This window comes from Hemitrygon akajei, chromosome 10 (genome assembly GCF_048418815.1).
Source record: "Hemitrygon akajei chromosome 10, sHemAka1.3, whole genome shotgun sequence".
In the NCBI taxonomy this organism is placed as follows: Eukaryota; Metazoa; Chordata; class Chondrichthyes; order Myliobatiformes; family Dasyatidae; genus Hemitrygon; species Hemitrygon akajei.
In genome coordinates this window covers 32,158,117-32,230,205 of record NC_133133.1, presented here as the reverse complement: position 1 = coordinate 32,230,205, position 72,089 = coordinate 32,158,117, and the positions used below count along the sequence as shown (strand labels likewise).

Below are 72,089 nucleotides of genomic sequence, written 5' to 3'. Positions count from 1 at the left end.
TGCCTTCACATAAAAAAAAATATCTAGGCTTGTCTGATATAAAATCTGATCTCTTTTATATTCCTCAAATATGCAGAAGCATTATTGACAATCAACAGAACACACAAAGACAAATATACTCTACATTAAACTGCAATCTGTCAAACCTTCTTAAAAGGCAGAAATCTCATTTGCCTGCTATAGTAGTTGTCCAGAATCCTGTTTTTAACATTTTATAAAAGTGTCAGTGGACATGTTTTTGTTTATTATCAGAAAGACCACATTAGAAACAGAAGCGAGGTGGGCTGGGCACTATATGTGGAGAAGCTAGGGCATATGCACCTAAAATGGTCCTGGAAATGCACCTGCAACTCAAAATCAGAAGTCTGGTTTGATGGTGATGATACAGTTTTTGAGTTCCACACAAAGCTAACAAACTCTTTTGACATTGCACAATGGTACATGTGTCTTAATTAATTAGTTGACATTGCACAGTTAAACTTATACTTTAATTAATTAGCTCCCCACTATTTAAAAGAATTACCACCAGTTTATGGGTTAATTGATGGATTATTTGTTTGGACTGTCACTCTTCCACTTCTGCATATTTTGACTGCAAAAGTATTATGATACTCACCCAACTATGCCAGCTAACGAAATTCCAACACTCTAAATCTCTGGAGTATGGATTGGCCCCGTTAAGGATTCAGGACCATCCTGCTAAATGGCTGCCTTGCTTTGGTGCCTGGCGCCGGCCGGTATTTCAGTATTTATGGAGCACCTGAATGGAGGTTCAATGCTGAATTGTAAGGTGAACTTGGGTTACCGTCTAGCCTCTTGCTTAGTGCTCAGTTTTTGTTTCCATCTCATACCATGTCTCAATCTAGCCTCAGATATTCCAGCACTTGGGTCATAGCCATCCTCATCAAGGTCCCTTGTCACACAAAAGCTTCAGTAATCTTCATTGATTATTCTGGATGGTGCTAATATGTCAATACTTGATCAAAATAAACATGGTCCCAGACATAAACAAGAGAAAATCTGCAGATGTTGGAAATCCAAGTAACAGACACAAAATGCTGGAGGAACTCAGCAGGCCAGGCAGCATCTATGGAAAAGCGTACAGTCGATGTTTCAAGTCGAGATCCTTCAGCAGAACTTGAGAAACAAAGATGAAGACTAGATTTAAAAGGTAGGGGTAGGGGAGAGAGAAACACAAGGTGATAGGTGAAACTGGGAGGGGGAGTGATGAAGTAAAGAGTTGGGAAGTTGATTGGTGAAAGAGATACAGGGCTGGAGAAGGGGGAATCTAATAGGAGAGGACAGAAGGGCATGGAAGAAAGAAAAGGAGGAGGAGAACCAGAGGGAGGTGATGGGCAGGCAAAGAGATTAAGTGAGAGAGGGAAAAAGATTGGGGAATGGTGAAGGAGAGGAGCAGGAGGGGGCATTACCAGAAGTTCGAATCAATGTTCATGCCATCAGATTGGAGGCTACCCAAATAAGGTGTTGTTCCCCCAACATGAGTGTGACCTCTTTATGACAGTAGAGGAAGCTGTGGGTTGATATATCGGAATGGAAATGGAAAGTGGAATTAAAATGGGTGGCCACTGGGAGATTCCACTTTTCCTAGTGGACGAAGCATAGATGCTCCCAATCTACGCAGTGTCTCACCGATATACAGGCAGCCACGCTGGGAGCACCAGATACAGTATATGACCCCGACAGACTCACAAGTGAAGGAATGTTTAGGGCCTTGAGTGGTAGTGAAGGAGGAGGTGTAGGGCAGGTATAGCACTTGTTCTGCTTGCAAGGATAATTCCCAGAGGGAACAGTGGAAAGTGACAAGTGGACAAGGGAGTCTCGTAGGGAGTGATCCCTGTGGAAAGCAGGACGTGGGAGTGAGGGAAAGATGTGCTTGGTGGTGAAATCCCTTTGGAAATGGTGGAAGTTCTGGAGAATTACGTGCTGGACACAGAGGCTGGTGGAGTGGTACGTGAGGATAAGAGGAACCCTATTCCTGGTGGGGTGGCAAGAGGTTGGGATAAGAGCTGATGTGCATGAAATGGAATAGATGCAGTTGAGGGCAATGCTTTTGGTGGAGGAAGGGTAAAACCTTTCTTTGGAGGATGATGGCACTTTCCTCATTCTGGAATGAAGAGCATCATCCTGAGTGCAGATGTGGTGGAGAAGGAGGAATTGAGAGAGGGAGATGAAGTATTTACAAGTAACAGGGTGGGAAGAGGTATAATCCAGGAAACTGTGAGAAAAAGTGGGTTTATAATAGACATCAGTAGATAAGCTGTCTCCAGAGATAGAGACAGAGAGATGGAGAAAGGGGAGGGATGTGTTGGAAATGGATCAGTTAAATTTTGAGGATAAGATGGAAGTTGGAGGCAGAGTCGATGAAGTTGACGAGCTAGGTATGCGTGAAAAAAGCAGCAGCAATGCAGTTGTCAATGTAGCAGAGGAAAAAGGGAGCAGTGACGCTAGTGTAGGCTTGGAACACAGACTGTTCCACATAGCTAACAGAGAGGTAGACATAGCTGGGACCTATGTGAGTGCCCTTGGTTACCCTTCTTGTTTCAAGGAAGTGGGAGAAGTCAAATGAGAAATCATTAAGAGTGAGAACAAGTTCTGCTAGATGGAGTAGAGTGCTGGTGGAGGGGAATTGGTTAGGTCTGGTGTCCAAAAAGAAATGGGGAGATTTGAGGTTTACCTGGTGGGGATGGAGGTGTATAGGGACCGGACACCCATAGTGAAAATAAGATGATGGGGGCCAGGGAACTTTAAATCATTGAAAAGATCCAGAATGTGTGAAGTGTCATGGATGTAGATAGGAAGGGACTGAACTAGGGAGCTAAGACAAGTGTTGAGGTGTGCAGAAATGAGTCCAGTGGGACAGGAACAAGCTGAAACAATGGGCCTACCTAGACAGTCAGGTTTGAAGATCTTGGTTAGGAGGTAGAAACAGGAGATGTGTAGCATGGGAACTATGAAGTTTGTGGCAGTGGGTGGGAGATCCCCTGGGCTTTGATGGTCAGTGATGGAGTGGGAGAGAATGGTCTGATGCTCCGTAGTGAGATCTTGTTTGAGGGGTATGTAAGAGGAGGTGTCTGAGATTAGTTGCTTGGCCTCAGCAAAATAGAGGTCAGTTCACAAAATAAGAGTAAACCCCTTTATCTATGGGTTTGATGGTGAGGTAAAGATTAATGTGGAGGGAGTAGAGAACAGAGCATTTGGAAAGAGTGAGGTTGGAATTGGAGAGACGAATGTTGAAGTCGAGACGGTTAATGTCCTGTTGGCAGCTGGCAACGAGAAGGTCCAGAGCAGGCAGAAGACCAGGGCAGAGTGTCCAGGAAGGTGAGGAGGATTGAAGACAGGAGAAGGGGCTATCGGTGCAGGGTGGTCCTAGACATGATTGGTCTAATGCTGTTTACTCTTGGCATGATGGACAGAATAAGGGAATACAATGGTGAAAGTTATTGGAAGAGGAAAGAAAATTGGAGATCGGTGGCATTGCTGTAAGTTTGCCTGTTCTTCCTGGCAGATGAATCATGACTGGCTTCACAGAAAAGTTGAAGGAATTGGTTACCTAAACTATGATGAGTTTCAAGCTTTGAGCAAAGTCCCTGTACTAAAATGGAGAAAGCACATTCTTGATATAAACACAGGCATTTGGACATGTATGTCCATTAACTCTTCATGGCCTGGTTAATCAAAGTCATTATCTAGGTTCCATCAAGCAGAATTGGCATGTGGCCTCTCCTTCTAATAATCTGGACTTGCATTATCCTTTCTCCTATTTTATCCTCATGGTGACTTATAGAAATGTAGAAACATAGAAAACCTACAGCACAATACAGATGTTTTGGCCCACAAAGCTGTGCCGAACATGTCCTTACCTTAGAAATTACCGAGGGTTACCAATAGCCCTCTATTTTTTCTAAGCTCCATGTACCTATCCAGGAGTCTCTTAAAAGACCCTATCATATCCACCTCCTCCACCATTACTGGCAGCCCATTCCATGCACTCACCACTCTCTGCATAATAAACTTACCCCTGACATCTCCTCTGTACCTACTTCCAAGCACCTTAAAACTCTGCTCTCTCATGCTAACCATTTCAACCCTGGGAAAAACCTTTGACTGTCCACATGATCAATGCCTCTCATCATCTTAACACCTCTATCAGGTCACCTCTCGTCCTCCATCACTCCAAGGAGAAAAGGCCGATTTCACTCAACCTATTCTCATAAGGCATGCTCCTTAATCCAGGCAACATTCTTGTAATTTTAGTCAGAGGGGGGTGAATCTGTGGAATTTGTTGCCACGGGCGGCAGTGGAGGCCAAGTCATTGGGTGTATTTAAGGCAGAGGTTGATAGGTATCTGAGTAGTCAAGGCATCAAAGGTTATGGGGAGAAGGCGGGGGAATGGGACTAAAGGGAAGATTGGATCAGCTCATGATGAAATGGTGGCGCAGACTCGATAGGCCGAATGGCCGACTTCTGCTCCTTTGTCTTATGGTCTTATGCTAAATCTCCTCTGCACCCTTTCTATGGTTTCCACATCCATGATTATTTGTCTTTAATCCAGTCTCTATATTACATTGTCTGAGCTGGAGCCGGTAACTATGAGAACGAGTGTCATAATGTTTCCTTCAGCCTCTTGTGCTTCATTCATTTCCTGGGTGGACTGCTGTTCATTAATGTCTGAAAGGAAGGTAAAAATAAGGGCCCAGAATTAAGTTGTGGTGAGGAGAGATCAGTAAGAAACAAATGCTTGCTTAGACTATCAGCAACTTCTTGATCTAGACCATTATAGGATTTGGTATACAGATATTCCAATGTCATTCTTTCAAGCAGGCATGGCCCAAGCAATGGCCTATCTTTTTATGATCAGCATAATATCCTTCACGGAGGTTAGAATGGGCAGGTATGCAAACCCCTTTCAGTTATCATCTGTCACTTTCTTTTCCAATTGAACTGAATTGTCCCATCATGTGCTTGGGTAACCTGCCTGGCATGTGGATGAGAGCTGTAAATTATGGGCTTGAGGCTTGTAAGTAGTGTTAATGTTGTGAGAATGCATATGAATATTAAGTATGACCCTGAACTGGAAAAGATTATTGATGGTAACTGGTAAGTGTGAGATGTATTAAGCAGCATTTAAAGATCCATTTTCTGACCTTTACTGGTCATGTGAACTCACTGATCATCTTCCAGCACTGCATACAAGTTTTTGAGACTTCACTATTGACATTAACTTTGTTACCATTTGTTCTGCTTCCTCATCAAATGTCTCTTGGCATCCTCCTCCCCTTTGAGGTACAGGGCATTGCTACTTCATTCCTCTTCCTTCACCAAAATGTTTCTGCTCAGAATTTAAAAAAAAAACTCTCCCATTGTGAGCCATCAATCACCCTTTCACAATCTGTAGTCAGCTACAGAAAGATGTGGAGCTTCCTGAGATCTACTGATCTAAAAAAGATCTTAGATCCTATTCCAGTCATAATGTTTCTCCCTTTTCATGAAGTGCCAGAAGCTCCAAGCAGCCCAATCCTGCTTTTAGATGCAAATGTTACTAAATGTGCTATATGCAGCCGCAGTTAGTTTTGGCTTCACATATAAAAAAAACATTTTAATGAACAGACAGGACAACATTGGCATGATGCCTGTGTCATGTCCAAAGGGAGTGGGCTAATTGCCCATCATTATATCCATCCTCATTTGAGGAGCCCATTTACCTCCTTGGTGGAGAAACTAATGTAATTCATTAAAATGTGCTATTTTCCAAATTATCGTACGATTTGCTTCTGATTAACATCAATGCTTTGAGGTATGAACATTGGTTGTTTTGATTACTTCAAGTTTTCATTTACTTCTTCAACCAAGGATTGAAATAATTAGTTATCCCTGAGTGTTCCAGCAATTATTGCAAGCCAGTCTCATTATAGTGCAAGGCTAGCTTAACTTGTTATAGATTCAGTCAGAAACAGTATTTAATCCTTCCCATTGCATGGCTGATTGTATACTCCTACAATTGCACTATTAACTTAATGAAAAAATAATTTATCTATTGGCTATTTAATATGGTAAATTCATGTCAAAATTGCTTTAGTATTTATAACGTTTTCCAGAGAACAATAATCTTGCTTTGTAACAGAAAGTGAAGCTTTGCAGTTAACTCTCCTTACACAGCAGAAACAATGCCTAAAATGGCAGCTAGATGCCAAAGCCCCTGCAATGATTTCAATCCACACTCCTTTAACAAATAAGAAAACCCACTACAGGGTCAAATCAAGTGATATGATTCAAATGAGAATTTACCTCTCAATGCTATCAGGAAATTCTGGATTCATTCAGAATCCATGTAAAGAAGTATATTGCTTACAGTTATTATTTCACTATCCCTCTATTTTTGCTATTTTTGTACTATTAGTTAATTTATTGTTTATACTGTATATCTCTGATTGTAATTTATAGTATATTTGTATGTATTGTGCTGTACTGCTGCCACAAAACAACAAATTTCATGGTGTATGTCAGTGATATGAAATCTGATTTTGATTTTAATTCTAGTTCTAAGTACAATCCCCTTTTGGCCAAGGCCAACAAGATTTCACCAGAATTCATATGATATGGTTGTCCTTCTCTGCCACAAACTCTACAGTTTCCTGCCACTCCCTTCACTTAACCTCCAGGGACAGTTCCGATGACATTGCATGCTCCGCATCACAGTCTCCAGCTTTTATATTAGTCTAAATGTTTTCCGGTGAAAGTTGGGTGGTATAAAGTAAACAAGGCTTGTGGGTGCAAAGGTCCAAACATCATTATGGTGATGATCTGGCACCAGTCTCACTGAAAACCATAGGCCACATCATTTACAATCCATATTAATGACTTGGATAAAAAGAACAAATGTTCTGTGGTCAAATGTACTCATGGTACATAAATAGGTATGCTTGAAAATTGTGAGGAGAGCACAAAATGCTTGCAAAAGGGTATCGTGGTTAAGTGAGTGGACAAGAAATTGACAGCTGGAATATAGTATGAGAAAAGTGAGGTTATACAATTTGGAAGGAAGAATGAAAAGCAAACAATAATTTAAATGGACCGAGACTAGAAAATGTTACGGTTCAATAGGATCTGGGATTTAATACATGAAACACAATAAGTCAGGCAGCAAGTAATATGGACAACTAAATGAATGTTGGCTTTTACTGCAAAGGGTATGGTAAATAAAAGCATGGATGCGATATTTGCTAATTCGAAGTTTGCCTGTCTCTCTTTGATCCCAAACCATCCCAATGCATTCACTATGTCTTGTCTTGGTCACTTACATTGGCTCCAAATCTTTTGGCAGCCTATATTTAAAATTCTTATCCTAATGTTTAAATCTTGCTAAGGCTTGTCCTTTGCCATATTTTTTATTCTTCTCTGACTCTACAAAATCCCTCCAGTGTTCTGGCTGCTTGAATACTGCACATCTGTCAATGCACTGGCTGACATGCTTTCAATAACCTGAATACATATTCAAGAATTTTCTTCATAAGCCACTGAGATATATTCTTCATAACCATCTTTTTTAGCCAAGTTTTATGTCAGCCACCATAATCTCTGTTATTTTAGCTCAGTGTTTGTTCTGTCCTTGTGCGCTTGTGAAACACTTCTGTAATCTTCCATTCCTGAAGTCATGACTGGTGCAATCAAATTAGAAGATTTTTTTTTTGTTTTTTTGTATATTAACAGTTATACCTTAACCACAAGCAGAATTCCATAAACAATAGAAAATAATAGCCAATAAAAAAAATCAAACTGGGCAACTGTCTGGAGTTTTTATTTGTTTCTCATTTAGTGCTTTCATTGAAATAGTTATAAAGCAACATATAACCAGTACTCTACTAAAGAGAGTGCAGGGAAATTCAGTGTTGAGATGAAGAACTGGCAATTAATAACACACAATGGAACACTGAAGAAGGAGAAGGCTACACAAGCTCTCATATCTATTCTGAACCAGCATTGCTTCAGTATCAAACATGTCAGCAGCAATCAGTTGCTCAACAAGACTGGTTTGAGTTTCCAATATATTACACTTCCTCCTGGGATAGAGAACTGTTGGCAGACATATGCAGCTACTATCTGAATCAAACTGAGGTTCCATGCTCATAAATGGTTTTCTCTGAACTGTTTATGAATCTGGCTGTTTTGGAACACTGAAAAGCACAGTCATTTAAAATAAGAGCAGTATTTTGAAATTGTTGTTAACTATGAGCCAGCCTAAGGCCTGAAAAGAGCAACAATAAGAAAGCCAACTATGAAATGTACATATTGGGAGAAGACACCAAAAACAAAGCAACTGTTGTAGCAATTCCAAGGCCAAAATTAAGTCAAATCCTGTAGCTTTGCTTTCTGCCTGGATCAGGTTTAAAGCTATTCTTCTTTGGCTTTGAAGTAGGTCCTTCTGTTTTATTTGGAATCATGAAGTCTTGTGAGGAACAAAACCAGTTGAAAGTGTTTTCAACCAGATTAGTAGAATTCTGGGCTGGATCTCAAGGGCAGTTAATGACAGGCTGAAATATGTTACATTATTGTACAGTATACCATCTGTGAAACCTACATTACGTGTCCAGTTGTAGTCATCACACATCCAAAAAGACAAAGCCTTGAATTTCCTCAGATACTCAGAAAATGATACAATTCTCCAGAAAACGGATTGTATGCAAGTTTTCTGTAGATTACAATGTATACAGCATGGTGTAATTTTGGCATAGTTGTCTCATAATAAAGCTATGTTTAGCTTATCGTTTGGGTCATTACAGAGAAAAGACAGCATTTCCTTTGCGAGGGTTACTCTCATCAAGAGAGACTGCAGAGATGTTTTCCCCAGCCCTTTGCAGTTTATCCAATTCAGACATCTGATCAGCTCTCAGTTGTACAGCCTCTTATCAAAGCAGGAGTATGTATACACCAGTTGTCTGGATTGGGGAACAGGGCTTATGAGAATAGACTGAGTGAACTTGGCCTTTTCTCCTTGGAGAGGCAGAGAATGAAAGGTGACCTGATAGAGGTGTATAAGATGATGAGAGGCATTGATCGTGTGGATAGTCAGAGGCTTTTTCCCAGGGCTGAAATGGCTAACACGAGAGGGCATAGTTTTAAGGTACTTGGAAGTAGGTACAGAGGAGATGTCAGGGGTAAGTTTTCTTATGCATAGAGTGGTAAGTGCATGGAATAGGCTGCCAGTGATGGTGGTGGAGGTGGAAATGATAGGGTCTTTTAAAAGACTCCTGGATAGGTACATAGGTAATTTCTAAACTAAGTACATGTCATCGTGGGCTGAAGGGTTTGTATTGTGCTGTAAGTTTTTATGTTTCTGTGTTTCTATGTTTCTAAGTATTTCTTCGTGATCTTCTTAAAAAAACATAAATACAATGCAAAATAATGCTACAGCGCAATTATAGAAAACAGGAAAATAGGAAATAGCTAAGAGCTGAATTTTGATCAGAAAGGTTAAAAAATTGGGGACACATCAGTAACTGATTAGTTGGCCACTTAAAGGCTAAACTGGATGATCCCACAGAATTACTAGAAATTGTTTGACGTCAATGAAGCAATATTATGTAATAACTAGAACATTATTTCTGTTTCAAGGGATCAAACATATATCATACTGTTCCATCTTGGAGAATGTTCTAAACAAAGGAGCCCCTATTATATATTAACTTAACTGTGTTTTCTGTGCCAACAAAATAAATCATTTATAATGTGACACATTTACAAAGTACTAAAGTTCTACTGGCCCAGATTGTGGCTGAACTTACCAATGCCTCTTGTATATTAACTGGTGATCAACATTGGCCACACTCACCTTTTGTGAATCCATGAGTTAATGTCTGCTGTGCCGGACATTCTGCAAACACCAGTTTCTAGGACTCTGGTGGCAGATTCCGAGGCCCAAGTAGTTTCTGTCCTTTTCAACTGCGTCCATATGTCTCTGAATCAACAGGTACATTTAAAAACTTCATGAATATACTGTATGTGAATAGCTCAAAACAAAAAATGTTATAAGTTTGGAGTAATACATTAATTTGAAGTATATTTAGCACAGGTTTACTAAATTTTCCATAGAGATGAAAACAAAATAGAAACACTTGCCTTCATTTCTAGTTTCCATAGTTGTCAGACATGAACTACACAGCTGAGGGGCAAAATGTAGCTATCCACTGAGCTCAGTAGGTTTCTGTTTTTGTCTTGCTTGGTCTATGCATTGAGTTCATATAGAACATAGAATAGTACAGCGCATTACAGGCCCTTCGGCCCACAATGTTGTGCCGACCCTTAAACCCTGCCTCCCATATAACCCTTCACCTTAGATTCCTCCATGTACCTGTTTAGTAGTCTCTTAAATTTCACTAGTGTATCTGCCTCCACCACTGACTCAGGCAGTGCATTCCATGCACCAACCACTCTCTGAGTGAAAAACCTTCCCCTAATATCCCCCTTGAACTTCCCACCCCTTACCTTAAAGCCATGTCCTCTTGTACTGAGCAGTGGTGCCCTGGGGAAGAGGCGCTGGCTGTCCACTCTGTCTATTCCTCTTAATATCTTGTATACCTCTATCATGTCTCCTCTCATCCTCCTTCTCTCCAGAGAGTAAAGCCCTAGCTCCCTTAATCTCTGATCATAATCCATACTCTCTAAACCAGGCAGCATCCTGGTAAATCTCCTCTGTACCTTTTCCAATGCTTCCACATCCTTCCTATAGAGAGGCGACCAGAACTGGACATAGTACTCCAAGTGTGGCCTAACCAGATTTTTATACAGCTGCATCATTACTTCGTGACTCTTAAACTCAGTCCCTCAATTTATGAAAGCTAACACCCCATAAGCTTTCTTAACTACCCTATCTACCTGTGAGGCAACTCTCAGGGATCTGTGGACATGTACCCCCAGATCCCTCTGCTCCTCCACACTACCAAGTATCCTGCCATTTACTTTGTACTCTGCCTTGGAGTTTGTCCTTCCAAAGTGTACCACCTCACAATTCTCCAGGTTGAACTCCATCTGCCACTTCTTAGCCCACTTCTGCATCCTATGAATGTCTCTCTGCATTCTTCGTCAATCCTCTACACTATCCACAACACCACCAAACTTTGTGTTGTCTACAAATTTGCCAATCCACCCTTCTACCCACAAATCCAGGTCGTTAATAAAAATCATGAAAATTAGAAATCCCAGAACCGATCCTTGTGGGACACCACTATTCACAACCCTCCAATCCGAATGTACTCTCTCCACCGCGGCCCTCTGGTTTCTGCAGGCAAGCCAATTCTGAATCCACCTGACCAAACTTCCCTGGATCCCATGCTTTCTGACTTTCTGAGTAAGCCCACCGTGTGGTAGCAGAGTCTTAGAGTCAAGCAGAACTGTATCAGGAACTTTGGTTCACTCAGACCATAATGATCATCAAACTTCTTTTACATTGATTTCAATTGATACTTCCGACATTTTCTTTGCTTTTAATTTTATTTAGCAATGCAGCATGAAATAGGTCTTTCCAGCCCTTTGAGCTATGCTGCCTAGCAAACCCCGATTTAACCCTAACCTAATCACTGGACAATTTTTTAATGACCAATGACCCTACTAACCACGATGTCTTTTGACTGTGTATGGAAACTGGAGCACCTGGAGAAAACCCATGTGACGTTCCACAACCCATCTACACGTTAGGAGCAATTTACAGTGGCCAATTAACCTACCGATCTGCACGATTCTGGAATGTGGGGAAAAAACTGAAGCACCTGGAGGAGACTGAGGGGAAAGTTTTTCATACAGAGAGAGGTGGGTGTATGGAACAACTCCTAGAGGTAGTGTAGAGGTAGGTACAAAACATTAAAAAAGCTTTTGGACAGGTACGTGAAAAGGAAAGGAATAGAGGGATATGGACCAAATGCTGGAAAATACAATTAGCCTAGACAGGCATCTCAATCAGGATGGACAAGGTGGGCTGAAGGGTATGCCTCTATGACTTTGTATGACTCTAAACCCACACACTCACTGGAAGAATGTGCAGACTTCAGGCAAGCAACAACGAAGCTCAGGATTAAACCGGGATCACTAGAACTGTAACGTTGCAGGTCCATTAGCTGGGTCACTGAGTCCACATCTCAACTTCATCTAGTTCCATATTCCCATGTGCATTGTGCAGATGCGGACGTGGAAGGTGCTTTCTGTTGTGTATTTAATATTTTAGTCATCTTTGAGTAATATTGTAAATATATCACTTAATTAAGCAATCTTAATGGGGTTCCCAACCTTTTTTATTCCATGGACCAATACCAATAAGCAGTGTGTCCATAGTCAGCTGGTTTGAATGATGCATTGTGGGTTATAAGTAAAAGTACATAGACAGCATACATCATCACACCACCACCTGGTATATGTGCACCTCGGTTAAAGTAGACATAAGGTTAGATTCACATTTCAGACTTTTGTCTTTTCTTTTCAATCAATCTTATATTTTGGAGGTACAAAACATAACAGTGGTGAAGAGGTATTTTTATAATGATCCCAAGATGACTACCTACCTGTTGAAGTGCACGAGACATTCAAATTTAAATAAATGCGCGGCAAGAAACGGTCGAGTTAAAAAAAAAGTGCAGCACTTTTTTTTTGGAGCAGCATGTTTTCTTTACAAAAGGAAAGAAGATCATATAAAAAAATAAACAGAAAATGGTAGGATTGATGGCTTCAATAACACTGAGTTCTGGATGATAATAATCATAAAAAAGGAGCAGAAATTATTGGCTACATCAGAAAGATTGACTCGTTTGATTATACACAAGGTAACTAAAATATATATATGAAACGGATTGAACAGTATTATAAAACAAATGAAATACCCAGTGAGAAACAAGAATTAGTTTTGCTGAGGTGTTGGGTTTAAAGGCGTAGAGTTTACTTTGAAGTGTAACTGCTCCAACCAAGCCAGCTGAAATGAGCTTCGTTAATATCATGAAAGTAATGCAGGGATATTTAGAATTAAAACCATTGAAATCATTGTATCTATTTCAGCATACATGGCTGTATTAAAGAAGCTATCTGAGCATTGTCAGTTCAGGAATGGGCTTAATGATGCACTGAGAAATCATTTAGTTTGTGGAATCTTACAGGAAAGCATTTTAAATACCTCTAATTGAAGAACAACCTACATTTAAAACAGCAGTTGAAATAGCAGCATCAATGGAAACAGCAGACAGTGATGTAATTGAAATGCAGTCAGAAATGAAAGTGAATATGAACAAAATTGTAATGTCTAAACAGAAACTGTTTACAAGTGTTGTTACCATTGTGGCAGAGACTCACTTACACCAGACCAATGCAGATTTAAAGGCAAAACTTGCAGAAAATGCAAAAATGAGGATGCTTACAAACAGACAAAATAAAGTTACTGCACAGAGAAGAGAAAAAGATGAGAAGTCAAGTTGCAGTTTCAAAACTCTGCATCCTGTTGGTGAAGAATATGATAATGATGAGAGTGACACAGGAGTGGGTAGCCTTGAGATTTATAGCGTAAAAACCTACAATAGACAAACAATATCACTTACACAAGAAGTGAATGGTGAATTAATTAAAATAGACTTGGACACTGGCTTGGCTGTTCCAGTCATTCCACAAAATGAGTTGGAATGTCATTTTAAAGATACTGAACTGCAGTCTGTAGATACCCAGCTAAGAACCTATACTGGAGAAAAGTATAGGGACTGAGAAAAGTATGGAGAAACTCCTATGGGAATGACACTTGTAACAAGTTATTGCATGAACTTCAACTGGGAGACAAAAAGCTGCTTGGAAAAATGGATGCAAAGACTGAAGCCCAGCTGGAAAAATAGAAGGCCAAAGGGAGAGTCAATGGAGATACGAAAACAGAAGATTTGTCAGATGATGTTGTTAATGGGCAAATCAAGAGGAGAGATCAGATCATAAAGGGAGCAACAGAAGGATTAGTAAGAGAATACTCCAGTGAACCAAATGCACCTTCCTAGGATCAAGATGCACAGATTAAGAAGAAGAAAAAGAACGGGATTGAGGGAGAAGCAAGTAAAGGATCACTGTAGGTCCAGAGAGAAAAGCCAAGAAAAGGAGAAGAAAGATGTTCAGAGCTGTCAGACCAATTCCTGCAGTCCTAGAGTCAACTCCTACAAGTATCATGGAGGAGGGCCAAGAACATGAGAAATGTTTTCACTGCCACAAGTCTCATCTGCCAAGCAGAATGACCTCCCTTGACAGGAAATGTGTTATCCCACAAGAGTAAGAAATCCTCCACAGTGATTAACTCTTGACTGAGAACATTTAAAATTTACTATGCACTGAATCTTTATAAAATAGTTGTATTACATACATACAATATACTGTATAACATAAACTACTATATAGATATCCATATACAGTTTAATACTTTGGAGTTACAGAACACTTTATACAGCAGAAGATGGAAGGGCAGTGGTTCGTTGCTGAAACCAGCTTCAGTGAAAATGTAGTTATGACGATGTGTATGTATTCAGAAAGCTGGAACTGTATTCTTAATAATCATTAAGAAGTCAATTATTGGAAAAATATTTTGAAGGTAATTGAATACAAAATTATCTTTGGTTACTGGCACAAAAGCCAATGAAATTGAACTTTGTATGGTAAATTCTATATAAAGGTTATGCTATAAGAACGTAGTGCTATTTTGTCTTGCCATTAGTGTTCAATTCTACCTCAGCCCTCCCTGCATTCATAGTTAATCATAGGGTTTTATGTATCAATATTATTGAAGAAATATTTTAGAATTCCCTCATTGCCCACTATTCCCACTCATTCAGCTTATTTCAGCTATCCAAATCAGCATTCCAATAAATATCACAGTCAGATTAGGACTCATAACAATTTAGTTTGTGATATTCTTGTTAATAATGCTGTTTACATTAATTTCCAGCTAGTATTATGGGCTGATGCTGGATTCATGTACCAGATTTCAGTACATTACCTTCACAGATTTGGAATCTGTTTTACTGTACATTGTTTTATAACATTAAGGAATTAATAGTTCTGGGCAGAAACTGTTGTAAAAATGTCAAAGTATTGCTGGAGGACACATTTAAAAGCCTAGGCTTTATCGGAATCAGGTTGAATATCACCGGTATATGTCATTAAATGTATTAATTAAGTTGCAGCAGTACAATGCAATATATGATAATATAAGGGAAATTAAATAAGTAAACCAATTAAGTAAGTATATATATATACATAATAAACAGCTAAATTCAAAATAGTGCAAAAACAGAAATAATAAAAGTGAGTTAGTGTTCTTGAGTTCAATGTCCATTTTAGGAATCAGATGGCAGAGGGGAAGAAGCTGTTCCTGAATCACTGACTGTGTGCCTTCAGGTTTCTGTACCTCCTTCCTGATGGTAACAAGGAGAAGAGGGCATGTCCTAGGTGATGGGGGTCCTTAAAGATGGATGCTGCCTTTCTGAGACACTGCTCTTTGAAGATGTCTTGGATACTACAGAGGCTAGTACCCAAGATGGAGCTGACAAATTTTACAACTTGCTATATTATTAATTTTTATTATTTAATTTTGTTAATTAAATGTATTAATTTACAATTTTTTCAATTATTTGAAGCTTTATTTTAACCTGATATTAAAATTATGCACTTGATACTAGGGCCAGTAACAGGTGATGTAGCTCTGTCACAATTAGGCAAAATGGGGGTACTTTATTGTAGAGAGGATGGGGTTGAATCCACCAGTTATTGTATAAGGCTAAGTGCTAATGGATGAACTGACACAGTTAATGCTTATTTGGGTTAAGGACGTTGACACATTTTAAAACAACATTTGCCCAAATCTACAAGAGTCATGGGCCTGAGGTTGGCTTACATTAAGTTTCGGGGCAGCTGGGGTTTCTCTCCTGTGCAATGTCTCAACTGGTTGCTCTCATTCCATTGTGCTCACAGACTGGAGACAGACTGTTTTCGACTCCACACATGGCCTCTCACATCTCGGCCAAAAGACACCACAGAAATTGGTTGCACTAAAGTTTTTTTGGCACAGCTTCAGAAAGGATGTGCAGGGTTGGACTGCAGCTTTGTGTGGAATGCCAGCGGGCAAAAATTAACCATTGTGTGCAGGCATCATTGGCACATTTTGAGGTTCTTGAGTGATGTTTTGACTATGTCAATGTGGACATTGTTGGTCCTCTTCTCCCCTTCCATGATTTCATGCTCCTCCTTACCATGGTGAACCATACCACCAGGTGGCCAGAGGTCATCTCTCTAGCATCAACGATGGCTGCAGACATGGCTCAGGTGTTCATCAGCACCTGGGTTGCTTGGTCTGGCACCCCGTCTAATATTTCCTCTGACCGCAGTCCCCAATTCATTTCAGACCTCTGGGCTGCTATGGCCAAGAACCTGACCATTAGGATACATCACATCATCACAACGGCCAAAGGCAGCAGTTTCACGGCTCCCTAAAGACTGCTCTGAGAACTTCCCTGATTGACGAGTGTTAGCATGGTTGGCTTCCACGGGTTCTGCTGGGGCTCGCAACTGCTCCAAAGGAGGACCTACAGTCGTCTGCAGCTGAGTTGGTACATGGCCAGGTGAGTTTGTTCGTGACGACACAACTGCCTGGTTGGCCTGTCAAAGGCGTTTCACCCTCCTCAGTAAGATCAATTCCTTTTCAGCTATTCCTACCTCCTAGCATGACATACAACAATCTTGAGTTCCTGTTGAACTACATTCTGCTTCATTGTTTTCATCCACCATGACACACATCAGCATCCCCTTAGGCCCCTTATGGTAGCTCTTTGTGTGTTTTGGAAGGGGTAGAAATACTTTTATTATAGATAAGAGGGGTAAACCTGAATGTATTTCGGTAGAACGTCTTATACCGGCCCATCAAGATTTGGAGTTTTCCGCTGCATCCCCTGGCTTCACAACATGACCATGAATTTGTCAATGCACCTCATGATGAGCCAGACCCTCCTGCAGTTCCTCCATCTGTGGAACGCAGGTAGCTCGTCTGATCTCCAGACAGGCTCACAATGCTGGTTTTAATGAATTCTGGGTGGGGGGGGGGGGTGCTCCTGTGCAGGGCAATGTAATTGGGAGAAATGTACATAATTCACAACCACCGACTTTGAGTTGGGGTTTCACTCTGACAGGTTGGTCTGACGTGATGACATTGTTTCGCAAAAGGCTTTTACCACACTTTTGTTGCATAGGTTTTGGAGTTCAATAAATATAGTTACAGGTTTTGTTAAAAATAAATCGCCTCATTTTGCTTTATTTGCAGAAACCTACAGCACGACACCCAATGGATTTTAAAGCTTGATCCTTAGTTGAATGGAGGCAGTCAGCTGACAAACTAGCAGAGGTACTGAGCAAATTAGTGATAAAAGGTCCCAGGTCAGAACCAAGGCAAAGCTCTTCAGTAGAAAGTAAATTTGAGGGAAAGGATTTTGAAAGTGAATTGCAGGAGAAAAATTAAGAGACTGTGGCAGGGAGAGTAAGGGAGTGAATCGAACTTAAGTTTTGTTTGCAGACATCTCAAGAATAGTAAGGAAACAGTTCAAATAGATGGCCTTGTAGCAGTTTCCTGCTGGGCCAATTTTTAAATTATTGTCATGAATCGATAGCCTGACACTAACTTGCATATTGATGCACCATCAATAACTCACTCTGAGACGTAAGAAGCGAGATATCGGCTTTTATTGACTGGAAGAATGAACAACACTACATCCTGGAGAATGAGGCCGGGCTCAGGCCTCAATCGTCTTTATACAGGGGTTTGTGGGAGGAGCCACAGGAGCAGTCCAGACAGGTATATGTAGTTCACCACACATATGCATAGCGGAATCCCACAGACCAGAGAAGTTCCTTGGCATTTATTGAGAGGAGCAAGTTGAAGTCAGCATTGCCTTAACATAAATGCATAATCTGACAGATTAGTTAGCTTGGGTATTAAAACTGTTCATCTCTCACTGTTTATGAATGGCATAATTATTAATATTAGCTTCAGCTGTGTATCTCTGACAATAACTTTCTGAAAATATACTTTTTTTGAGTAGCATCTTGACAAGACCACAGTGTAGATGGGAACCAACTATAAGGAGATGGGATGGGGCCAACATACCCTTCAGGAAACAATGCTGAACTTGATCTCGATGATAATCTGGGTAAGGTTCACATTATGAAAATGAATTGCACTCCAACCGGCCATCAAAATCTAGAAGTATAATAATGTAAGTTAATATGAAAAATAATACAAGAACTATTCCTCTCTAAATTACATTTATTGTAATATAATTGTTCAAGAGAGATCTCCATATAATTACACTCAAATATGATTGTTAAGGAACTGTTAACAAGCTATCGGTCTTCCGCCTCTGATAGCAAAACAGGAAATGTTAATTTCTGTTATAGAAGATTCCCGTTCATAAAAAAATAAAAATCCTGGGTCCTGCATCAATTAAGTTTCTTCTAAAGACCATTTTAATTATGTTGGCTTAGATGTTCCTCCCAGACTTCGTCAGAGGCTGGTCATTTGGCATCAATTGTTTCAGCATGGACAAGGGCTAGGAGGTTGATGAAGTACTTATCACTTGCATAGACAAGTGTGCCTCAAGTTGTACTGAACAACCTCAGCACCATCCAGTGTAGGTGACAGTTTGTGCCCCATCACTCATGAGGTGTTCTGCCAACAAAACTTGTAACCGCACGTTGTCATGGCTTCTTTGCCATCAATTCACAAAGCTACAGCTTTTAAATTCCGGAAGGGAAAAACCTTCAAAATCCATTCCAAATCATACACATTCCGACAAGAAAATATATTGCTGGGTCTTCATCAACACCGAGACCAAATCTTGCAACATTCTATCAAACAAAAAACAGTTCCATACAAACCACTGCATCTCCAAAGGTTCCTCGCCTCTGTCTTCTGAAAATTAATCAAGAATGTCCAATAAGTGATGGCCTTGTGAACAAGACCTGAAACCCAAATAGAACTATCTGCCCAACTCTTATTTTAGCCAACAATAGATTCCTGTGCCCATTAGCCCTGTGTATTCAGTACCCTCAAGATTGGATACTGGAAGTCATAGACAAAATCTGAATTTTAGAAGTGATGATCCCTGCGTACCCTTTACAGATGATTTTCCCATCCACTTGGAAACATATGCAGCAGTGGTAAATTTTCATCCAGACCACAATTACACTGTAAAAGCACAATATAAATACTAATTGTATTCAATTTTAGGACTCTTTGACACAATAGCAATAAGTTAAGTGGACAATATGTAATTAAGAAGTGGAGTATGTGTTCTGTTTGACAGACTATTTAATATGCCCCTGCAGAGATAACTTGCATCTATCAATCATAGTAGAGGTGAGTCATACTGGGAAGAGAGTTGGGTTACAATTTTTGTGAGGTGTGATCAACTCTGCAGTGAAGTTAAGTGTATAATTCTGCTTGCAAAATATGAACCAAGTTTACTGAAGCAATTTGTAAAGTCTACAACAGATGTGTTACTCCTAAATATAATTCTGGAATGTGCTGTAAACAAATTAACTAGAATACAGAGAGAAATGGTGTGTGCAAAAATATTGGCATTGGCATGTGATAAATGGAGCATTATTCTTCCTTTGTATAACTAATGAAGTGAGGTGATATTCCGTGAAATGGTCTGCAACAGAATGTTGGTCAGAAAAACTGGCGTAGATGATTTCTGCCAACTTTAGCACCAGACCGTACAGAAATTGATTGGTAGGTTGCTTATGAAACATAACTCATCAACATTCAGCAAAAATACTGCCAATAATCAACATGCATGTCCTCATGTTCTGGATTCTGATGATAAATGAATGCCTGCTGTTCAACTTTATGCAAGTTATCACAGTTTATAAAGTTGGGCACATACAATCTGTTGTTCTTAATATTTTCTGGGCCTTTCTCAATGGCTCCTCCCCATCCTCCTCAGCCATTTTTCTTTATCTGTTCTCCAGCGGTGAATATTCTAACACAATCCATATAAAGAGGTCCAAATTGAGAGAGTGCAGTACTGGATCTCCTATTAAAGAATGAATCAGCGCAGGTGATAGAAGTGTGCATAAGAGAACACTTTGGATCTAGTGATCAGAATTCTATTACTTTCAAGATAATTATGGAGAAGGATGTGACCGGTCCTTGAGATGAGGATTTAATTTGAAGAAAAAAACCAGTGTTGATGGCATCGGAAAGTCTCTGACAGGTATGGATTGGGATTCTGGCAAAAAAAATTCTCAGTTATGTGGGAGGCCTTCAAAAATGAAATATAAAGAGGACAACGGTTGTATGTTCCTGTAGAATTAAAGAAAAGGCTAAGAGGTTGAGGGAACCTTGGCTTTAGAGAGGTATTGAGGTCCCGGCTACAAAGAAGAAGGAAGTGCATAGCAAGTATGGGCAGCCAGGAGCAAATGAGGTCCTTGAGGAGTATAAGAAATGCAAGAGAACACTTAAGAAGGAAATCAGGAAGGCTAAAAGAAGGCATGAGGTTGCTCTGGCAGACAAGATGAAGAGAATCCCAAGGGATTTTGCAGATAGATTAAGAGCAAATGGATAGCAAGGAACAAAATTGGTTTAGTTGAAGATCAGTGTGGTTTTCTGCTCATAGAGCTGAAAGAGATGTGGGAAATCTTAAATGGATGATTTGCATCTGCATTTACTTGGGAGATGGACTCAAAGTCTGTAGAACTGAGGAAAAAATAGTATTGAGGTCATGGGCAATACCTGGTTAATGGAAAAGGAAGCGCTTGCCTTCATGTGGCAAATTAGGCTGGTTAAATCCCCAGAGCCTGCCAAGGTGTTCCCTCGCATCTTCTGCAGAAAGTGCAGGGGTCCTGGCAGAGATATTTACAACAATAAGACTTGATGATAGTTAATGTTGTTTTGTTGTTGAAGTAAGGTTTAACAGTAAGCTGGGAAATTTAAGCCTGACATCAGTAGTGGATAAATCAGTGGTAGTGTTGTGAGACGCTCCCAACCATGCCAGCATCCAAGATTTAAACATCTTAACTCTCCAGAGTATGAATAGCTGACGCAGACTCTTTAAGGGCTTGGGATATCCTGCTGATTGATCATCATGTTTAGGGTGCCAAGAATTGAGTATTTAAGGAATGCCTGACCATAGGTTCAGTGCTCAATCATAAGTGATATCACCTGGTGTTTGTTTAGTGCTCAGATCCAGTTTGATACTGTGTCTCGAACCTTGCTTTGAATACCCCACTATCTGGGTCCAAACCATCCTCATCAAGTACTCTCATCACAGTACAATTGAGCCAACATGGAACCAGCAGGTTATCAGCGTCTTTTGTCAGCTGTGGCCAGCCACAGTGAGAATATTTCCAGATAGAGCCTAGAGATACATGAACTCCAAGTCACCATGTGCCAACTAATGCAGGGAGGAAGCCAAAGTCGCTCAGGTGAGACTGTCAGTTGCTCTGCAGAGCCAGTCCATCTTCCAACCGTTGAGAAATTCGATGGTGACCCAGGTTCTTGCCACAGCTTCTTCGTCCAATGCTCATTGATATTTGAACTCCAGCTGTCCTGGTTCTCTTTATAGCAGGGAAAGGTGGCCTTCATTATCTCTCTTCTGACTGGAAGAGCCCCGCCCTAGGTCACTGCGCATTAGGACTGAAGGTCAGAGGTTTTCTCAGATTCCGAGTAATCCAGGGCCACCGTGAGGAAGGTGTTTCATCACCCTGCTGGAGCCAGCCGAGCCTCAGACCGCCTGAAGAAGATTCAATGGGGGGAGAGTGGGGGGTAAGTGGCCAATTACACAATTGAATTTTGGACCATGGTTGGAAGAGGGAGGCCCTGGACATTCTATACAGTCAGAGACAAACTGAAAGATGTCTTCACCTTGGGAGAGCCACGAGAGAACTTAGAGGTTCTGATTGACCAGTCCATTCATCTCGATAATCATCTGGCAGAGCGAACGTAGGACCACTTCAGGAGGTCAAAGAGAGCTGGTCCGAGCCCAGTCCCTACAAACCCGAGTTTCATTCCCCCAGCCTCGGGCCATGACTATCCCATTGCCTGCTCAAGATCCAGTCAAACCCATGCAGGGCAGTTGTATTAGACTCTCTGCCAATGAGAGATCCTGGTGTTAGAATCAAGGTTGCTGTGTTTACTGTGGGGAAGCAGATAATCTGCAGCCACCTGGGGAACTGCTTAGACCGTCCAGTGTGGGGAGACCTGTGATGGTAGCAACCACTACTTCCAATCCCACAGATTCTGGTTTCATGCTGAAGATGGAGTTCACCTGGGGTAAGAAGTTAAGGCAGGTGAGTGCTTTTGGGGACTCAGGGGCAGCAGGTAATTTTCTGGATGTAGAAACCACCCGTTGGTTTGACATACACTGCGAGAGTTGAGCCAGTCCTTGGCTGCAGCTCTCTTGGATGGCCGCCCACTAGGTTTCAGGCAGATCCAGCAACAGACTGTGGAATTGCAGATGAGGATAGGGGACCATGTAGAAGACATTAGTTTCTGCATTATTGCCTGTCACTCAACCCCTGATCCTCGGGTAATCTTTGTTATCCCATCATAACCCATCTATGGACTGGAGAGAGGGGACAATCATTGCTTGCTCCAGTCATTGTAAGAGGATTTGTTATGGCATGGTGCCCACAGACTCTGCAGTGACAATGACCTATAAGAGAGCAGGCTTCAGTGCAAGGGAACCTGAGACTTTCTGGAGACCTAGTCCAGTCCTAAAGAGTGGACAAGCCAATCCTAGACAATGGTCTCAACACAGTCTAGTCAGAATCCCACAGGAACTAGAGAGAGGGAACTTCTAGGTCAGAAGGCCAAGGAGAGCCCAAGCAGCTGAGAGATGCAAGAAACCTCTGTAATGTCTCACTGCCATTGCCTGTGGATACAGACAGGGAGTTGGACTCTGCTTCGGCCATTGTTTCCACAGATGAATTTTCCGAGCTTGGAGGGAGAACTCAAAAGCCTGTCGAATCGTCCTTGTCAACAAAGAAGTCTCAGGAGTCATCCTCAAATAAAGGTCTGGAGGAGACAGCAACACCTAAACCAGTCAAAATACCCTCGCTTTACAAGGAATTAGAGGAGGTCTTTAGCAAGGGAAAGACCTTGACTCTTCCACAACACTGGCTCTACGACTGTGCCATAGACATGCAGTCCAGGCCCAGAAGGAAGTGCAGTGGAGGAAGCTCTTGGCACGGGTTTGATTCAGACCTCCACCTCACCCGCTGGTGCAGGTTTCTAGATGCTTCAAGGATGAGGGTACTGTATTCACAAAATTAGATGTCTGGAGTGCCTTCAATCTGGTCCATATCAAGGAGGGTGATGAATGGATGATGGCATTCAATTCACCAACAGAGCACTATGTGTACTAGGTTATGCCCTTAGCTATTCTAAAGGACAGGATATGTAAGTATCAGAATAACGATGGTCAACATTATCATCATGTCATAGTCAACATGATCGTCAACAGGGTACGTGGTAGGTCATATCTAACCAATCTTACAGATATTTTTGAGGGGGTTACCAGGAAAGTTGATGAAGTAAGGGTAGTAGATGATATCTTCATGGACTTTAGCAAGTCCTTAGAGATTTGTGAAGATGGTACAGTCACTTGGTATTCGGGATGAGGTAGTAACATTGACTTTGTCAGAGAAGCCAGAGAGTAGTAGTGGATGGTTGCCTCTCTGACTGAAATCCTGTAACTGGCGGTATGCATGGTTATCAGTGCTGTGTCCATTGTTGTTTGTCATCTATAACAATGATCTGGATGACAATGTGATAATTGGATCAACACATTTGTAGATGATACTAAGACTGGGGGCACAGTGGACAGCAAGGACTGATATTAAAGCTTGCAGCAGGATTTGAACTAGCTGGAACATGGGCTGAAAAAATGGCAGATACAATTAGGTGCAGACAATGCTCTGAGAATTGCAGTAGAACAGAGAGATCTGGGAATACAGATCCACAATTCCCTGAAAGTGACGAGATAGGGATGTGATGTAACACAGTTAATATACTCTACACCATACATCTATAGAAGTTTGCAAAAGTGTTAGTTATCATGTTGAATCTTTGCACGCTACTAAGGAAATTGAAGAGCTTTCTGGAAGAAAGATTCTGATGTCATCAAAATTAACAAATCAAGTTTACTGATGTTAAACTTGTTGCTGGACTGTATCTTCTTCACCATCAGCATTTATGAAGACACCTTTTTTATGATGTTCAGTGAAAAACAGTTTCCTTCAGCTGGCCAAGACATCAAATGAAGATGGAAGCAGAAACATGGAATGTTTTTGAAGGCTTATCTGTGAATTTACCCAGTAACCATCTATTACATTAAAAAAGACACCCATAGTTCAGCTAGCGACACTATCCTGTGTGTTAACACACACAAAATGCTGGAGGAATTCAGCAGGACAGATAGCATCTATGGAAAAAAAGTCAGTGACACTTCAGGCTGAGACCCCTCAGCAGGACCGGAAAAAAAAGATGAGGAGTCAGAGTAAAAAAGTGGAGGGAAGGGACGGAGAAACACAAGGTTATAATTGAAACTGGGAAGGAGGGAGGGGTGAAGGAAAGAGTTCGGAAGTTGATTGGTGAAAGAGATACAGGACTGGAAAAGGGGGAATCTAATAGGAGCAGACAGAAAGTCATGGAAGAAAGAAAATAGGGGAGGAACACCAGAGGGAGGCAATGGGCAGGAAAGGAGATAAAGTGAGAGAGGGAAATGGGAATCGGGAATAGAGAAGGAGGGAAGTTTGAGAAATTGATTTTCATACCATCAGGTTGGAGGCTATGCAGACAGAATACAAGATGTTGTTCCTCCAACCTGAGTGTGACCTCATCGTGACAGTAGAGGAGGCCAGGGATGGACATGTCAGAATTGGAGTGGGAAGAAGAATTGAAATACGTGGCCACTGGGAGATCCCTCTTTTTCTGGCAGATGGAGCATAGGTGCTTGGTGAAGCAATCTCCCAATCTACCCTGGGTCTCATTGATATACAAGAGGCCACACCAGGAGCACCAGATACAACAGGTGACCCCCAACAGACTCAAGAGATGAAATGTCACCTCACCTGGAAGGACTGTTCAAGGTCCTGAATAGTAGTGAGGGAGGAGGTGTAGGGGCAGGTGTAACACTTGTTCTGTTTGCAAGGATAAGTGCGAAGAGGGACATCAGTAAGGAGGGATGACTGGACAAGGAAGGCATGTAGGGAGTGATCCCTGCAGAAAGTAGAAAGTGGGAGAGAGGGAAAGATGTGTTTTGTGGTGGGATCCAATTGGAGAAGGCGGAAGTTATGGAAATTATGTGCTGACATGGAAGCTGGTGGGGCAGTAGGTGAGGACAAGAGGAATCCTATCCCTGGTGGGTTGGCGGGAGGATGGGGTGAGGGCAGATGTGCGCAAAATGGAGGAGATGTGGTTGAGAGCAGCTTTGATGGTGGAGGAAGGGAAGCCCCTTTCTTTGAAGAAGGAGGATATCTCATTAGTTTTGGAATGAAAAACCTCATCTTGAGAGCAAAATCAGCAGAGACAGAGGAATTGGGAGAAGGGGAAGACATTTTTCCAAGTAAAAATGGACCAGGAAAATCTGAAGGTAGGTTGGAAGTTGGAGGCAAATTTGATAAAGTCAACAAGCTCGGCATGGGTGTAGGAAGTAGCACCAATGAAGATGTTGATGTAGCATAGGAAAAGTAGAGGAGTGACACCAGCATAGGCTTGGAATATAGACTGTTCCACATAGTTGACAAAAAGGCAAGCATAGCTGGGACCCATGTGAGTACCCATGGCTGCATCTTTTGTTTGACAGAAGTGGAGGAGCCAAAGGTGAAATTGTTAAGAGTGAGGACAAGTTCCACAAGATGGAGGAGAGTGGTGGTGGAGGGGAACCAGTTGAGTCTGGTGGCCAGAAAGAGCTTTGAAGCCTTCCTAGTGGGGGATGAAGATGTACAGGGACTGGACATCCATAGTGAAAATAAAATGCTCAGGGCCAGAGTGCGTGAGCTGTCATGGATGTAGGTCGGAAGGGACTAAACCAGGGGAAATAAAACAGAGCTGATATATGCAGATATGAGTTCAGTGGGACAGGAACAAGCTGAAACAATGGGTCTACCTAGACAGGCAGGTTTGAGGATCTTGGTTAGGAGGTAGAGATGGAAGGTGTGGGGTGAGGAAACTATGAGGTTGTTGGCTTAGTGGGTGGTGGATGGGAGATCCCCAGAACTAATAAGGTTGGTGACGGTGTGGGAGAAAATGGCCTGGTGCTTCTCAGTGGGATCCTGTTCAAGAGGTAAGTAAGAGGAGGTGTCTGACATTTCTCACTAGGCCTCAGCAAGATAAAGGTCAGTCCACCAGACTACTACAGCACACCCATAATCAGCAGATTGATGGTAAGATTCAGATTAGTGCAGAGGGAGTGGAGAGCAGTGCGTTCAGAAGGCGTGAGGTTGGAATTGGAGAATTAGAGAACACTTTCTGTGTTGCTTGGTAATCTGGTAACCAAGCCAGAGGAATCAACAGCAAGATCAATTGTTGATTAGAACTCGGAGCAGCAAGTATGTTGCTATGGAAACTTCAATTCAGTGACTGACCTTGAAAAGGCCTTTACTTCCATTCATCCTTGAATCCGATTGGGTCTTGCTCTGTATATTTCTGGAGCAACACACAACAGGTTGGAGGTCAAGTCAGGCAGGTCTATGCAGGGGAATAAACAGTCAATGTTTTGGTTAGAGACCCTCCATCAGGACAGAAACATTCTGTTTTGGTGTAACTTCAAAACATTAAACTAATTCAAAGGAAGATGTGGGAGTCCAGCAATGCATGTCTAATGCAAACGAGGAAATCTGCAGGTGCTGGAAATTCAAGCAACACACATAAAATGCAAGTGGAATGCTGCCTAGTGCCAGCTGTGTTCCACCAGCATTTTGTGTGCAATACATGTCTAACTTTGTGTTTATTTTAAGTGAGGCACATCCATATCACATGGTAGTGTGATGACACATGCAATTTACGTATTTATAAATATAACTCATAATGAATTATTTAAACAAACAAGAATGCTTAATCAATCAATATATATACACAAGATTACTAGAATACTATTGAAATATTAAATACACAACATTCCTCCCTGCTTAGCTATAAACTCCAACTCAATATAGAATACATCTCAAATACAAAGTATATACACTGTATACTATATAATTCAGCATCTATATACAGACATCCACAGCATAGTATATTTTAAATTGTCCCATCGGGCCTAAAGATTTAATTGTTGTGGGGGATTTCTTGCTCTTGTGGGATATCGTCTTTCTAGACAACGGCAATCATTCTGCTTGGCAGGTGAGACTTGTGTATTTAAAATAATCTTAGGTTCTGAGGTCTCCTGCATGGTGGTCATATGAATTTACTCTGAGATTGCAGGAAGTGATTCTGACAGCGGTGGCTACCTTTCTCCTTCCCTTTTCTTCTTCAGTTTTGAGCTTCATGATCCTATAAAGATGCATCTAGTTGACTGGAGTATTCTTTTATTAACCCTTCTATTGGTCCTTTTACGATCTGATCTCTCCTCTTGGTTTCCTCATCGACAACATCATCTGACTGTAATGACACGCACCCATCTATGACAGCTTCTGAGGTTTAGATGCACTCTAACTCCCCGGAGTATGGATGGCTAGCGCAGCCCCTTTAAAGATTCAGGACAGTCCCATTAATTGACAATCGTGCTTTGGGGGCCAAGGATTGAATATTTAAGGAACACTTCCGTGCTCAACCCCAAGCCTGCTTGTGATTTTGGCTATTGTTTGTTTTGTGCTCGGATTCCCGATCCAGTTTAAATCTGTGTCTCGATCCTAGCCTCGGATACTCCAGCATTTGTATCCAAGCCACTCTCGTCAAGGACTCTTGTCGCGGTATGGTTGAGCCAGTATGGTCCCAGTACCAGCCACAGCAAAGATATTTTCTGACAAAGCATGGAGATACATGACTTCCAGGTAGCCATGGGTCAACCTTTGCAAGAAGGAGGTTGGAGATGCTTGGGAGAAACAGTTGGTCCCACTCTGGAGCCAGTATATCTACCAACCCCAGAGAGATTTGACAGTGACCCAGGTGGTTAGGTAACTTTTAAATGGATTCAGGCATTTGCAGGTGTTAAAATGGCCGTCTGGTGAGCATGATTTTCAGTGTCTCATAAGTGGTCAATTGGGGCCACTGAAAATCCACTACAGTGTCGTATGTCAGGAGGTAATAAAACTGGAAGGACTGAGTGACATGTCTGCAGATCTGACCTGAGAGAGCCTGCTCCAGATTCAGCTATCATTGCTCACTGCTGTGTAAATGGTCAGCTCCTGTGAAGTAACAAATTCAATTAAAATATAAATGATTCAAAATTCAATTCACCACTGGATAAACAACAGTTGGAAACCTCAGCTGTCAGCACCAATAGACAAGAGGCATGACCAAACAAACAGTAACCATTAATAAAGCTATGATAATTGGATTTAGATTTCTATGATGACAAGGAAAGAAATTTATGCTGAAAAGTGCGGAAGAAAGAGTAGAAGGGAACATGCTTTTACTCGAAATAAAAATAATTTACATTTATAAATCACTGCAGTTCATTTTGATCCGAACATTTCACATCTGGACAGTCAATATATTTGGTGTTACTTCAGCTTTTCTGGCTCTTTTGTTTACACTACAAGGAATGACATTCTCTATTTAGTTAAGAAGAGAGAAAATATCTGTGCTTTGTCATAATTAACTATCTAATTGATTCACATTCTCAGAATATGCCTAGTCCAAACTCTGCATTTAATTTAATCTTATCAGTTGCCTCAACAACATACAGTTTATTAAAAATCAAATTTCTTTCCCATATTAGTGAGCAATAATTGCATTAATTTGTGGTAACACAAGGATATTTTCCCTCTCACATTCTGCCCATTTGTTTTGCTGAGTGTGTACTTGTCAGAAAAAAGACATCCACACAGACTCAGTCATTCAGTTAAACATGGCTTTGAAGATTGCAGGGTCTGTTTGCATTTGACATAAAGTAGGGATGGTATGGCAGTATGGGAGATTAGTGTAATGCTGTTAAAGCACCAGCAACACAGTTTCAATTCCAGTTGCTCTCTGTAAAAACTTTGTACATTCTCTGTGCATCAGCATGGGTTTCCTCTGGGTCTCCTCGTTTACGTCCATATTCCAAACACATAAGGAGTTAGTAGTTTAGTTGGTCACATGGGTGTAGTTGGATAGAATGAACATATTGATCCGGAAGAGCCTTTTACTGTGCTCTACCTCTATCTATCCACATAATTTACCATTATGGTTTTGGTGAGGCAGTGAGAACATCTGTGAAACATGCAGGGGCTGGCATCTTTATCTGCGGTGGTAATCTATCATTGTTACCAGCATCCACAGACTTGCCCTCATCCAAGAAAGGGTTTAAAGCCTCTGTGTTCATTGATGCCAAGCTGTTTGCTCTGTAGGGATGCATCCAATGTTTTTTTTTGCCATCAGATGGAATGAATGATGTGGAGCAAATGGGGACTGAGTCAGCTTCAGCATGATTCAAGACATTCATCATCATAGATGCTTCCAGACTTTTCCTTATTGATTCTCTGCAGCTTGAGCTCAGGGGCCCTTGCCGACAAATTGAGATTAAAACAATGGTACTCAGCTGGAAAACAAAATGAACACTCTTGAGATTCCAAACTCATTTATAGCTTAAATTTGCAATATCTGTTAGAATTTGTGCACATTATGTCTGTGCATTTATAAGGTGTGACAGCTTAGAACATGCAAAATTGAAAACAGTCATGATTTACCACTGCGAAAGAACATAAAGGGGAATAGGCCATTCAGCCCTCTTGCCTAATACCCCATTATAAAATCATGGCCGATCTTTTATTTCAGCACTTTTTGGATTTAATCCAATACTCCTGATTCTTTAATATCCAAAGTGTTGTTAGTGCCAGGAGAGTATTCTAACTAGTTGCAATACTGTCTGGTATGGAGGCTTCAATGCACAGGATTGATTAAAATTTGCAGAGGTTTGTAGATTCCATCATATACACGTTCCTCCCCTCCATTGAGGACACCATCAAAAGGGAGTGCCTCAAGAAGACAGTATTGATCATTAAGGACTCTTGCATCCAGAACATTCCCTTTTCTCATCAACTACCACCATGGAGGAGGTACAGGAGCCTAAGGATGCATACTCAATGGATTAGGAACAATTTCTTACCCTCTGTCATCAGATTTCTGAACATTTTATCAAACCATGAACATTATCTGACTATTTTGCTCTTTTTTCGCTACTTATTTATTTTTCTATGTTGCTTATTGTAACTCATAGTAATTTTTTTATGTCTTACACTGTGCTGCTGCCACAAAGCAACAAATTACACAACGTCTGTCAGTGATAGTAAGCCTGATTCTGATTTTGGTTCTTGAATATACTCAGTGAGTGAGCCACTGAAGCTCTTTCAGAAAGAATTCCAAATACTTATGATCCTCAAAAGGATACAAAATTTTCTGATTTTAGTGCTGAATAGCAGACCTCTTATTCTGAATCGGAGAGCCTTGTTCTATACACCCTGGCCAAGGGAAGCATCAGAACTTCATACACCATAAAAATCATGTACGTTTTAATGAGATCACTTTTCATTCTTCTAAACTCAAGAGAATGTACGTTGAGAAAGCTTCATGTCTTTTCAAAGGAACCTTGCTTCCTTATCCTGCACAGATCAGGATTCTGATGAATATTCATTGTGCTGTCTTCATCACAAGTATCTTACTTGGACATGGCATCATGAGGACTATACATGATGCTTCAGGTATGGTTTCTCCAGAAACCTTTATGCTTCCAGTGAAACATATTGATACTTGTATGGAAACGCTCCTTTAATAAACAAACTGTCTGCCTTCCTAACTAATTGTTGCTCCTGCATGCTCACTTTCAGGAATTTTTGTACATCGACACCCAAATTCTTTTGAATACCAACACCTTCCACTGCCTCACAAAGCTTTCTGTATTTTCTACCAAAGTAAATGTCTTTACATTTTCCCATACTAAATTCCATTTGACATGATCTTGTCCATTAATTCAGCCTTTCTATATCCCCTCTTTTTATATCCACACCACATTTCTTTCTGTCACCACATCATTATATTATTAGCCCATTTGAATATATTTTCCGTGGGCTGCAATCTTCGCAACACACTGTCAGTTAGTGAGGCTGAACAAAGTTTAAAAAGACCTTGGGACGTTTTGGAACTTTTTGGTGGGCTGCAATCATTGTGATCTTTTGGGCTCTCGGCAGGGGCCAATAAAAAGAAGCGAAGTATAAGCAGTTTATCCAGTGTTGGAGTGGGCCAGTGTAAGAGTGGTTAGGCTTTGGTTCAACAGGCTTGGGCAAGAATGGGCACAAGCTAGAACTTCAGCTGGAGAGGTTGGAGGCATAACAAGTGCAGACAGGGTGGTAATTAAGCAGTGGAATGGGGTGGGAAATCTCATTGAACCTATCGAATTTTAAAAGACCTAGAATGAGTGAGTGTGGAGAAGATGTTTCCTGTAGTGGTATAGATAGATAGATAGATAGATACTTTATTCATCCCCATCGGGAAATTCAACTTTTTTTCCAATGTCCCATACACTTGTTGTAGCAAAACTAATTACATACAATACTTAACTCAGTAAAAAATATGATATGCATCTAAATCACTATCTCAAAAAGCATTAATAATAGCTTTTAAAAAGTTCTTAAGTCCTGGCGGTTGAATTGTAAAGCCTAATGGCATTGGGGAGTATTGACCTCTTCATCCTGTCTGAGGAGCATTGCATCGATAGTAACCTGTTGCTGAAACTGCTTCTCTGTCTCTGGATGGTGCTATGTAGAGGATGTTCAGAGTTTTCCATAATTGACCGTAGCCTACTCAGCGCCCTTCGCACAGCTACCGATGTTAAACTCTCCAGCACTTTGCCCACGACAGAGCCTAAAACCAGAGGGAGCCGCCTCAGAATAGAGGAACATCCATTAGGAACAGAGATGAGGAAAAATTTCCTTAGCCCGAGGGTGGTGAATCTGTGGAATTCATAGCCATAGACAGCTGAGAAAGCCAGGTCATTGAATATATTTGAAGTGGAGGTTGATAGGTTCTTGGTTAGTTGGGATGTCAAAGGTTATGGGGAGAAGGCAGGAGAATGGTATTGAGAGGGATAGTAAATCAGCCATGATGCAATGGCGGAACAGATTTGATGGGTTGAATGTCCTAATTCTGCTCCTAAGTCTTAAGGTCTTTTCCAGCTTCTGGTTTAATACAGTGCTACTAAACATGGCAAAAACTTACTGGTGGTTCTCAAAGCAAGAAATTGAACTAAATACTCTACTAATAACACTTCTTATTTGAAAAATATGGTAAATAAGCACTGCAAACAATGAAGAGGCGAGTGAAGCTGGGCTGATCTGAGCGTCGAGGCATATGGGTGTGAGACAGAATCGGAGAGAGGTTGAGGCAAGTTCCAGGAGAAGATGGAGTCAGAAGCGGATCCATAACTGGAGACGTAGTTGGAACGAGAGGAGGGAGAAAAGCTGAAGTGGAGCTGATTTGGAGCCCATCTATCTAAACCAGAAGTGAGGTTTGGTCCATTTAAGTGCCACACCAGTTTGGAAAGGTCGAGTCACTGAGTGTGTCACTGCGGTGGGTCCAAGGCCGGAGTTTAGGGGATGACCCGGTCCTTGGACAATTTATATGTCAGGCCAAATGGACTGATAAGCTAAGGTGTCGGGACCAGAGGAGTGGGTCGAGTCTGTTTCACTCAGCAACCCTTTACTCCACTCTCCTTGGCACTGAGGCTGAGGCTCATTCGTGCCCCAGCTGCTCCAGGCAAAGTGTCTGTGAGCTTTGCAGTGATTTCCATGTGTGATGGACTGAGACTAAGGCTATGGGCCAACTGTGGCTGCTCCCAGCTTCGGGTTTATGGACTTCATTTTGTTCGAAATGCTGATGCTTTCTTCATTGTTTGCATGATTTGATTTGACTTTTTTTTCTGTCTCTCTGTGCATTGAGTGTTGGTCTTTTTGTAAATTGGGCTCTTTTGGGTTTCTTGTTTTGTGGCTGCCTGAAAGTAGACACATCTCAAAGTTATATAATTTACACATACTTAGATAATAAAATGTACTTTAAACTTTGAAATAGAACTTTTTTTCTATTTTGAGCTGCACACATACAAAATGCTGAAGGAACTCAATAGGTCAGCCAGCATTTAAAGGAGGTGAATGAATAGGCAACGTTTTGGGCTAGCAACCTTCATCAAGACTGGAAAGGAAGGGGGCAGAGGCCAGAATAAAATGGTAGAGGTAGGAGGAAGAGTTCAAGCTGACAGTTGATAGATGAGACTAGATATGGGGGAAGTTGGGTGGGTGCAGGAGGGGAGATGAAGTAAGAAACTGGGAGGGGTTTGGTAGCAGAGCTAAAGGGCTGAAGTCTAACAGGAGAGGACATTGGACCATGGATTAAAGGGAAGAAGTGGGTTCCAGACAGAGGTAATGAACATGTGAAGGGAAGAGAAGGGGTGAAAGCCATATTCCTCCAAGCAATTATAATCCTGAAGGACATGTCCATGGTGGTATCAGTGAAAAAATATATTGTCACATCAGTTATAATTGTAGTTGGATCTTGTTTGCCATCAATAAAGAATCTTTTTATTGTAATATATAGATTCTCTTGCCTTTGCAATGTACGGCTGCTGCAAAACAACAAATTTCATATCATTCGTTAGTGATAATAAATCTGATTCTGAGCTCTATCATGTTGATGCCCTCATAAGCAGCAATGTAGAGATCAATGTATGGATGTTATATTGGGTACTAGTTTGTAATATTGTTGATGAGGAAGTAAGCAAGTTCCTAGAAAAAGAAAACAAATTCTTCATGTAGAAGAATGATGGTTTGAACTGGACATGATGGATGCATTGCAGTGTTGGATAACATAAGAAATTGCTGTCATTTGCTCTGCATCTGGACAATGTGCAGATGATCCCAAAAGTAAATATTATTGAGATTCCGGGGAGGACTCTGAATAGAACAATGCCGCCAGCATGAAAAAAAGAAATGACCCTGTTTCTGACATTAGGACTAGAGATAAACAAAAAACGGATGAGTTTCTTTAGTCACATCCACCATGGATGAGATCTCATAATGAGGAGATTGTGAGAATCCTGGTGATTCGGCAGATTCGGACACGGCAGCCTTGAAGAAGAGTTTATTGAGTGTATTCGGGATGGGTTCCTTGAACAATACGTTACTGAGCCGACAAGGGGGCAAGCAGTCTTAGATCTGGTCCTGTGTAATGAGACAGGACTAATAAAAAATGTCCTAGTAAAGGATCCCCTTGGAATGAGTGACCATAACATGGTCGAATTCCATATTCAATTAGAGGATGAGAGGGCAAGCGTACTGAGCTTAAATTATGGAGACTATGATGGTATGAGAGCAGAATTGCTTAAGATGAATTGGGAAAATAGATTAAAGGGTAGATCAGTACTTGATCAGTGGTGTATATTTAAGGAGTTATTTTACAACTATCAAGAAAAATATATTTCACTGAAGAAAAAAGGGTGTAAAAGAAAAAATAGTTATCCGTGGCTAAGTAAAGAAATAAAGCAAAGTATACGACTAAAAAGAAAGTTATATAAGGTAGCTAAATCTAGTGGGAAGATTGAAGATCGAGAAGCTTTTAAAGATCAGCAGCAAATAACAAAAAGATTGATTAAGAAGGGGAAGATAGATTATGAAAGTAAATTGGCGAAAAACATAAAAGCAGATATTAAGAGTTTTTATAGTTACATTAAAAGAAAAAGGGTGGCTAAAGTAAATGTTGGTCCCCTAGAAGATGAGACCGGGAAATTAATGGTAGGGGACATGGAGATGGCGGAAACGCTGAACAAATATTTTGTATCAGTTTTTACAGTAGAGGACACTCAAAATATCCCAACATTGGATAAACAGGGGGCTCTAGGGGGAGAGAAGCTAACTACGATTCAAATCACCAAGGAAATGGTAGTTGATAAATTAATGGGACTGAAGGTGGATAAATCCCCTGGACCGGATGGCTTGCATCCTAGGGTCTTAAGGGAAGTGGCGGTCGGGATTGTGGATGCATTAGTGATAATTTTTCAAAACTCGCTGGACTCGGCAATGGTCCCGGCAGATTGGAAAAATGCTAATGTAACTCCTTTATTTAAAAAAGGCAATAGACAGAAGGCTGGGAATTATAGGCCAGTTAGCCTAACATCTGTGGTTGGCAAAATGTTGGAATCGATAATTAAGGAAACAATAACAGGGCATTTGGATAAACATAGCTTATTAGGACAAAGTCAGCATGGCTTTACAAAAGGGAAGTCATGTTTGACAAATTTGTTGGAGTTCTTTGAGGACATAACATATAGGGTAGATAAAGGGGAACCAGTGGATGTGGTGTATTTGGACTTCCAAAAGGCATTTGACAAGGTGCCACACCAAAGATTATTACTTAAAGTAAAAAATCATGGGATTGGGGATAATATTCTGGCATGGGTGGAGGATTGGCTTTCTAACAGAAAACAGAGAGTTGGGATAAATGGTTTATTCTCAGACTGGCAGTTGGTGACTAGTGGTGTTCCGCAGGGGTCGGTGTTGGGACCCCAACTCTTTACAATCTATATTAATGATTTGGAGAAAGGGACTAAGTGCAATGTATCGAAGTTTGCTGATGACACAAAGATGGGAGTGTAATGAGTGCGGAGGACATTGAAACCTTGCAGGGGGACATAGATAGGCTGAGTGATTGGGCAGACATTTGGCAGATGAAATATAATACTGACAATTGTGAGGTCTTGCACTTTGGCAGGAAAAATAATAGAGCAAGTTATTATCTAAATGGAGAGAAACTGGAAAGTGCTTCTGTGCAAAGGGATCTGGGGGTCCTGGTGCAGGAAACACAATAAGTTAGTATGCAAGTGCAGCAGGTGGTCAAGAAGGTCAATGGAATGCTGGCTTTTATTGCTAGGGGGATGGAGTATAAGAACAGGGAGGTCTTACAGCAGTTGTACCGGGTATTGGTGAGACGACCACACCTGGAGTACTGCGTGCAGTTCTGGTGTCCATATTTAAGAAAGGACATACTGGCTCTAGAGGCAGTGCAGAGAAGGTTCACTAGGTTAATTCTGTGGATGGGTGGTTGATGTATGATGAGAGGTTGAGTAGATTGGGACTCTACTCATTGGAGTTCCGAAGAATGAGAGGCGATCTTATTGAAACATATAAGATTGTGAAGGGGCTTAATCGGGTGGATGTGGGGAGAATGTTCCCAATGATGGGTGAAACTAGGACTAGGGGGCATAATCTTAAAATAAGGGGATGCCGTTCCAGGACTGAGATGCGGAGAAATTTCTTCACTCAGAGGGTAGTGGGGCTGTGGAATTTACTGCCCCAGAGAGCTGTGGAAGCTACTACACTCAATAAATTCAAAACGGAGATAGACATTTTCCTGGATAAAAATGGCATTAGGGGATACGGTGAGCGAGCAGGTAAGTGGACATGAGGCTAGGTTTAGATCAGCCATGTGATCTCCTGGACCAGTTTTCGATAGCCTGGATGGGTCGGAGTGAAATTTTCCAGATTTTTTCTCCTCAATTGGCAACTTGGTTTTTTTCCCCGGGTGATCACATGGGTTTGGGCGGGATGCATAATAAAATAAAATGGGCGGCGTGGTGCCCTGTTGGTTGTCACTGTTGCCTTGTGGGATTCGGTGAAAACTAGAGTTAAGATTGGATCAGCCATGATCTTGTTGAATGGCAAAGCAGGCTTGAGGGGCCGATTGGCCTACTCCTGCTCCTATCTCTTATGTTCTTATGTTCTTATGTGAACATTTTAATCCAGCGGCTTCAGAGATTTTCACAAGATACACATTCTGCTTATGTGAATAGGAACCAGAAGATACAGTACATTTTGGGAATATGTTGTCAGGCTAATAAGTGCAAGTTTAAGAGGTTTTTTTTAGATCAGGTGCTGCAGAATCATTTTGTTATTTTTATTTATTTAGGGAAATGGCACAAAACAGGACCTTCAGGCCCACCAAGCCAAGCCACCCAGTAACCCACCAATTTAATCCTAGCCTAATCACATCACAATTTGCAATGACCAATTAACCTACTAACCTGTATGTCTTTAGACTGTGGGAGGAAACCAGAGCACCTTGAAGAAACCTATGCTGTCACAGGGAGATCACCCTTCGTCAGGACTGGAAAGGAAGGGCAGAGGCCAGAATGAGAAGGTAGAGGGAGGAGGAGGAGTACAAGGTGGAATTGAACTCCTAAATCCAATGCCCCAAGCTGTAATGGCATCTATATTGAATTGATAAGGAAATAATTCAAACAGAGCTGTTTAACATATTGAATCTAATATATGAGTGTGAATGCAGAATGGATATGATGTCGCAAAGAGAATTAGCAATTGTGAAACAGTTTTAATCAGGACAAGATGCTGGGATGAAACCAGTGATCAAGTCCACAGACGAGATAACAGCCTCTTCTTTGAGATGATCACAAATGCCTTTTGTGGATAGGATACATTGAAAAACTATGCATTTCATTAAAAAGTTTATTCCTGGCAAGGACTGTTGGGTACTGTTGGGTACCATCCATGCACTGGTATCAGAAACTGAAGCTGTTGTGTCAGATATGTTAAGTGGGATTCACTGTACACAAACAATATTTATTATAAATATCTTTATCAATGGTGAGCATCTTGCACCACTTTGCTTTTCAGTTTAGTGTACAGATGTAACCCTAACAGGACTGCTTTATTTATTTATTTTTATTTATAGAAACGGGTACAGATCCTTCCAGCCCAACGAGTACATGCCAGCCAATTACACCCCAGAGGCCAATTAAACTACTAACCAATGTGCTTTTGGAATGGGGGAGAACCCAGAGCACCCGGAGGAAACTCATGCTGTTACAGGAAAAATGTACAAAGCCCTAACAAACAGCGACGGAATTGAACCTGGGTTGCTGGCATTGTAATAGCATTTTGCTAACTACTACTCTAAAATGCCACATTACGCTATGGTGCTGCCCCTGTTCTGCACTCTTGACTTCAAATCAAACAAATGAAATAGCACAGTGTATACTGAGAATACCTACGAGTATCCATTAAGTCTGAGTAAACTGGGGTTAAGCACCATTCTCCAGGTTATGGGAAGATATACCGTTAAGAGTCTGCTATGGAGAGATAGATTCAGTTATCCATTTGGACAAAGGTCCACAACCTTACACTTAAAATCATGATCACTGAAGGATCAAATCATTTTACTTGACCTGATGAAGGGTCTCAGCCCAAAACATCAGCTGCTTTCTCTTTTCTGCAGATACTACCTGGCCTGCTGAGTTATTCCAGCAGTTTGTGTGTGTTACTTGAGAGACTGAGAAGGTTAAGGCATAAAAGGGAGACGCTGCCTAGCGGAGCGGTCATCGACGGAGGCAGAGAGGTAGGACTTTGGCTCATTCGGGCTTTGGCTAGGTGGGTGGACTTCATCTTTATTTTCTTTCTATTTTTTTTTGAGGGATAAAGAGCAGGTCTGTAGGGTTAGTAGTTTGCCCTGGGTGTCAAATGCGGGAATCCTGGGAACCTTCCAGTCTCCCAGATGGCCAGATCTGCACCAGATGCACCGAGATGCAGCTCCTGAGGGACCGTGTAGGGATCTGGAGCTGCAGCTTGATGACCAACAGCTTATTAGGGAAAGTGAGCAGGGGATAGATAGGAGCTACAAGGGGTTAGTCACCCTGAGGCTGCAGGAGTTAGATAAGTGGATGAGTGTCAGGGAAGGGATAGGAAGAGCTCAGATAGCAGAGAACACCCTCAGTAATAGTCATCTCATTTTGGATGCTGTTGGGGGTGGGGGGTGACCTGACAGAGGACGGCCACGGCGATCGGGTCTCTGGCACTGAGCCTGGTTCCGTGGTGCAAAAGGGTGAGAAGAATGTGAGGAATGTGGTAGTCATAGGGGATTCCATATTGAGAGGAACAGACAGAAGGTTCTGTCAGCCTGACAGAGATACCCACATGGTGTGTTGACTCCCAGGTGCCAGGGTACGGGTTGTCTCAGACTGGGTGCAGAGTATTCTGAAGGGAGAGTGAACAGTCTCAATGACATAGGTAGAAAAAAGGAGGAGATTCTGAAGAGAGAATTCAGGGAGTTGTGTAGGAAGCTGAATTGCAGGATCTCCAGGGTAGTAGTCTTGGGATTGCTGCCTGTGCCACGTGCTAATGAGCGCAAAAATATCATGATCAGGCATATTAATGTGTGACTGAGAGACTGGTGTAGGGGACAGGGCTTCAGGTTCCTGGATCACTGGGGCATCTTCAGGGGGAGGTAAGAGCTGTACAAAAAGGACAGGTTACACTTGAACCCAAAGGGGTCCAATATCCTAGCAGGCAGGTATAATAGAGGTGTTAGGGAGGGTTTAAACTAATTTGGCAGGGGGATGGGAATTGGGGTGGTAGGGCTGAGGAATGGGAAAACAGAAATAAATCAAAGATAGCATGCAACAAAGATGATAGAAAGGACAGGCAGGAGTTGAGGCATAATCACAGCCAGTGGGATGACTTACAGGGCAATAGAGGCATTGTGCAGTTAAAACAGAAAGCAACAAATATTGGACTAAACATGTTGTATTTTAATGTGCGCAGTACAAGACATAAAATGGACGATCTTGAAATTCAGCTACAGATTGGCAAGTATGACGCTGTGGCCATCTCTGAAACTTGGCTAAAGGATGGCAGCTATTGGGAGTTGAATGTCCAAGGATATACGGTGTATCAGAAAGATAGGTTAGTAGGCAGAGGGGGTGGTGTGGTCCTGTGTATAAGAAATAACAATAAATCATTAGAAAGGTATGACATAGGATCGGAAGGTGTAGAGTCTCTGTGGGTTGAGTTAAGAACTGATAAGGGTAAAATGGTAAGGCCTCCAAACAGCTGCCAGGATGTTGATTACAAATTACAGCAGGAGGCAGAAAAAGTGTGTCAGAAGAGCAATGTCATGATAATAATTGGGGATTTTAACATAAAAGTGGATTGGGAAAACTGGCCAGTACTGGACCTCAAGAGAGAGAATTTATAGAATGTCTAAGGGATAGTGTTTTGGAACAGCTTGTTGTTGTGCCCTCTAGGGGGTCAGCTGTGCTGGATTGGGTGTTTGCAATGATCCAGAGGTGATAAGAGAGCTTAAGGTTACAGAACCCTTAGGGAACAGTGATCACAATATGATTAAGCTCACTTTGAAATTTGAGAAGGAGAAACTAAATTCCAATATGTGGGTAATTCAGTGGAATAAAGAAAATTACAATGGCATGAGAGGGGAACTGGCCAAGGTTGACTGGAAAGGGACACTAGTAGGAAGGACAGCAGAGCAGTAATAGCTGGAGTTTCTGTGAAAAAATAAGGGAAGTACAAGACAGATATATTCCAAATACTACCATGGCTGACAAGTGAAGTCAGAGCCAAATTAAAAACAAAAGAGAGGGCATACAAGGAAGCCAGAGCTAGTGGGAAGGTAGAGGATTGGGAAGCTTTTAAAGACTTGCAGAAGGAAACTTAGGTCATTAGGAAAGAAAAAATGAATTATGAAAGGAAGCTGGCAACTAATATCAAAGAAGATACTAAAAGCATTTTTAAGTATATAAAGGGTAAAAGAGAGTTGAGGGTAGATAAAAGACCAATAGAAAATGATGCTGGAGATATTGTAATGAGAGACACAGAGATGGCAGAGGAACTGAATGCATATTTTGCATTAGTCTTCACAGTGGAAGACATCTGCAGTATACCGGACATTCAAGAGTGTCAGGGAAGTGAAGTATGTGCAGTGAAAATTTCAACTGAGAAGGTGCTCAGGAAGCTTAATGGTCTGAGGGTGGATGAATCTCCTGGACCTGATGGAATGCACCCTTACGTTCTGAAGGAAGTAACTGGAGAGATTGCAGAGGCATTAATAGTGATCTTTCAAGAATCGATAGATTCTAGCATTGTACTGGATAACTGGAAAATTGCAAATGTCACTCTGCTATTTAAGAAGGGCGGGAGGCAGCAGAAAGGAAACTATAGACACTATAGACCCGTTAGCCTGACATCAGTGGTTGGGAAGTTGTTGGAATTGATTGTTAGGGATGAGATAATGGAATACCTGGAGGCACATGACAAGATAGGCCAAAGCCAGCATGGTTTCCTGAAAGGAAAATCTTGCCTGACTAACCCACCGCAATTTTTTGAGGAAATTACAAGCAGGGTAGACAAAGGAGATGCTGTAGCTATGGTGTACTTGGATTTTCAGAAAGCCTTTGAAAAGGTGCTACACATGAGGCTGCCTAGCAAGATAAGAGATCATGGAATTACAGGGGAGTTACTAACATGGATGGAGCATTGGCTGATCGGCAGAAAACAGAGAGTGAGAATAAAGGGGTCCTATTCTGGATGACTGCCAGTTACCAGTGGAGTCCCACAGAGTTTGGTGTTGGGACTGCTGCTTTTTACAATGTATGTCAATGATTTGGACTATGGGATTAATGGATTTGTAGCTAAATTTGCCAATGATAGAAAGATAGGTGAAGGAGCGGGTAGTGTTGAGGAAACAGAGAGGATGCAGAGAGACTTCGATAATTTAGCGGAATGGGCAAAAAAGTGGCAAATGAAATACAATGATGGAAAGTGTATGGTCATGCACTTTGGTGGAAATAAAGGGGAAGACTATTATTTAGATGGAGAGGGAATTCAAAATGCAGAATTGCAAAGGAGCTTGAGAGTCCTTGTGCAGGATACCCTAAATGTTAACCTCCAGGTTGAGTCAATGATGCAGAAGGCAAAAGCAATGATGGCATTCATTTTTAGAGGTACAGAATGTAAGAACAGGGATGAAATGATAAATTTCTCATAGTTTGAAACCAATTGGTTCAATGTGACAATTAAAAGTACATTATGGATCTTTAATCATGTTATGTGTTACTAATAGTGGTACCATGGCAAATCCCAAGAGAATCAGGTTATGTTAATGGAGAGAGAAAACCTGAGCAAAAAAATGCAAAGTTATGGTACAGACATAATGTGAGATCAAGTTAGCTAAAGCTGGAGAATTCATTGTTGACTCCATGTGATTTTGGCTCATTTTTGAAATTCAATCTCATTTTTCTTCACCCACAAGTTAACTAAAAATAAGTTATGAAAAGATTTCCTACTATTTTCTATTCTGGTGTGGGATCTTGATGTACTTAATGTGGCTGCTGATCAATGAGGCGGCTGGACTCCAAAAGCAGAAATATTCACCGTGTAAGTTCAAGTTCTTTCTCTCTTTACTTGCACATGCAAGGCAAAGAATAAACAAAAATAAAAATCACATCCAAAGCATAAAACAAACAACAGGCTTGAATTTTGTTTCCTCTGTAATTTTCAACAAGTGATCAGAATGCAAAGTGAGAACTGAACTAGAAAATTACCCCTTCTAAAGACATTTAAGAAATTGAACAAAACTTTTTTTTTCCCCCAGTGTGGTATAGATAGTGCCTTAGATTTATAATTATCATGTGCTATGCTTAAATTTTCCAACTAGTGTGTATGTGTGACAGCTTGTTAGAATGGAACTATTCCTTTTGATAAAAGGTACTTGTCTGTGATTGCTGAAGAAAAAGCCATCTCTTTATCAAACCATACATATAATTAGCAAACAAAGCCAGCGCTGCAGTACAGTGATGTACATGGCAACCGCCACTTTTAATGGTATTTGTGGCACTTATATTCGAGCCATTTTTTGGTACAGTTTGATTATGATTGAATTGAATTGGATCTGAATTGAACTAGATGCCCTACCTTGCGAGTAGCTTTGCTGACAATGAGCATTAAAAATTCACACTGCATCAGACTCCGAGCTAACGCTAGTTAAAGGCTGGGTCTTCACTTCATTATGAAGTCTGCTTCAAATGAATGCTTAAAGCTATTTCTCCTTCTCAATCTGCGGTAACAGGCTTTTGGCTACTTGCCAGCTTGCTTGTCAGCAAAATTACCTTCCGCTACATACCTGCCCTGCCAGCTGTATCTGAAGTGTGGCCCACAGTTCTATGCCAGGAATTGTAAAAATGCATGACTGTCAGGTCAACTCAGTCCCCACATTCCATTTCAAAGCATTATTTAAGTAAAGCTGAAAGGAATGAGGAATACTTTAATCAACCTGCCTTAGCAGGATAAAGCAAGATACAGTATCCAGTACATCTAGTTTGACCCAGGCCACAATTACCTGTGGTTGTCACAGTTATAACTAAATGTTTTACTGAACTAACAGATTTGATTTGCTACAATACATACATCTGCAAACCTTGAAAAATTACCGATTTTACTGCAGTAAACTGCACTTTACTGCAAGAAGCTCTGAATTGAACTCATATTCTCCCATTCGGGTATTGAATAATACAAATCAAAATGACGCTTGTTGATCATACTGGTCTTCCGACTGCCCATATTTCAGAGTGGACATCTTAGTGAAATTAGGGTAATCATAAACAGGGTTGTTTGGGGCAACCCAACATTGGCAGTAGTTTAAACTATTCATCACTGTGGGAATGTGTTCATTCAAACATGACATCAGTGGAACATTAGTAACTAGGCAAGAGCTGATGCCTTGTGACTGGTTCTTACTGGGTAAATTATTTATAAAATGGAGGCATGGAAGGACCAGTGGCTCTGGTAATGCGATTGGCTGGAGGTGTCTCAAGTTGCAGTGTTTTTGTACTCTGGATTCTGGAGCTGATGTGGTAGCTGAGGTCACTAAAGTACAATGTTAGGACAGAGGGCTTTGTGGATAGCACTTCTAAGGAGGTGGTCAGCTTAAGAATAAAGAATAAAGGCAGCTTAAGAATATGCAGTGTTATGCACTCATTGCCCTCTTTACTAGGCTCACCGGTTTGTTAATGTAAGAATCTAATCAGCCAATCAAGTAGCAGCAATTCAAAGTGTAAAAGCATGCAGACATGGTCAAGAGGTTCATTCAGAGTCATAGAACACTACAGTACAGGAATAGGCCCTTTGGCCCACCTAGTCTGTGGCAAACCATTAATTTGCCCAGACCTAGTGACCTGCACCAGGACCATAGCCATCCATAGACCTTTTATGCATATAACTCCCCAGATTTCTCTTAAATGTTCAAATTGACTTGCTGGCAGCTCAGTCCATGCCCTCACCATCCTCTAATTGAAGAACCTCCCATTCATATTCCCTTTAGATATTTCATCTTTCACCCTTAACCCATGACCTCCAGTTGTAGCCTCATGCAATTTCAGTGGAAAAGCCTGCTTCCATTTACCCTACGCAGCATTAGCTTTCCTCCAATCCTCTAGCACTGCACTGGAGGCTAAGGATGTTTAAAGCATCTCTGCTAAGGCCCCTGCAATTTCTGCACTTGCTCCCCACAGGGTCTGAGTGAAAACCTTGTCAGGGCCTATGGATTTATCCATCCTAATTTGCCTCAAGCCAGCAAACACCTCTAGTTCTGTAATCTGTATCCATCTTCTGATTAAATACAGATGCAAAAAATCTATTTAAGATATCATCCATCTCTTTTGGCTCCATGCATAGATTACAATTCTGATCTTCCAGAGGACCAATTTGTCCCTTACAATCCTTTTGCTCTTACCATTTCTGCAGAATTCTCATGTCTTCTTTTAGCCCGCCTGTTTTCCTTCTTAAAAGCTCTCTTGCATTTCTTATATTCCTCAAGTATTTCATTTGTTCCTACCTACCTATACCTGCTATGCACCTCCATTTTTTCCTTAACTAGGGCCTCAATATCTCGTGAAAACCAAGGTTCCATAAACAAGTTATTCTTGCCTTTTATTCTAACAGGAATGTAAAAAGTATGTACATGCTCTTGAAATTTCAGTTTTGAAGGTCTCCCATTTACCAATACACCTTTGCCAGAAAACAACCTATCCCAATACACACTTGATCCTTTCTGATACCATCAAAACTGGCCTTTCTCCAACTTAGCATCTCAGCCCTATCCTTTTCCATAATTACTTTGAAATTAATGGCACTCTGATCACTAGATGCAAAGTGTTGCCAACACAAAGTTCTGGCACCTGTCCTGTCTCATTCCCTCATAGGACACCTAGTATGGAACTCCCTCTAGTTGGTTTTTCTATGTACTGTTTATGGAAACTTTCCCGAATACATTTGACAAACTCTTTCCCACCCAACCCTTTCACAGTACAGGAGTCCCAGTCAATATGTTTCAGCACAACTTTATGTTTCATGCAACAGTCTGCGATTTCTTGACACTGTTGCACCCCTATATCCCATGGCTGCTAGGTGATCTATAATAGAAACCCATTGTGGCAGCTGCAATTACCAGCCACACCATCAACTGGGCATATTAAAGTATCCTGTAGCCAACCATCCTCCTGATAATCTAGCAAACATCTGAACTGTTGCATTACACTGGCCTAAGTAGATGGGGCTGGATAATTGGATTGTGCCATTCTGCTACAGCCAGAGGGGTGTTCTCTGGAGCTGCTTCATTTATGCCATATCTTTTTAAGGGGAGGAATGTTTTCTCTCCCCTGTAATTTACTATGGACTGGCCAGCACCTAATATAGACCCACAGTCAGGAGAAGAGTGGTGTCTCTTGGTTTGAGGAGTATTTACTATGTTGTTGTAACCAAGTTCTGTGTAGTTGATTCAAGTTTGGACTCTAGAACAGTTCTGTTGAGTTTGTAAGCACTTTGGGTAATAAAACCCCTATTTTTTTCACCTTTACCTGCTCTCCCAGTTTTATGCTTATCCTGGTCCTTCACACCCATTAACATTGTCATACCTTTCTCATTCCTCAGTTCTGCCCATAAAATCTCAGTAGATGAGCTATTTGGTCTGTCCTGACTGAATACTGCCATGATATTTTCCCTGCAACCCCTCCCCGTTTAATCTCTGCTACTCAATCACATCTAAAACAACAAAACCCCAAAGATGATGTTCAGATCAATTATGAGACTGGGGAAGCAATATGATCTCAGTGACTTTGACATGGAATGGTTGTTGGTGTCGGGGGGGGGGGGTCTTGAATATCTCAGGTTGGTCCCTTCATAAAGTGGCCACTTAGTGTAAGGGATGAACTAGTGAGAGATAATAACTAGTAAATAGAGATGTATTTTGTGCTAATGTGGAAACAGGGAACTGCAGACACAGGTAGAAGCATGGACTGCAGCAGCGATGACACCCAAGTTTCAGGAACGTCACTAATGGATGTTATAACATACACCCATTGTTGTAATAGAGAATTGGATTTACTGTTAGACCTGTGGATAATCATTTTGTTATGTAATCAGCACCTAGTCTGTTGCTTAATTAAATCTTCTGGAGGCAACTAATCTTTAATCAAAATGTAGTTTTACTCATAATCTCGTCAACTGAGAATGTAAAAGCTGTACTAAAGTCATGCTTATGTAGATCAGCTTTGGTTGGTCTCTTGGTGAGCACTAGTTTTTTTCATAAATTGTCCATTATTTCGAACACTAACTCCACGTGATCTTTCTGCATTAAAGGGAATGGATGACCAATAGGAATGTGGGAGGAATCACACTGATGCATACATGAATAGGACACACTATTGGCTCTAATTCATTACAAGTTTGAGGAGATTTGATACATCAACAAAGACGCTTGCAAATTTCTGCAGATGCACAGTGGAGAGCATTCTGACTGGATGCATCACGGCCTGGTGTAGAGTCTCCTCCACAGAGAATTGCAAAAGGCTACAGAGGGTTCTAGACTCCATCATGGCACAACCTCCCTCTACTATCAGGGATAGCTTCAAGAGGCAGTGTCTCAAGAATGCAGCATCCCATCGTTAAGGACCCTCATCATCTGCTGCATGCCCCTTTCTTGTTCCCAGCATCAGGGAGCAGATATAGGACACTTCAAACCCATACTCAATGACACTAGAACAGCTTCTTCCCCACCGCCCCAGCATCAGATTTCTGACCAGTCCATTAACTCACCAACAGTGCCCTATTTTACCTCTTATTTTGTAATTTATAGTAATTTTATGTCTTTTCACTGTACTGTTAGCACAGAACATCAAATTCCACAGCAAATGTCAATGATAATAAACCTGCTTCAGATTCTGATTCTGATTATTAATACACAATTACTTAAGGAGTCCTTGAATCTATTGAGTTCATTTTCAGATTTTCCCTTCTGCATTCAGAAATTGCAGAGCAAAGGAGTCAGTTACAGAAGTCTGGTTCCAGCTCTTGGAGTGACGTATTTATTCATTCAATCTTTCATTCGTAGTAGGGAGAGAGAGAGAGAGAGGTCCATTCACCTTACTGGTGCAGTCGGAATTACTGATGTCATTGGATAGCTGTGGAGAATCTTGAACATGTCTTTCTTAGAGATAAGGCACACTTCACCAATGTGCATACAGTCAGTTATCACTGCCTGACCACACAGGGCAAGAAGGCACATGACCAGTTGCTTCTGACATCGCATTCCCTGCATGATCATTATGTGTTTTACATACCCCTGCAATAGATGTCCTGTGACCCTATGTCTAAAGCATCCCTTTGCTTAAGATATTGTTCACTATGGTAATGCACCAGGAAGGCTCATCATTGCCAATTAGCATATTTTTAGGAGTTTTTCTTGTGTTTCTTATCTCATATTCTCTAAGTTAATTATCCCCTTCACCTTCATTTCTTTGAGGCATATATCATTCCCTACCAATATGCTTCCTTTATATAATTTCATCTGTATTCATCATGACAAGCCCTCAGTTACCATGGACACACATTCTGGAGCAGGCCTTGGTTCCACAGTGACAATCAGCATCAAGTGTAATATACATCAAATTCTCCAACTTACAGTTAAATATCATTTTCTATAATTACTTACCCTTCCCCATTCTCTCATTTTACCATTCCCCAATTGGTAACCCTGTCACCCTACTCTCTTCTCTTCAACACTCTCTGGATCCCCTCCTCCTTCCCTTCCTTCCATGTTCCACAGTCCTCTCCTCTCAAGTTCCTTCTTCTTCAGCACTTTACCTCTTTCACCTATCTCCTTGCAGCTTCTTACTTCATCTCCCCTCCCCCACCTATCCACTTTTTCCCTCACCTGGTCTCACATATCACCTACCAGTTTATATTCCTTCCCCTCCCCTGACCACTTATTCTGGCTTCAGGTCCCTGCCTTTCCAATACTGATGAAGACTTTCAGTCTGAAATGTCAACTGATTATTCCCCTCTATAGGTGCTGGAGTTCCTCCAGCAATTTTGTGTGTTATGGTTTTGGAACCTCTTAAGTCACCTTTAAGAGGACATCATAGTGGCTCTTTGTTTCTGAGCTCATTCAATTACAGGTCTGACGTATTGATGAAGCAGGGATATACAGTAACTTTGCCCTACAATAAGTTTTATAGGATAATGTGAAAGTTAACCCTACAGACAAGGACCCTAGTGAAGATAGCTGTTCCTCAGATGAGTGCAGCCAGAACCAAAAGCATAGCACTATGCATGGCTCAGTTGTACAGGAGAGAAGGAGGAAGAGTGCAGGAGTAATGATGCACCATCAATAACTCACGCTGAGACTTAGGAAACGAGATATCGGCTTTTATTGACTGGAAGAATAAACAACACTACATCCTGGGGAAAATGAGGGAGAGCAGCAGCCCACAGTCGCCTTTATACAGGGGTCTGTGGGAGGAGCCACAGGAGCAGTCAGCAGGGTCTGTGGGAGGAGCCACAGGAGCAGTCAGACAGGTATATCTAGTTCACCACAAGTAATAACAAAAGGGAATTCAATGGTTGTTAGACAGATGTGTATTTCTGCGACTATAGGCATGACTTACAGATGTTGGCTTCCGAGTGCCAGAATTGCGATGCTGTTGGATAGCTGCTGATCACTTTTTTAAAAAGTCTGAAGAATCATGGAGTGTGTTCTTCACAGAACATAGAACATAGGACACTGCAGCTCAGTAGAAGTCCCTTAGCCACAAACCTGTGCTGATCATTTAAGACCAATCTATTCCTTCCCTCCTACATTGTCTTCCATTTTTTTCTATCATCCATGTGCCTATCTAAGAGTCTCTTAAATGCCCCTAATGTATTTGCTTCTACGTTCAACCCTGAGAGGGTGTTCCATGCACTCACGACTCTCTGTGTGAATAACTTACCCCTGACATCCCCCTACACTTTCTTCCAATCACCTTAAAATTATGCCCCTGGTATTAGCCATTTCTGCTCTGAAAAAAAGCCTCTGGATTTTCACTCAGCCTATGCTTCCTATCATCTGTACACCTCTATCAAGTCACCTTTCAACCTCCCTTGCTCCAAAAAGAAAAGGCCAAACTTGCTCAATCTATCTTAACAATATATGCTCTCTAATCCAGGCAGCATCCTGGCAAATCATCCTCTTTAAAGCTTACACATCCTTTCTATGATGAGGTGACCAAAACTGAGCACGATGTTCTGAGTGTGGTCTAACCAGGGTTTTACAGAGCTGCAACCTTACCTTGCCGCTCTTGAACTCAGGCCCCCAACAAAATGAAGGCCAACAAACCATTTGCCTTCTTAAGCACCCTATCGACTTGTGTGGTAAATTTGAGGGATATATGGATGTGGATCCCAAGATCACTCTCTTCCTCCACACTACAAATGATCCTATGATTAACCCTGGATTTCTTGCCCTCAAGTTCAACCTTCCAAAGATAAACACTTCGCACTTCTCCAGGTTGAACTCCATCTGCCACTTTTCAGCCCAGCCCTGCATCCAGTCAATATTGTGTTGTATCTTATGACATCCTTTTACACTATTCACAACTCCACCAACTTTCATGTCATTTGAAAGCCTAGTAACCCACCTTTCCACTTGCTTAAAAAAAATCGCAGAGCAGAGGTCCATAAGACCATAGGACACAGGAGCAGAATTAAGCCATTCAGCCCGTCGAGTAGGCTCTGTATCCCATCATGGCTGATCCTGGATCGCACTTAACCCCACATACATATCTTCTTTCCATATACTTTGATGCCCTGACCAATCAGGAAATGATCAACTTCCGCCTTAAATATACCAAAGGACTTGGCCCCCACTGCAGTCAGTGGCAGAGTATTACTACTGTCGGGCTAAAAAAATTCCTCCTTACTTCTCTTATAAAGGGCTGCCCCTCAATTTTGAGGGTGTGCCCTATAGTTCTGGATATAGGAAATATCCTCTCCATTTCCACTCTGTCTGGTCCTTTCCACAGTCGGTAGGTTTCAAATAGATGCCAACATTGCATTTGCCTTCTTTACCATAGACTCAACCTGTGATGTTTGAAACTCTCCCCATTTAGATAATAATCCGCATTATTGTTTCTTTTACCAAAATGTATTATTGTACATTTCCCAGCACTGTATTCCATCTGCCACTTTTTTGCCCATTCTTCCAATTTGTCTAAGTCCTGCTGCAATCACATTGCTTCATCAGCACTACCTATCTCTCCACCTGTCTTTGTATCATCTGCAAACTTCGCCACAATGCTATCAATTCCATTATTTAAATCACTGACAAACAATGTGAAAAGCAGTGTTCCCAATAATGACCCCTGAGGAACACCACTAGTCACTGGCAGCCAACCAGGAAAGGCTCCTTTTATTCCCACTCACTGCCCCCTGTCTGTCAGCCACTCCACTATCCACTATCTTTCCTGTAATGACATAGGATTCTATCTTGTTAAGCAGCCTCGTCTGTGGCACCTTATCAAATGCCTTATGAAAATCCAAGTAAATGACATCAACTGCTTCTCCTTTGTCTCAGAACTATCCCTGCGGAACATCACTGGTCACCAACCTCCAGGCAGAATGAGCTCTGTCTACAGTGCAACCATGGCACTGGTAGAAGGAAGAATGGAGGATTAATCCAAATGCCACATATTAACAAATACAGAAATACGAACACACGAGAAAATCTGCAGATGCTGGAAATTCAAGCAACACACACAAAATGTTGGTGGAACGTAGCAGGCCAGTCAGCATCTATAGGAAGAAGTACAGTTGACATTTCAGGCCGAGACCCTTCGTCAGAACTAACTGAAAGAAGAGATTGTAAGAGATTTGAAAGTGGGAGGGGGAGGGGGAGGGGGAGATCCAAAATGATAGGAGAAGACAGGAGGGGGAGGGATGAAGCTAAGAGCTGGAAAGTTGATTGGCAAAAGGGACACGGAGCTGGAGAAGGGGAGGATCATGGAACGGGAGGCCTAGGGAGAAAGAAAGGGGGAGGGGAGCACCAGAGGAAGATGGAGAGCAGGCAAGGAGTGATTGTGAGAGGGACAGAGAGAGAAAAACAGGGGAACAAATATAGATAAATAAATAAGGGATAGGGGTAAGAAGGGGAGGAGGGGCATTAACGGAAGTTAGAGAAATCAGTGTTCATGCAATCAGGCTGGAGGTTACCCAGACGGAATGTAAGGTGTTGTTCCTCCAACCTGAGTGTGGCTTCACCTTGACAGTGGAGGAGGCCATGGATTGACATATCAGAATGGGAATGGGACTGGAATTAAAATGTGTGGCCACTGGGAGATCCTGATTTCTCTGGCGGAGAGAGAGTAGGTGTTCAGCGAAATGGTCTCCCAGTCTGCGTCGGGTCTCACCAATATATAGAAGGCCACACCGGGAGCACCGGCCGCAGTATATCACACCAGCCAACTCACAGGTGAAGTGTCACCTCACCTGGAAGGACTATCTGGGGTCCTGAATGGTGGTGAGGGAGGAAGTGTAAGGGCAGGTGTAGCACTTGTTCCGCTTACAAGGATAAGTGCCGGGAGGGAGATTAGTGGGAAGGAATGGGGGGGGGGAGAACAAATGGACAAGGGAGTCGCGTAGGGAGAAATCCCTGTGGAAAGCAGAAAGGGGGGGGGAGGGAAAGATGTTCTTGGTGATGGGATTCCATTGGAAGTGGCAGAAGTTATGGAGAATTATATGTTGGACCATGAGGCTGGTGAAGTGGTAGGTGAGGACAAGGGAAATCCTATCCCTACTGGGGTGACGGGAGGATGGGGTGACAGCAGATGTGCATGAAATGGGAGAGATGCATTTGAGAGCAGTGTTGATGGTGGAGGAAGGGAAGCCCCTTTCTTTAAAAAAGGAAGACATCTCCTTCATCCTGGAATGAAAAGCCTCATCCTGAGAGCAGATGCGGCGGAGACGGAGCAATCGCAAGAAAGGGATGGCATTTTTGCAAGAGACAGGGTGGGAAGAGGAATAGCCCAGGTAGCTGTGAGAGTCCATAGGCTTATAGTAGACATCAGTAGATAAGCTATCTCCAGTGTTATGTACCCCCAGGATTCATATTTTCTGTGGACAACCACTTTAAAATGTTGGGAGAATGAGTCTGGCTTTTGGACACTGCTTGTGCTGCTAACGAGACAGAGAGAGAAGAAGGAGGGAGGCATCCTACGCAGATATGAGAGAGAGAGACAAAGATTAAGTTATGGCTCCATGGATGATTTAGTATTATGGCTTCTTCACTGATTATTTACCTTTGCTGCAAGGACACTCTTCTTTGCTCGTTAACATTCTTGCTGAAACAGCAAGGAGTGGCCCAGTTTGATGGACATGGTCAGTTGATGGATGGCTGGTACCCCGGCAGGGGAGATAAAAAGCGAGTCTGCTGAGACACCGGCAGACACGCCACGGGACACTGAAAGAGCATTGTGCACCCACAGGAAGGTGGGGGCTTGGAGGACCGATTCAGGGGAATCGATCAGAGGCTCACAGTGTGTGAAGCCAGGCTGGTGGGGGCTTGTGTGTGTGTTCACCCTCGCCTGGGTGACAAGCTCACCACTGAAGAACAGTCTGGCCTGGAACGGAGGGGTCATAGTCGGTGACCACAACAGCACAACAAAACAAGAAGACAACGGAAGATTTGCCTGCTGCAGCTGCTCATCTCTCGCTTGCTCTGTCACTCTCTCTCTCTCCCTCCCCCCAACAGTACAACAGCAACTACCTCGACTTAAACTGAACTGAACTCTGCATCATCTTAAGACTATTCATTTACCCCTAGACTTTGATATTGGTTTTGATTTATATTTCCACACTTCTCTATAAATCATTGCTAACCTGTTTTATATGTATATTTGCATTTTACTGTACTGTATTACTTAGTTTACTAATAAACACTTCTAGTTACAGTACCACCAGACTCCAACGTATCATTCCATTTCAGATGGTTTGGTAATCCTTTCACGGGGTACGTGACACCAGAGATAGAGACAGAAAGATCAAGAAAGGGGAGGGAGGTGTCAGAAATGGACCAGGTAAATTTGAGGGCAGGTTGAAAGTTAGAGGCAAAGTTAATGAAGTCAACAAGCTCAGCATGCGTGCAGGAAGCAGCGCCAATGTAGTCGTCGATGTAGCGAAGGAAAAGTGGGGTAAACAGATACCAGTATAGGCTTGGAACATGGACTGTTCCACAAAGCCAACAAAAAGGCAGGCATAGCCGGGACCCATACAGGGGTCCATGGCTACACCTTTAGTATGGAGGAAGAGGGAGGAGCCAAAGGAGAAATTATTGAGAGTAAGGACTAATTCTGCTAGACGGAGGAGAGTGGTGATAGAGGTGAAGTGGTTCGGTCTGGAATCCGAAAAGAAGCGGAGAGCTTTGAGACCTTCCTGGTGGGGATGAAAGTATATCCAAAAAGAAGTGGCGAGCGGATAATTAACAGAAATACGAAGACTGGGCCAATAAAAGTATGTCTGCCGAGATATGCAGAAGAAGAGCTATAAATTTCTGAGAAATTGTGCCCATTTTTAAGGCAGGAGGGTTGTTGCATGGGTCACGTCATAGCAAAATCAGGAGCAACATTAGCGTAGCAATTACAGCTTGGGGCATTCTGGAGTTTGGGGTTCTACTCCAGAGCCATTCTGTAAGGAGCCTCTGTATGTCCTCCCTATGCAATGTGTGGGTTTACCCTGGGTGCTCCAGTTTCTTCCCACAGTCCAAACAGGTGCTGGTGGGTTAATTGTCATTGTCAATTGTCCCATGATTAGGTTAGGTTTAGTTGGAGTTGTGGGGCTGCTGCAGCCATGTGGCCCGAAGGGTCAGAAGGGCCTACACCATGCTGTGTAAATACCCTCACAGGGGAATTTGCCTGTGCTGTTTTGGAGACTTTAAGCTAGCTTGGCAGAGGAATGGGAATCTGAAAGGAGAAATGTAGATGATGAGAAACTAAGCTAGAGGTGAAATTTAGCAGTGTAGTGAACAAGATAAATATATAGTGAGAACAACACACCGCCAAATAGGGTTGGAGTTTGGAGATTTGCACAATTAAACAAGATTGATATTGCATAAAATGGAATTAGCAGCACAAATAATCATATATATGCATGATGTAATTGTCATTAATAAACGTAGCTGGAGCTGACCAAATCTGAGAAGTCAGTATTATAGAGAGTTCAATACATAGAAAGAACAGACATTCTGGGAAAGGAGGTTAAGTATCACTGGTAATATGGGGTTTTGGATTGGCAGATAATGATAAAGAACTAGAATTTACTTCAATAGAGCTAAGGAAAAGCAGGGAGAAGAGAATATTTGTGAAAGATGTTTATCAGCTTCAGAATAACAGTTTTTATGTAGGTCGCAGTATAAATAAAGAAATTATAGATTCATGTATGAAGGGCAGAATAATAATAATCAGGGACATTAATCTATATATAGATTGAGCAAATGAAATTAGTATTAGCGAGGTCGAAGGAGAATTGCTGGAATATATGAGACATGGATATTTAGGTCAGTATGTTGGTAGGCAAGGGAAAAGCTATTTTTGATCTACTTATGTCTGCCAAGAGTGGATCAATTAATTATCTTGCTGTAAAGAAGCCAGTGAAAAAAAATAGATAATTTTACAGTAAACTTAAAAGTGATGCAGTCCAATCTGAAAGCATGATTTTTGATCTAAGTGAAGGAAATTATGAAGATAAGAGGGCCATGATAGATTGATAGACTGCAGAAAGTATATGACAATGAACAAGCTATAGCTAGAAACTTTAAAAAAAACAATACAGATGCTTGGCAACAAATTTATATTCTTTAAGGCATGAAAGTAAGTTATCCAAACACAAATTACAGAAGAAATGAAAGATAACATTAAATCTAAGATGGCTGACCATCTTTTTATTGGTTTGTAAAGAAGAAAAGACAAGTGAGGGTTAATGTGGATCTCCATCAGGCAGACAGGTGAATTTACAATGAAGAATAAGGGACTGACAGAGGAATTAAATGAATATTTTTCAACTGTATAAGTAATTAGTGTTAATCAAACGACATCTGCTGAGAAGCTAAATTGCCTGAAAACTGTTAATCCTAAAGTCCTGGCCATCTACAACAAAGCATTTTGGAAGTTGTTGGATCTGTATCAGAGTAGATGCTCTTCCAAAGCCCTACAGCTCTTGAAATATTTCCTACAGATTCAATATACAGTTCTGACCCTAACATTTAAAATTGGAGTGAGAAAACATATAGTTAGAAAATTATAATGTGGTTGAGGACCATACACATGAGAGGGAATTTGTGTTTAACTAGTCTGTTGGAAGTCAAGCTGGGTAATGGAGGAGAACAAATGGTTTTATATTTGGATTTTAAGAAGGTTTTCCTAAAGTTTCATACAAGAAGTTAGTAAAGAAGATTAGAAGCCATAACAGTTGGGAAATATACAGTGCAGATACTAATAAGGATCCGGAATGAGCAGTTTTTTTTTTCTCTCAGATTAGCAGGCTGAAACAAGAAAGGATGAATTGCAACTATTAAATCTATATTAAGGATTTGACTGGGGAGCAGCAAATGTAATTTTTCCAGGTTTGTTTAATGATGCAAATCTATATGAGGATGTCAAAAATGACAAGAGTGAAAGGAGATTTCAAGGGGATATGGAGAAATGATTTAGCATAGAAACCAAATGTTCACTTCAACAGAAAAAAGTCGTAACGTTGAGGACAAACATGTGAAAATCTGCAGATGCTGGAAATTAAAGCAGAGCTCAGCAGGCCAGGCAGCATGTATGGAAAAGAGTACAATCAGCATTTCAGGATGAGACCCTTCATCAGTACTCTGCAGTGAGAAAACATAAAATTATTAAGCTGGTAGTCTAACACCAAAAAATGGAAGTTTGTTATAATCTAGCAGATGAAGAGTCTGGGCACGAAACTCTTTTCCATAGATGCTGCCTAGCCTTCTGAGTTATGCAATGCAATGTCTTACTACACTGTTTAGAACTATAATACACATAATCCGGATCCTTATTAGCAATACACATAATTGCTCTACGTGAAGGAGGATGTATGTACTTGCTATAAAAAGAGGTGAAAAGTCACCAAAGTAGATCATGAGTGTGGCAATTGGCTTGTAAAATGAGTGATTAAGTGAACTAGCCTCTATTTTCTTGAGGTGAGAAGAAGGAGAAGTGATCTCATTTTTATACAGTGGATTCCGGTTAATTGTATCATTGGTTAATCACGGCAGCTGCTTAATTGGGACAACTCTTAAAGAACAAAACCAAATAGAAAAACATTGCTAGGAATCACTTTGTTTATTTGGGACACTATGCCACTTAATTGAGACAGGTGACTGTTGCCAAACAGTTTCTCACTACCATCAGATGCATGCACTTGTGTGGCTGTTAGATACTATGCCATGCTTAGAGTGAACAGTTTTTAAACAACATCAGTTGTCTGTGCTTGTGTTCAAAGAGCAGCTATTTTTGTCACTGATAGTTGTTGAGGAGTAAGCAGTAATACGATTCAGAACTGTCTTGTTCACTGCAATTTCAATCGTTGAGGCTTGGAGATGTCAGTAACAACCAGGAGTGACAAGTTAGGAACTATGAAGAATCTGAGGGTATTGACCGTCGTCTTGACTATTGCAATGAAAATGAAGATTTGGAAGATTCAAATGATGAAAATTCGATGAAGGCAGTTCATTATCTACATAGAGCATCTGCGCTGATTTTCCTCATTTACAGTCAATCAAAAGAGAATGGCCTGTAATTCCTCTGTCAATGACTATAGGGAACTAATACAAAGTTTTATATTGCTGTAGTAGTATTGATAGTATTCTAATTTGTTCTGTATTTCACTTAAATCATAATTCGGTATTCAGTTAAACAGTATTTTGTCTTTTTTATACCTTTTAACTACTTCCATGAAGTTTCAGCTAATTGGGGCAGCCACTTAATTGAGCCAAAATGTACTGATCTCGATGTGTCACAATTATATGGGGTATAGGACTCAGCAAGAGAAAGATCTGAGGATCTTTTCTTTGGCCTAAAAGTTTAGAAGGACTAAATTTAGGCCATTCAGGACTAAAATTAGAAGAAATTCCTTCATGCAGAAAATGTTGGATTTTTGGATTTCTCTGCTTTGGAGGATTAAATAGGCTGGCATTCAAAAAAGGATACTGACAGATCTATGGATTTTAGAGGGATCAAGACATATAGAAATGAAATATGAAAATAGTATTGTGGTAAACCATTAGCCATGATCTTGTTGAATATTGGAGCAGGTTCAAAGGAGAAACTGGTCTTCTCCTGCTAATTTTATGCTTTTTGTAATAAATGGCTTTAGTTCAGTTGAACTCAGATCTTTAGCATCTTTAGTTATAGTTAAAAATCTCTTCAGTTCTTGTTCACCCAGTGTCTGGAATTTGACAGTCAACAGCACCAGAAAGCAGCTCACAGAATTTTATAAACAAGAAATGGGCCTTTTGTTAGCATATATCTACATATTTAAAGCAGAACATCTTGCCTGAGGTAATATAATTTGGATATTGAAGTAAAGGTGTCAGTCAAATAGGATAGAAATCCATGCAAAAGGAGAAAGCTCCTTTCAAGGCATACTAGGAAACAGTCCTGAATGATGGTTAAAGCCATCTTCAATAAAGTAAGGAAGTAAAGTGAGGCAGTTCAATGTCTTTGCAAACTTTTTGACTTGTAGGAGCCACTGGTGGCATAAGCTTACAGTGATATAAACGAAATGAAGGAATTTCTCAAATTTTCTCCTCCCAGTTTCCTAAGATAATTCTTGCCAGCTTGGAGATTAGACATAATATTCACCGAGATGACAAAGAATTGTAAATGAATGATATTATTTATCTCCATTTCTCCCTTCACTGTTTAGATGAATAGATATTCAAATATGTTTTGACGCTAACAAAACGACAGGAATCAAAGCTGAAGCATTTCTTTCCAAGTTGCAATTGAAATTGATTTTTAAAATGAATTCTTCAAGGAAAGACAACATTTATTTAGAGTGACTTCTCAAAATAATTTGTTAACATCAGTGACATTTCATATGAGGTGTCAAGCCTACACTCAGTGGCCACTTTATTAGGTACAGGAGTGTACCTAAAATCTCTTCAGTGGTCTTCTGCTGCTGTAGTCCATCCATTTCAACATTCAACATATTGTGCATTCAGAAATGCTCTTCTGTGCACCACTGTTGCGACATGTGGTTATTTGAGTTACTGTCACCTTCCTGGCAGCTTGAACCACTCTGGCCATTCTCCTCTGACCTCTCTCATTAACAAGGCATTTTTGCCCACAACACTGATACTCACTGCAGCGTTCTCTGTAAATGCTAGCTTCTGTTGTGTGTGAAAATTCCAGGAGATGAGCAGTTTCTGAGAAACTCAAGCCACCCCATTTGGCACCAATAGTGTAAGTCAGTTATATCACACTTTTTGCCCATTCTGATGTTTGCACTAAACAACAACTTGAACCTCTTCACCGTGTCTGCATGTTTTTAATGCATTGAGTTGCTGCCAGATGATTGGTTGATTAGATATTTGCATTAATGAGCAGGCATATCTAATCAGTGGCCACTGAGTGCAGGCTTGTCACATTATGTGAATTGTCACTGATGTTAACAAGTTACTTTGGGAATCTGATTCTGATATTCCCCCTTGACGGCATTTTTTTGATATTCTGCTTATTAACTTTAACAAAAAGGTCATTTTTGTTCATGAGATACTTTATTACCTTAAGATCAGAGCATACTGAATTTGATAGCTATTCATCCAAATTTCAAATCTGATGTCCAGTGAGAAAATGCAAATAACTTTATATGAAGCTAGTTCCAAGATATTATGTCAGTTGAATTTATGCAGTTTCACCCCAACTCTTAGTTGAAACACTTTACCAGTACAGGGTGACATTTGTGTAAAAGGCCTTCTGTGAGATTCTGTAAGGGAAGTTTGTGTGGCAGTGAGAAATACTTACACTGGATCCATTCAGATGCTGAGGCTATAGCACTGGAGAAGAGCATTTGTCATTTTATATCAATAGAACAGAAAGAAAACCATTGAATGGATAACCCTATACTAAAATTGCTAATTCCATGATCATGGTTACAAAAGAATATGACAGTAGTAGTATTGTTAATATCATGTTAAAATGATGTGGTCATTTTTCAAAATCACCGCTATTATTAAAGTTAACATTTTAATCACTTCCAGTGATACACTGAGTCAGCTCATTACTTTGGCCTTTCTGATTCATATGGCTCTGATTACTGGATCATTTTTCTGAGGTGAATTTTAACAATAATCCTAAATATTAGTTTTACTGTGTATTTTGGCCACCTGTTACACCTACAGAGCAAATTAGGCAATTTCTATAATGAGACTATTGGTTTTCCAGTAGTGGCAAGCTAAAGATCTAAACTATTGAGTCATGATGTGGAAATCATGTTGCTTTCTTAAGTTGCCAAGCTGTCATTACAAGACTCCTGCTGATAAGCTATAACTGATAGAATCACACCAGTTTTTGCTTCAAATTTGAGCTGTTTACTGTTATGCAATGCAGATATAATGTTATTTAGTGTGGTGAACAAACTCTCTCCTCTCAACATTTGCATTACTTTAATGGCAAATATATTTAAATCCCATTTCTGTTTTCAGTAACAACATAAAGAGTCATAGAGTAAGTTGTATAGGATAGAACCAAACTGTTTAGTGCATCACATCTTGCTGATTTTCCATAAGTCCTACTTATCAGAGTACCTCTCAAAATGTCTCTCAAATGCTTTTTATGTTCATTCCTCCATCACTTCCTCTGCACTCTTCTGTATGTCGACCACACTTGTGCAAAAAAATTACCCCTCTAATCCCCCACAGGTTTTTTCCCCTTAGGTAGGATGAGAATAGGACCAGAGGTCACATGTTTAGTGTGAAGGTTGGCGTATTCAAGGGGAATCTGAGGGGAGACTTCTTCACTCAGAGGGTGGTGTGAGTGTGTACATTTGTATAGGTACATAGATAAAAAGGGTTTAGAGGGATATGGCCTGGGTGTGGTTAAAAGGAAAGATCGAGTCAGCATGGATTGGATGGGATGAAAGGCCCCTTTCAGTGTAGTACTATTCTATGATTTTATGACTCTTTTAAATATCCTCCTCTCACCTTAAACCTACGCCCTCTCATATTAGATGGCCCTCAAATGGGAACTGATGCTACGTCTCTCATAAATTGATATACCTCTCTCAAAATCATTTACTACAGAGATAACAGGCCTATTCAATCACCCCTGAAACTGCAACCCCCTAATCAAGGTAAAATCCTTATGAATCTTTTCTGTGTCCTCTCCAACTTAAGCAAGTCCTACCTACAGTTTGGTGACAAGACTGCAGAACTGCATATCGTACACAAAGTGCTGCCTAACAGAATGTAACATGACAACCCTACTCTTGTACTCTTTATCTCAGCTGACGAAGGTAAGCATGCTAAATGCATTCCTCATTGCCTTGTATACCTCTGTTCCTATTTTCAGGGAACAAAATACAGTATATGTAGGCCAAGATCTTTGACTTCAACAATACTCACCAAAACTCCTGTCACTCACGGTATATGTCCTGTGCTGGTTTCAGTTCCTAAAAAACATCATGTCACTCTGGCCCAAAGTAAATTACATCTGTCACATCCTTGTCCTCTTTTCAGGTCATGCACCATGCACATCAATACACATCAAGAGCTGCACTATACACATCAGTACTTTCGACATTCTACAGATGTGCAGTAGAGAACATCCCAACACACTGTATCATTGCATGGTACAGGAACTGCTCAGCGGCAGACAGGAAGGCCCTACTGAAAGGTGCTGATAAAAGGCCGGTAATAATATGAAGGACCCCACACACTCTGTTGTTGGACTGTTTGTCCCATTCCCATCAGGGAGGAGGCTACATAGCATCCATGAATGGACTCCCAGATGCAAAAATAGTTACTTCATCCGAACATTAAGGCTGATCAACACCTCTACTCATTAACCCACCCCACCACCACTACTTTATTATTTCCTGTCAGAATCACTCTATGTACAGACACTCCTCTGCTTAGCATAACCTTAGAGATAATTGTACAATGAATCCATGTATGATACAATCAATCTATGTATACAAGCTATCTTAAGTATTTATATTTATTGTGCTTTTTCAAAATTTATTGTGTTCTTTATCTTATTTGATTTATATTGTGCTGCATCAGATCTGGAATAACAATCATTTTCTTTTCTTTCACACTTGGAAATAACATTAAACAGTCTTGAATATTAAAACATAAATAGAGTCATAAAGTCATACAACATGGAAACAGACACTTCAGATCTATGCTGACCATGATTCCCATCTAAGCTCGTCCCTTTTATCTGTGTTTGGCTCATGCCCCTCTAAACTTTTCCATCCAACTACCTGTGCAAGTGCAGCACCTTTCAAATGTTGTTAATGTACCTGCTCATCCACTTCTTCTGTTCATTCATATTTTGTTGTAACTTTAAACGATTTTCTTCACTATCCACTATACCTCACATTTTGATGCCATCTGCAAACTTACTAATTGTGCCGACTACATTCTCATACAAATTATTAATATAAAGGACTAACAATGAAGGACCCATGGCTGATTCCTGAAACACACCACTGGTTACAGGCCTTCAATCCATAAAGCAACACTCCACCACCACCCTTGGCCTTTTGCTAACTTAACGTGGATTTAATGTGTTCCAACCTTATAGACCGAATTACCATGTCTGGTCTAAGGCCTTGCTAAAGTCCTTGATTTCATTGCTGATTTCAACCCTCGTAGTCACTTCTTCAAAACCCTCAATCAAATTTTTGAGTAATAATTTCCTATGCACAAGCTACGATGACTATCCCTAATGATCCTTGCCTTTCCAAATTAAAATAAGTCTTGCTTCCAATAACTTTCTCACCACTGAGAAAGATTGAACTTGCTGGACAATTGCTTGCTGGCTCATACTGCTGGCCTTCTTGTGTAAAAGCAAACATCAGTTTTCAAACATCTCACTGGCAGCCAACAAAGTTACAAATATCTCTGCTCGACCTCAGCTTGCTTGCTGTAGCATCTGAGGATACACCTGGTTAGGTCCCACCTTTATGCATTTCAAGATGTCCAATACCCTTTTCTTTGTCCTGTTGATATACTCCATGATATCACTTTTCTATCCCCTGAGCTCACTGGCTTCCATGTCTGACTCCATGGTAAACAGAGATGAGTAGCATTAATTTATAACCTCACAAATTTCCTTTGTGTCCACACATAGATCAACACACTTACCCTTAAGAGGATTTACTCTCCTTTTAGCCACTCTTTTGCTCTTAATATATTTAAATAACCTTATAATTTCCTCCAATATATTGGGTATAATGCAGATGTTGATAGGTTCTTAATTAGTAAGGACATCTAAGGTTACAGAGAGAAGATAGGAGAATGGAGTTGAGAGGGAAATTAAATCAGCCATGATAGAATGGCAGACGAGACTCAATGGACCAAATGGCCTAATTCTGCTCCTATCTCTTATGGTCTTAATCACTCATACTCCTCAAGGAACTTCTGTGATCTTAGGCGCCTATACCTGATGTATGTCTCCTTTTGCCTGATCAGATTCTTAATATCTCTCATCAACCAAGGTTTACTAATCTTTCTGGCAATAAAGTACAGAATTAATAAAGTGAAGAATGAACGTCTATGTGGGATTTTATCCTAGTGTGCTCACAGAAGTCAGAACGCTAAAGTGGAGGAGCAGCAGACTCTAAGTCACTGGTAGCACTGACGATAACTCGAGCCCAGGTGCCTAGGATGGCAAGCTCACTACTCAACCCAGGAGTGGAGGGCGACAGATTCCCCATGAAGAGATGGAAACAAGAGGTTAGACACAGGAATACTAACAGAGCCTCGTGGGAGTGACTGAGTAACACCACAGGCTAAGTCATTCTCCCCAACACAATGACTCACCTAAGGCACTGACGAAGAGTCCTCTTTAAATAATCATAGAATGCAGGAAACACATGCCAATCACAGTTAACTTGACCAGATTGAACTGAAAGTACGAGAGTTTAACAGCAGCTCTAGTTGAGATAATGATTACTGTACTAAATACAAGTGCTCAAGAACCCATGAAGCATAATGCTCTACGGCAAGTCGCAAGGACTGCAGGGGTCAAGACAGATTTAGCTAACTTACATATATGTAGCAAATGCACATTTTGCTTCAATAAACGTTTCCTTTTCACAAGGTTAATTTTATGCAGCTTTATAAACAGTTGCTGCATTTCTCTGCCTGTGGGCCAGAACTCAAAATCTAATGATTTTCTGTGAAAATGAACTCTGCTTCACACATTGATCCAGGTATTTAGTTACTCAAAGGCATTATTGATTATAACATACGCTCAGAATAAATTCTGGAGTGTCCATTTCAGTTCTTCAGATTGACTACAAACGTGTTTTTGGTCCAATGAAAACTGTTTCATATGAAAAGTACATCCTTGTTAAATGAAAAGAAAGGATAATATCTCAGAAAAAATACCTCTTAGTGTTCTTTTAATATCAAATGCTTTAGGGCCAGTGGTGAATTCAAAATATTAAATGAGCTTGATCTTTTTTCCATCCGGGTGCCCCAATGCTGTCAATAAGTATGTGACTAAGCTGGTTTACACTGTTCAACGGTTTCATAATCTTATTGATTGCAGTATAAACATAGCAATTTATTTTCTTCTGAAATTTCTAGGGAGGCAGAAAAATTGGTCGTTAATTTCCTGTTCTTGGAAGAAGGGAGATTGCTTTCTGGGTAGATAGAATACAGCCTATTCATCAAAGCAGTCTTCAGTTTGTTGTGAAGTAAATGTTAACATACAGACTATGTTGGTAAAGAGCAGACACAAAATAGCACCAAAGAATGTGACATGATTGAGGACGTCTTCCAAGATTGATTTGAAATTTATCATGGTTAAAGATTATTGGTGAGCAAGTTATGAGGTAAGAGCAATGACCAATATTAAATACAAAAAAAGGACATATCCAGAGATGTTATCAGATTAATCAAATGGATTATTATATCCCTGATGTAAGATACTATTAAACAGTGATCACCCAAGGCTGGAGGAACTCGGCAAATCATGCAGCATCTTTAGAAGGGAATAAGCAGTCAACGTTTCAAGCTGAGACCCTTCATCAGGGCTGGAAATGAAGCAAGCAGAATTCATTTAGGACCCATGTTATAATCAATAATGCCTTTGAATAACTAAATACATAGAACAATGCATGACACAGAGTTCATTTTAGCTGAAAACAATTAAATGTTGAATTCTGCCCACAGGAAGAGAAATGCAGCATCTGCTTTTCGTAATGTGGTAAAGTATGTATACCTGTCTGGACACGCCCCTCTGCTGACTGCTCCTGTGGCTCTTCCCACAGACCCCTGTATAAAGGCGATTGGAGGCACTGCTCCCCCCTCAGTCTCTGAGATGCTGTGCTCCGTTTTGCTGCTAATAAAAGCCTATCATTCCCCTCCCGTCTCCGAGAGTTATTGATGGTGCATCAATTTTATTAGCAGCAATTTTAAAACATGGAGAGCATTTTACGACCTGACAGATTGGATATTGACCCTCAATCTCCGGAAGCCAGCATCGCTTTTGAACTCTGGCTTGCATGCTTCCAATCGTACCTGGAGGAGATTCATGTGACCGAGCCTGCAACGATGCACAAAATTCTCCTCTCCAGGGTCAGTCCGTGGGTCTACTCCCTGATCAGGGACCTGCCAACCTACCAAGGGGCACTGGATGCCGTCAAACGACAATACCTGCGGCCGGTGAACACCGTCTACACAAGACGTCGCTTAGCGACACGGCGACAGTGGGATGGAGAGTCGAGCGCTGAGTTTGTCCAGGCCCCACAGACACCTGTGCAGGCCTGTGACTGCAGGGGACTGACGGCGGAACAGCATGCAGAGTTGCTAGTAAGAGACACCTTCGTTACGGGGATCAGGTCAGCATATGTGCGCCCGAGGCTGCTAGAACAAGCCGATCTTACCTTACTTTCGGCGATCGAGATGGCCGACATGCTGGAGGCTGCTCTGCACAATGCTGATGCTGTCCAGGCGCGTGATCTCCTGCCGGCCCCGTGGACGCTGCAGACCCCGCAACCCGCCGGCGAGTCGACGACGGCTGCTGCCAGTCGTGAGTCCGTGAAGTGCTACTTCTGCGGACTCGAAAAGCACCCCCGAAAATGCTGCCCGGCCCGAGAAGCTACCTGCTCCAGCTGCGGAAAGAAGGGCCACTTCACCAAGGCCTGTAAGTCCAAACCACGAGCGGGGTCGAGCAGCGCCGCGTGCGAGGCATGGGGTCACCACCATCTTGCCTGCCCGCCTCGTAAGCTTTCTTGTTCTACCAACATCAATATTGCCCTACTTTTTCCATTACCTAACTTGTGCCCTCACCCCATTTTTCCATTGTTATAATTCCCTTGTCCTTACCTACCATGCCCGAAGCCTCCATATCCAGTACATGAATTTCCATAACTTCCACCATCTTCTATGGGATCCTACCACTAAGCATATCTTTCTCATGCCCCTCTCCCCACTCTCCACTTTCAGCAGGGTTTGTTCTCTACATGACTCCCTTCTCATGAGGGACAAGTGCTATACCTACCCTTATACCACCTCCCTTGCCACCATTCAGGGCCCCAGGCAGATTTTACAAGTTGGCACCTCTGAAACACAGTGATGTTCTGCATGCTAGATGCAATACTTCTAAATATACTTATTTCTAAATTACTCTTATTGCAATCTGCAGCGTGTAATTTTCCTTTAAGCAACAGACTTTTACATTGAACTTAATAAACTACAGATTTCAGGATCTTCTGAAGGACTCGGCAGACTTAACTTTAAGCAAGTAAGTATGGCACCATGAAGCTTCATCACCATGGCAGGAGCGAGGCAGGAGAGGAGGACTTCACTCCAAGCCAGATTGGAACACAAAGGGAAGAAACCACCTCTACCCAGCATCTTGTCAGCAAATTTGCAGTCTTTGAAGAACAAAACTACGGACCTGAGGGCAAGATTGGTGTATCAAAGGGAAATGAGAGATTGGTGTGCTCTGTGTTTTACTGAGACATGGCAATCAGACCTAAAGGCTTTTCAATACATAGGATAGAGCAAACTGCTTATTCAGAAAAGGCAAACGGTGGAGGTGTGTGTTTCGTTACAGACTCTCTATGGTTCTCTGATGTGACATGTTCCCCTGACCTCGAACAACTAATGATCAAATGCTCTCCATTCTATTTATCGAGGGAGTTCTCATCCATAATCCTGACCAGAGTTTACATGCCACCAGCGGCCGATTAAAATCAAGTGCCTGAGATACTGCATGATAACATCACCAAATAAGAAATGGTCCATCCTCTTGCATTTTATCTCATCTTCGGGGATTTCAATTAGGCTTATTTGAAGAAATCTCTGCTCAATTACCATCAGCATATAACCTGTAGCACCAGAGGTCACAACACACTAGACCACTAATCTCTTAAGAAATGGAATGCCTACCGTCCATGCCCAGACTGCATTTCGGGAAATCTGATCATTTGGCTGTCCTTCTCCTACCTGCCTATAGGAAGAAGCTAAAGAGCAAAGCTCTAAAGATTAGGACAACAAGGAGATGGTCGAGGGAGGCAGAGGAGTGGCTACAGAATTACTCCAAGTCAGTGGACTGGGATATATTCAAGGGCTCATCTGTGCATCTAAATGAATATACCATGGTTGTCATGGACTTTATAAAAACAGTTTTTGATGAGTATGCCCCAGAAAATCATTCATAGTCTTTCACATACAGAAACCCTGGATGAACCATGAGATCTGCAATCTGCTGAGGGCTGGATCAGAGACATTCAAGTCTGGTGAACAAGAAAGTTACAAGAGGTCCAGGTATGATCTCTGGAAAGAAAGCCAATTCTGGATTAAACTTGATTCAATGAAGGATACTCAACAGTTGTGGCAGAGCTTCAATGCTATCATGTCTTATAAAGTAACATCAAGTAACAGAGGTGACAACAGGATTTTGCATCCAGATAAGCTCAAAGCCTTCTATGCTCACTTTGACTGTCAAAACATGAAGGAACCATCACAAATACCCACAGCCCCCAGTGATCTTGTGGTTTCAGTATCTGAGGCCAATGTGCAAGCATCCTTCAGGAGGATGTACCCACAAAAATGATCTGGCCCACATGGGGTACTTCTGCTGATCAACAGTTTGGGGAGTTCACTGAGATCTTTAACCTCTTGCTTTGGCAGCCTGAGGTACCAACCTTCTTCAAGCAGGCTTCAATTATTCCAGTGCCTAAGAAGAACATGGTAACCAGCTTTGATGACTATCACCTAGTAGATCTTACATCCACAGTGATGAAGTCTTTTGAGATTGGTGAAGAAACATATCAACTCCTGCCTGAGAACCAACTTGGATCTGCTCCGATTTGCCTACTGGCACAAGTCCACAATAGATGCCATCTTATTGGCTCTTCACTCAACCCTGTAATATCTGATCAGAAAAGGTCCACACATCAGGATGCTCTTTATCAACTGCAGTTTGGCATTCAATACTATCATCTCCTTAAATAAACTTCAAGACCTTGGCCTCAATACCTCCTTGTGCAATTCTCTCATTTGCAGACCCCGTCAGTTTGAATTGGCAACTACATCTCCTCCACAATCTTCATCAGCACAGATGCATCACAAGGCTGTGTACTTAGCCCCTTTACTTGCTTTACACTTGTGACTGCGTGGAATTGGCACATCTCCAATTCCATATTCAAATTTGCTAGTAGTACCATGGAACCAGGCTGAATCAATGGTGTGGACAAATCAGCATATAGAAGGAAGATTGAAAATCTATCTGGCTGAGTGGTGCCACAATACCAACCTCTTGCTTACCTAATGTCAACAAATTCAAGGAGCAGATTTATGGCTTCAGGAAGGGAAAACCAGAGGTCCATGAGCCAGCCTTCATTTGTGGATCAGTGATGGAGAAGGTCTGCGACGTTAAATTCCTCTGTGTTATCATTTCTGAGGACCTTTTATGGGCTCAGCATGTAAGTGCAATTGCAAAGAAAGCACATTAGCATCTCTTCTTTCTTAGGAGTTTGCAAAGATTTGGCATGACACCTAAAACTTTGAGAAACTTCTACAGATGTGTAGTGAAGATATATTGACTGGCTGTATCAGAGCCTGGTATGGAAACACCAATACCGTTGGATGGAAAATCCTACAAATAATAATGGATATGGCCCAGACCATCAGAGGTAAGGCCCTCCCCACCATTGAGCACATCTGCATGAAAATCTGTTGCAAGAAACCACCACCCAGAGCATAGTCTATTCTCATTGCTCCCATTGGGAAGATGGAAGAAGAGTCTCAGGACTCCAACCACCAGGTTCAGAAACAGTTATTTCCCCCCATCAGGCTCTTGAATCAAAGGAGATAACTTCATTCAACTTCACTTATCCCATCATTGAACTGTTTCCACAACCTATGGAGTCACTTTCAAGAACTCTTCATCTCATGTTCTTGATATTTATTGTTTATTTATTTAAGATCATTATCAGTAGTAGTAGTAGTAGTATTTCTTTTTTTCTCTTTCTATTTGCACAGTATGTTGTCTTTTGCACACTGGTCGTATGCCCAGTTGGAGCAATCTTTCATTGATTATATTAATGTTATTGGATTTATTGAGTATGCCTGTAAGAAAATGAACCTCTGGATTGTATATGGTGACATATACTGTATGTAGTTTGATAATAAATTTACTTTGAACTTTGAACTTTAAACAGACTTTGCTGCTGAGGTGACACTTCTCCTGCAAGTCAGTTGGGATCATCTGTTGCATCTGCAGCTCTTCTAAATTGTTGACACCCAACACGGATTAAGGGACTACTTTGTCAAGCATCTTCACTCTATTGATGCAAAAAGCAGGTTCTCCTGGTGGCTGCCTATTTCAATTCAAACTTCCTCTTCCCATTCTAACATACCAGTTCATGGCCTCCTCTAATGCCATGGGGTTAAACTCAAGTTGGAGGAGTAGCATCTCATATCTGTCTGGGGAGCCTTCGAATTGATGCTATGAACATTGATTTCTTTAACATATTGTAATTCCTCCTCTCATTTTCCACTTCCCATCCAGTTACCCTCTCACCCCTTCTCTTCTCATCACCTGTCCACCTTCTCCTAATTTTCCTCCTCCTTCCCTTCTCCCATTGTCCTCACCTGTCAAATTAATTTTCTTCACCACTTTTCCTCTTCCACATATTCTCTCCCATCTTTTACTTTCACCCCCTTTCCTCCACCCATCCACGTACCTACCCTTCTCTTCACCTGGACTCGCCTGTATCCTGCCAGCTTGTAATCCTTCCACTTCCCCCATCTTCTTATTCTGGATTCTGCCCCTTTCCTTTCAAATCCTGCTGAAGAGTTTTGGCATGAAACACTGATTGTTAATTCTCCTCTATTGATGCTGCCTCATTTGCTGAGTTCCTCCAGCTCAGGTGCGTGTTGCTCAAGATTTCCAGCATCTGCAAAATCTCTTGTGATTATGACACTCCCGATGAAGTACCCCCATTAAACTCTGAACCAATCATGTATACAATTGCCTGAAGGATCCAGAAAATGAGGTATTAGGTATCAGGAAGGAAATTTAGATATAAAAAGCAATTATAATTTTGACTGTATCCATTGTAATTGACTTGGATAAATGGGCCCTGAAGGACTTTATTGATTTTATATTGAAATAAATTTTGAATGAACTTTAGGATGTGCTTTTCACTTTTTCAGATTGATTGGGTAATGGAAATTGTGAGTGTGTTTTTGTTCTGTTCAATATGTTTCACTTGAAAAGCATGTTGCCAGAAGAAAGCATCTTCACATAATAGTGAATAGAGACAGGACTGGTTGAACAGTGCTTCTATTTCAATGCCTGTGTTAATATTTAAATCAAGATATGTTTCAGGATGTATAATATACAGAACTGTATTTTGATAAAGCAGTTTCAAATCTACAAACATTATATTTAATATCCAATGTAAAAATTGTGGAAGTCATAGATGATTCTTACAGGTTGTCATGTCTGAGAATTTCCTCAATGTCTGTCTGCTTCCTTGTACTATTTCAGTTGTATAACTCATGCTTTACTCGTATAAATACGGTAAGGAAAAGTGCTGAGGTAGTTGCTAAGCCCTGGATCCTGCACTGACCAGCTAGCCACCCAAATATTCTGGTTGCCTGCTTTAAAAACCTACTCTTGGAGCAAATCTTTAGGCACATCTTTCAGCTGGGGAACAGCTCCCAGGTGTTCGCATGGCCCAGAATGCCACAGGATCCAATCAAAGTCAGAAAGGATGGAGCCAGGGTTGCTGTGGTGACAAGCCGCTGATGAAGCCATGTAGTAATTGATAGATTAATGAGGACATTTAGAGATACTTATCAAAAACTTGGGGCGCCATGGTAGTATAGTTGTTAGCATGACACTATTACATACCAGAGTGTCTGAGTTTGGAGTTCAAATCCCAAGCCCTCTGTAAGAAGTTTGTTCATCCTTCCAATCAGACGTGGGTGTCCTCATTTTCTCCCACATTCTAGGGACTTATTGGTTAGTATGGTTAATAGCTCATTGTAAATTGTCCTACAATTAGGTTAGGGTTAAATAGGTGGTTTGCTGGGCAGTGTAGCTTGTTGGACTGGAAGAGCCTATTCTGCACTCTATCCCTAAATTTAAAAAAAAAGATCATGCAATATGTGTGAAATTCTGTAGGAAATGGCCAGTGGATCATTCAAAATAGAGGGAAAAAACATTTAATATTACCTGCAGAAGAATTGACCAGTTTTGATAAACAAGAGAAACAAGTTACTAAAATTGTTGATTGCACTTTAGTATGCCCAAATGGAAGATGAAGTGTTGTTCATGAAACTTCCTTTGGGCTTCTTATAACAGCAGGACCACAGACAGATAGTTTGGCCAATTTGAGCACCGACCACTGGTTTCGGGGCTGAAGGAGCAGGATGGGTTGGTGTTCAGCTCTCAGCTCCATGAGGTTTATTCATCTCTGTGCTGAACTGAGGCTGCGGCCTGCAACTAATGTGCTCCTGGATTAGCTGCAGTGATGACGGGCTTTGTGGCTGTGGACTCACTTTCGTAAACTTCAGTTCTGAATGTTATTTGATTACTTTTATTGTTTGCACAATTTGTTTTCTCTTTCTGTATATTGTGTGTTTGCCAGTCTTTTTTACAAAGGCTTCTTTTGGGTTTCTTTGTTGTGTGGCAGCCTGTAGGGAGACAAATCTCAGGATAATATATAATATGCAAACTTTGATAATAAAGGTACTTCGAACTTTGAAAATTAAGGTAAGTCAAAACTGAAGAGGAATGGAGAATTAAATTCACGGGTAATTGGAAGTTTGGAGTCACTCCTGTGAACTGCAAAGTCTTCACCCAACTGGTGTTCAGTTTCTTCAAAGAAGAGGTGACCATACCATTAGGACTGAATGGAAATCACTATGGTAGAAGAAACTACAATTGAATTTCTGACCAGAACAACATTTTCTGTTCCTGGAACAACCTCATTATTATATTTTGCTCTCTTTTAGCACTACTTAA

At 41.2% G+C, this 72,089-nt stretch overlaps 1 long non-coding RNA gene across 1 annotated transcript; it reads right to left on the bottom strand.

Annotated features, from left to right (window-relative positions):
• Positions 1–17,739: 17,739 nt before the first annotated feature.
• LOC140734058 (uncharacterized) lies at positions 17,740–43,082 on the bottom strand. The gene is made up of 5 exons (XR_012100456.1): positions 42,967–43,082; positions 42,339–42,455; positions 28,351–28,410; positions 26,653–26,713; positions 17,740–18,259 (listed from the first exon to the last, which is right to left on the bottom strand). It is a non-coding gene; the product is annotated as an uncharacterized lncRNA (long non-coding RNA).
• Between the last annotated feature and the right edge of the window lie 29,007 nt (positions 43,083–72,089).